The following is a 59,112-nucleotide window of genomic DNA, read 5'->3' as shown; positions in this document are numbered from 1 at the left end:
TTACAGCCAGAACATTTAGACAAGGTTAAATTGACTGTTGCACAGTCTACCTCCAAATAATTTTAACACAAAAAGCCTTGGTTTACCTTTAGGAATGAGATCTCACTGTAAGAACAAGGTACATATACACAATATCAGGACTATCACTGATACTATCTCCATTTCTCAGCATGTATTTTTACAGTGAAATTATGCAGTGTGAAACCCCAAAAGAAATTCACCAAAAGCGTCTTTAGTAAAACGTAGAAATTTTAATTTACATGCAAAACTACAAGATATTAATAAAAAAACCTGGTAACTAAACAAATTCAACATAATTTGTAAAAATCATCCACCTTGTTAAATAGGTCTGTACAACCAAACATTTACAAAGTCCCTGTGCATTTTCATCTTTTCAATGCACAACTGAGTTTAAAGGTTCTGCTCGAATATTTCCCAAGTCGAGAGCCGAATCTGTCTCTTCATCAATTTCACCAATGACAGCACTGCAATAAAAAACAGGTTATAATTTGTTGAAATCCCCTGGTGCAAATCTGGAAAGCCATAAAATTAACTTGCTAGTGAAGATACTATAGCTATATGTTGTAAGAACTAAATACTACTGGTCTGGTTTAGGCAGTAGTTTAGCCTCTGAAATGAGAACTGGAAAATTTTTAGAGAGAGAACGGCTTTTCAAGAGTAATGTCTAACTGTAGCAATTTATAAGCACATACAGCATCAGATAAGCAAGACAACTTCCTTCAACGCAGCCTAGTAAAATGTTACTGATTTATCCAAGGGATAATATATATTATTTCACCTGCTCTACATTAAGACTTACCTGGAGTAAAACACTAGTGGACTCAGTAAAACTGCTTTAAAGAGAAAAGAAGGTTAAGGTAATAGAAGCCATGCTACCTCAGGATGGGAACTAACTCAAAGGGAACACAAGAACAAAAGGCAATCTATTCCCTAACACTAATCCTTCTGGCATGCTCTTCTATTCACCACTTCAGAGACTGATGAGCTAATGGTTATATCCACAAAATGAAGTAACAGCCACTAGAAACTATGGTACATTAATCCATCCAATAGCTTTCTGAATAAACTTCTGGTTTTGGTCACAGAATCGACTGGGTTGGAAAAGACCTCAGAGATCATCAAGTCCAACCCTTGGTCCAACTCTAGTCCATTTACTAGATCATGGCACTAAGCACCATGTCCAATCTCAGTTTAAAAACCTCCAGGAACGGCGAGTCCACCACCTCCCTGGGCAGGCCATTCCAATGCCTGACTACTCTCTCTGTAAAGAATTTCTTTCTAATATCCAGCCTAAATTTCCCCTGGCAGAGTTTAAGCCCATGCCCCCTTGTTCTATTGCTAACTGCCTGGGAGAAGAGACCAACACCCACCTGGCTATAACTTCCCTTCAGGTAGTTATAGAGCGTGATGAGGTCACCTCTAAGCCTCCTCTTCTCCAGACTAAACAACCCCAGCTCCCTCAGCCTCTCCCCATAGGTCATGTGCTCAAGTTCCTTCACCAGTCTTGTTGCTCTTCTCTGGACCCACTCCAGCACTTCAATGTCTTTCCTGAACTGAGGGGCCCAGAATTGAACACAATACTCCAGGTGTGGCCTCACCAATGTAGAGTACAGGGGAAGCATCACTTCCCTTGTCCTGCTGACCATGCTATTTTTGATACAGGACAGGACACCATTGGCCTTCTTGGCCACCTGGGCACACTGTTGGCTCATGTTGAGCTTCCTGTCAATTAGTACCCCCAGGTCCCTTTCTGCCTGACTGCTCTCCAGCCACTCTGTGCCCAGCCTATAGCACTGCAGGGGGTTATTGTGGCCAAAGTGCAGGACCCGGCACTTGGCCTTGTTGAACTTCATCCCATTGGAATCAGCCCATTTTTCCAGTCTATCCAGATCCCTCTGCAGAGCTCTCCTGCCCTCCAGCACGTTGACACTCCCTCCCAACTTGGTGTCATCAACAAATTTGCTGATGATGGCCTCAATCCCCTCATCTAAATCATCAATAAAGATGTTAAACAGGACTGGACCCAACACTGACCCCTGGGGGACACCACTAGTGACTGGTCACCAGCTAGATGCAGCCCCATTCACCAGCATTCTCTGGGCCCAGCCCTCCAGCCAGTTCTTAACCCAGCAGAGAGTGCACTTGTCCAAGCCATGGGCTACCAGCTTTTGAAGGAGTATATTATGGGAGACAGTGTCAAAGGCTTTGCTGAAGTCTAGATAGACCACGTCTACAGCTTTCCCCTCACCCACCAGGTGGGTCACCTGATCATAATAGGAGATCAGGTTGGTCAGACAGGACCTGCCCCTCCCAAACCCATGCTGGCTGGGTCTGATCCCTTGTCCATCCTGAAGGTGCTGTGTGATTGCATTCAGGATGATCTGCTCCATAACCCTGCCAGGCACCAAGGTCAGGCTGACAGGCCTGTAGTTGCCAGGGTCAGCTTTGCAGCCCTTTTTGTGGATTGGGGTAACATTCGCTAATTTCCAATCATACCAGACCTCCCCAGTGAGCCAGGACTGTTGGAAGATGATGGAGAGCAGCTTGGCGAGCTCTTCTGCTAGCTCTCTCATCACCCTAGGATGGATCCCATCTGGTCCCATAGACTTGTGAGGATCCAGATGGCTCTGTAAGTCACCAACTATTTCCTCCTGGAATACAAGGGGACTGTTTGGCTTCCTATCTCTGTCAACTACCTCCAGAGGCCAGTTGTCCTAAGGGCCACCAGTTTTACTGGTAAAAACTGAGGCAAAGTATGTATTAAGTACCTCAGCTTTCTCCTGGTCTTTGCTACATCCTGCAGCAGTGAGTTCCACAATTAAGTTTTACATTGTGCAGTGAAATACCTTTATACATAATCCATTGTCAGATTATCTTCCATTTTCATTAACAGAAAAAACTATAGGAATTTAAATGAAGCAGTTATCTTCCTATTTCCTACTGCTCATGATTTCACAGCAACTAGAAACCACTACAGCTGTGCTTTCTCCACACTGACAGCACTTGCCTATTCAGCCTTTCCTTGACAGAAAACACTTCATACCTCTAGCTATTCTCACTTGCGCTCTTCATGCATTTTCATATCACATCCCTATAAAGATAGTGACGTACTAGGTGTTCATGCAACAACATGACAATGTCTGCTGTTTTCGTTTTCTTCCTAATAATCCCTAATATTCTTACTTCCCAATGAATCAGTATTTACAAAAGAATAGCCAGAGACCAGGGTGAGACTGAGCTGAAGAATAAGACATCCCAATACAGGTGTTCAGGTTTCCATGACAGTCAGTGGGAACTAAAAAGGAATTTACTTGCCTTGAAACAGAAATCTGGTGAGCTGAGTAGCTTTCTTAGTTCCAGCACTGCTTATATCTTCACTATGTTGGGAGCTTAGACAACACAAATGTAAACTGCTTATGCCAACTGAATATCCAAGTACTGACTGGCATGAAACCTCATGTCAAATTTGAGTCCCTTCAGAATTCTTTTGTGAAAAGAACTTGATCCTGGATGCTTGTTACTACTGCATTTAAAAGCTTTTTCCAAAGTGACACTTCAACTTTAAAAATTATCTTAGATTAAAAAATATGTATGATATCAAAGCACAAGTTTCTCTTTAGCTCACATTGAGAAATACAGCTTTTTCATCAAAGGTCTCATTCTCCTAGATGTAAAAGGAACAATCAATATATCCACTCCCAATGTCTTTTTCACAAGCTTTCTGCTTTTCATGCAGCAGAACAACACACAGGTATTTAAGGGATCTGGGGTTTTTAACCAGCTTTTCTTCACAATTTTTAATAGTTTTATACATTATTGTAAGTAATAAAATATTTTTTTGTTTTCCTAATTCAACACACATTTCTAAAACAGAAATGGTCTTTCCTTCTAACAACCTTTACTTATGTTGAACTATACTGAATTTTTCTGATTGATGTTGTATATTCACTGCAAGCTTCTAGTATCCATCTTTGATGCACAGCAGAATGCCTAGAAGCACTTTGTCCCATGACTGCTTCTTTTCCTTTATTTTTCAATAGCTTCTCAATCAACATTTGTCAACTTACTTATTTTTGCTTAAAAGTTTAAGTCAAAAGTGATGAAAGCCTTCCAAAACTATTCACTTTCCCACTGTTAGATAAACACACCTAGACACAAATCCAAGTCTTGACATTTCTTTGTACAGAAATATCCATTAAAAGATTATTTTTCCTGTGCAGGTTCACATGTTGGTCTCTGCGACATGCTCTTTTTCTGGCTGTGATAAAAAATAATCTCATTTTTTGCCATCAGTTTCAGAATGCTGCTGCAAAAGTTACCTTACTAGCAGACCCACTTACCAGGCCTTCTTTCCACTTTTCTTGTAACCTTCCCATCTGTTTGGCACACGAACTACTTTCCTTTGCTTTTAATGAGCTTTTACTGTCATTTTGTCATGGCATTTTACATCAAATATCAACTCATACCTTTGACCTGTCACTACACTGGCTTCAACAGTTGTTACACTGTCAAGCCGGAACCTTTATGCATTTCTGAGATTTATAAAGTGGTCCCCGTGAACACTATATCTAAAAAAATCCTATTCAAAGTCAAATTTGTATAGCAGATTGGTGATATTTTGCACACAAGTTCTATCTCATCTTTTGTTCATCCTTCTATACTTTTTCCTCCATCAACAGATGCTGCCTTTCACAGACTGTAATAAAGTCAAGAAAGGAAGATGCTGAACTTTGTACTGACCTTTCCTAGATTGCCATCAGTATATTAACTGGTTAATTCACGGTGCAGTAAATCTAGACTAACAACATCTTGTCACTAGAATGCAATCACTTCTTTAACAGAAGCATAGCTATTCGCTATTTAATGTGCCGCAGCTTTGACATTACTATAAGTGCTACCCACAGATACAAAAATATAAGACATCTGGGGCTATCAAGGTGTATATAGATACATTATATATATTTTTATATATATATATATATATGCACACACATAATTTTTATTAACTGGTTAAAACAGGAGATGCCATACTTACACATTATCACCTCTTACAATGTATAATCCTAGCACCACTTGCTCAACTCCTTGTGAAGAACTGAAGACTCGTTCATGGCTTTCATCCAAAATCAAGTTAATGGTTTGATCAAAACCTTTGAGGGTTCCCTGAAAAAAAACATGCAAAAAGAAAGCACTCCAATTACCTTTTAAATTTATCACCTTTGCTCTCAAGGATACCTCAAACAAGGTGGTAATACTAAGGTACTAGAGGACAGATGCTCTATTTAGGTTTTACTGTTAACAGCTGGAGAATTAAACTTGAAAGCAGTAAGCAATTTTAAAAATACCAATATTTACTACTGAGTGTTCTTGTGAAAAGCTAGAGTAAAGTTTAGCATTTAATGAAGTTTCCCTTTTACCAATGATGGCGCTCTAGACAACTAATTTTACTATTTCAACACTATTCTAGTCTTCCTTGTACGTAAGTTTCTGGAAATCAAGTAATTCATGAAATCAAATAACAGAAAAAACAGGTTCTTGTGGTCAACAGTAGTAAAATAATTCTTAACATGCAATTTTAAGTGGTGTCTCTTTGAAGGAGAATAGCTCGGTTCCACAAAAGCACTAAAAAAAACCCCACCTAATTCAAGACACACACAAAGAATTTCTGTGCCACTTCAATATGCATTTGGAAAAATGATAGCATAATTGATCTGTGTAATTTACCATCAGTAACTGATCAAGAAACATAAACTCATGTAAAACTCCATCATTCAAACAGCGATAATATCCATTTATATCATCTAACCATGTAATGAGCCACATACTTTCGATCAAAAAGATGAGAATGAAATTGGTTTATCTTGTATCACAACACAAAGTTTACTAGACTGACTCCAACCAGACAGAAGATCAGGTGAAGCTAGCATATTTCTGCTAAAAGTACTGTTTTCTCTTCCCAGAGGCCACACAAAGGTAAGTACAGACAGAAAGATATATGCCTCATGCTATGGTCATACCAGTAAGTTAAACTCAAAACAAGAAAAAATAATACATGGGCATGGGGAGGAATACAAGAAAAAAATGTAGAAGCAATAAAAACATAGCATTATACAGTCTAATATAGGTTTTCCAATCCTCAGTTTTTGACACTTAAACAGAATGCCATAGCAATTCTTCAGCAATTATCAGCTGATGTTCTTCTGTAACTATATGGAAGAAATGGTTTTATAATGAAAGCTGAAGAGTTTACTGAACAAACAGGACATTTTAGATATAAACCAAATTACTGAACAGAAAAAGAAATGCATTTCCTTGTGCATTCCTACAGTAAAGATCTGATAAAAAGTCAAAGTACACAAGTTTATCAATGGACAAAGTTGATTGGCAAGAACAAGTAAGTTTAAATTGTACAGTATAAAATAATTGCCATACAGCTTAAAAAAACCACTTTGTAAAGGTGTGAACAAGTAATTGATAATATCCTGGCTTTTTTTTTTTTTTTTATTGCCATGGTGGAAAGGCTTTAAGAAGGTAAATAAAATGTTAAAAAATAGATGTCCCACCACAATCATTCTTCCATCAGAAGTAATTACTGCAACAGTACCTGGTAGTTCATTAAGGAAATGTTTAGACATCTGAAATAGAGTTGTTAATGTTTTCTGAAACATTCATATGTAATTAAGTTTTAAGAGACATTAAGAGCCAAAAAAGCATATCAACTTTTTTCCATGGAGAATCACAGACAAGCATGAACACCACTGAAAGCAGATTAAAGATTTGAGTTCACTTCTCTTCCCATTACTCATCACACTACTACTACTGAAAGAAATCAACAGTTTTATAAACACTTTAACCTAAGCCCTTAAGAACAGCTCAGCAGTGGGGATCTCAAGTCTGGCATTCTACAGTCCCCTCACACGGATAGTGTGACTACCTCAATTGGATGATCACACATCCATTATCCTGAATGATTCTGGGTTACTACCTTAGTGCTTGTGAATAAAACTGAAAATGGCCACGGGTTATTAGGAGTACAAAAAGCTGGCAAGAAAAGGGCTCCAAGAACACTAACTCACAGCTTCTGAGCAAATGATGTAAAGTTGATAACTAAACACACGTTAAGAGCCCTTAGAGCGGCCAGGCTCATTGTAAATCTCGTCCCTCGTCGCATATCAAGCAAGGATCGGGTGTGCCGCACTTGACGCTACAGGGTACCCGATTCCCTGGGCCTCCTCTAACCTCCATTCTACCTGCCACGCCAGTCTTAGGAGAAACCCACACAGCCAAGCGCGAAGGCCCCAAGCAGCGACACCGCCCGCGGGAGCGGGACACGTGCGGCCAGAGGCCCCGGCCAAAATGCTTCGCACAGGTCGTTCAGCAGCCTGCCTGGGGCTGGGGACCCCTTCGCAGCGCACACCCTACGGGGCCCGCAGGTGGCTGATGCCCGCAGCAGCTCTGGCATCCAACCCCGCGCCGCGCTGCAGCCACCAGCCCGGCCCTCAGCGCACCGAGTCGCTGGGTCCCCTGCCCCCCCCGCCCCCCGCATCCTCACGGGCGTGAAGGAGAAAACAGGCCCGTTCCCGCGACCCTCAGGGCTGCCCCGGGAAGGATACGGTTGATGTAGTTCTCCAAGGCGGAGGTCATGGCGGCGGCTCCCGAGCTTCGCCTCACACCGGCGCCACCAACCGCCAAACACCTCCCGCGAGACGACGGTGGCAGCGACACTTCCGGCGCGCGCCACTGACGCGCGGCCCGGCGCGCAGGCGCACAACCACGCGCGAGAGCGGCCGCGCGAAAACGGGCTCTTGCGGGTGCGCATGCGCGAGAAGGCTGGCGGAGACTAGGTGAGTGGGCTGTACCAAGTAGCGATCGCAAGGGGTGGTGCGGGGGGTAGTTACACTGCCCCCTCCGTGGCACATGGCACCGTCGGCCGGGAGGCCGCGCGGGCGGTCGAGTGGGGCACGTCGTGTTCGTTTACGGAACCCCCGCGGCCGCCATCGCTGGGCGGTTTGTCTGGGGGGGGAGCGCTCGGCGGGGAGCTACAGCGGTGTGTTCGTACCCAGCCTCAGGTCTAACCGCCGGGGCTCCGCTGCCTGGGTGCAGCTGACACAGGAGCCACTTAGCTCTCGGTTCCCTGCGGCGTGAGGCGGGCGGGAAGGAGGCTGCTCCTTGAGGTCCCGTGCAGAAGTCGTTTCTGTAGGAAATGGCGGGTTGTTGGGAGTGGGAAGACCGGGGTTGGGAAAGGTGTTTTTGCGGTGCCCAGATCCCGTGCTGTGAAGCGCTTGGCACCGAGGCAGCTGCTTGGGCCCGGGCTGTGGTCTGGAATAGCAGAGTTGTGCTGCTGCATTAGAGATATAGCAGTCAGGCTCTGCAATCCAGGCAAAACTATACTTCTTTTTAAAAAGATGGGCTGTGTCAAGTAAGTGCAGATTCTTGTGCAGAAGTTTGGATTTTATGCTTACAGGGATCTCACCATAACCTGTAAATGTGAGAATGGCAAATACGGATGTTGCAACGAAATCGTCCTCTTTCACTTGTGTATAATTCCAGCAGTCACTGGCTTTCTTCTCTCACCATCCTGGTGGCCTGGTATTTCTTCCGATGCATCCCTGGTTATTGCTGCCTTCCATACTTCACAGTGTACATGATGCACACAGTGTTTGCCCAGAGTCTGTGAGATGGGGAGGTGTACAAAATCTGCTGGATTCCGTGGTGGCACTGGAAGACAATTTTCAGGAATGCAGGGAACCAGGCGGACTTCACACAAGAAGAGATACCTCAGGAAATTGTTAAACGTTCAGTAGCAGAACTAAATTAAGCTGCAAAACTCATCCTGTTGCTTTACCCATGGGAGATAATATAATCACTGTTAGTATGCAAGAGGCTTTCAGAAACATACTGCAATATGTTGTACAAACAAATCCTCTGCATCACAATGTATTCAGTCAAGTATGCATCTCTCTAATGGTATTTAATATATAACAGTGTGCTGATGATACGTAAAGTCTTACACAGGTATAACCTTATGTAACTGTCTACCAAGCTTCTCAAAGCATGAGCTCAATGCTGCTGTGTCACCACCATTGCTTGAGTTGTCTTAATGGAGTCAGATTAAAATGAATTTTCTTCCACCTGCTGTTTTTGATGCTATTGGCTATTTATTGCACCAGACACCAACCTTTTCTGATGTAACACTATATGGGAAGAATTCCTTCAACATATAAAAACAGTGGGCCATTTCCAGTCCAGCATATTGTGGAGTGAAATGGTACATAAATTGTGGATTAGATATATATATATATATAGATACATAGATATATAGATATATAGATATGTGTGTGTATATATATATATGTATATACATGTAGTAAATTCATGACCATCAGTAGACAGAAAATTAGCTTGGGACTTAGAATATGGAATTCTCCTTTCTGTAATTTTTTGGATGACACTCAGAAAATTTAACCTCTGGAAAGTTTTCCAGTCTGTCAGTGAAGGTAGTGATTGTGATGGGCTTCATAAAATGGTCTAAAATAACATTAGATCAGTGTATAATCAGGAGATCAGATTTAGTGAAGCACTAAATAGATGTTAATAGGAGAAAGCTCTCACAAATAAGACTTGGTAAAAAAAAAAAAAGGAAATTAACTTTCAGATTTTTTGTTATTATTGTCTTGATTTCCAGGGCTTTCACTTGTAAATTTCACAAATCTTCATATATTGAAATGATGAGAATGCATTACTAATAGCTGGAAGGTACAATCAGGTGTTTAAGACAAACTGAAAATTCAAAGTTGTCTAGTGTACACCCAGTTTTGTAGAAGAAATGCTGAATAACTGGGCATGGGTGAGGCATCAGCCTTTGTTCTCTTTAACCTATGGAATCCTGTAAAAAGAAGTCTCAGATCATGTAGCAGAAGATGCAGACACTAATGAGGCCAGACTTGTGTTGCTTAAAATGTCTTAGTTCTGCATTCCCTGACTTCCCCATGACTTCCCCATGTCTGCCTTTCAAGTGTAAAAATATTTTATCGTCTTTTTTACAGAATTTTACTATATAGATGCTACTTAGAGTTTAGTATTAGTCAGTATTAGTCTTACTTTTATTTCAGTAAAGACTCCAGGGACAAATTGGCAAAAGGTGCAAACAACAACGTGTCCAGCCCATGGCTTAATTCCAGAGAGAAATACCATTTCTGTACAGCACGATGCTTCTGTCTCATCCCCCTTAGAGTGTGCCAACTGTTTTCTATCATGTTATAGCCATCACAACTACAGAGAAAGCAAAATAAAAGGTTTTTAAGGCAAATTAGCCAGAAAAGATGGATCGACGTTTCCTGGCACCTCTGAAGGTAGCTACACTAAAGTAGTCTCTAAGGAATTTGTCTAACGGCTCAGCCTTTATCAAAAACATGACAAGAGATGTCAGAGGACATAAAATACCTTTGGAATTGAGCATTACATAATGCCCATTCTCTTAAGCTCCTATTATAAAAAGCTTAACAGCTGCCATTAAACCTTATACCAGAATTGGAAGTAATTATTATATATTCTGTGTAAGAGGCTAAAGACTTTTTTCTTTGGTGTGTGGTTTGACATTTTCCTTTTCATAGTCTCTCTTCTCCCTATAAAGATAGACATTTTCAAAGGCCAGGAGTATGAGATCATTAGGATACAAGGATGTAGGATAAAATCTTAAAATACTTGCACAGCAACATTATCTCAGTGTCTGATCCTGTGAGAATCTCTGATCTATCTGTTTATATTGGCAGTGTCCCTGAAAATCAGAGAACTATTTTTCTTATTGTATAAAGTAGGACTAAGACCATAAGAGTAAGGCTTAGGTCAGGGCTCCTGATGTTAGATAGCCAGGTTATGCCAAACTAGGTGCTTAACAGCAGTCAGCACTCTTGATGTAAAGGAACTTTCAAAAGAGAATTCCTGGCTTCATCTACATAGGCTCTCTCTGCCTTTTCCTGAAGGCAGGCAGCTTCTTCTCACAGTCCTAACTGAGGTTCAGCCTTCTGTTCGAAGCCACCGCTACTGTTATTCTCCTCTTACAAAACAGACGTCCACACAGGAAGTGGAAAACTCATCTATTCCCCCCATCTTTTGGGGATAAATAAATAAACAAAGAGAAGAAAGAAAGGAAGAAAGAAAGAAAGAAAAAGAGAGAGAGAAAGAAAGAGAGAGAAAGGAAGAGAGGAAGAGAGGAAGAGAGGAAGAGAGGAAGAGAGGAAGAGAGGAAGAGAGGAAGAAAGAAAGAAAGAAAGAAAGAAAGAAAGAAAGAAAGAAAGAAAGGGAAAGAAAGAGAAAGAAAGAAAAAGAAAAAGAAAAAGAAAAAGAAAAAGAAAGAAAGGAAGAAAGAAGAAAGAGAGAGAGAAAGAGAAGAAGAAAAGAAAGAGAAAGAAAGAAAGAAAGAGAAAGAAAGAAGAAAGAGAAAGAAAGAGAAAGAGAGAGAGAAAGAGAAGAAGAAAAGAAAGAAAGAAAGAGAAAGAAAGAAAGAAAGAGGAAGAGAGAGAGGAAGAGAGAAAGAAAGAAAAGGAAGGAAGGAAGGAAGGAAGGAAGGAAGGAAGGAAGGAGAAGGAAAGAAGGAAAGAAGGAAAGAAGGAAGGAAAGAAGGAAGGAAAGAAGGAAGGAAAGAAGGAAGGAAAGAAGGAAGGAAAGAAGGAAGGAAAGAAGGAAGGAAAGAAAGAAGGAAAGAAAGAAGGAAAGAAGGAAAGAAGGAAAGAAGGAAAGAAGGAAAGAAGGAAAGAAGGAAAGAAGGAAAGAAGGAAAGAAGGAAAGAAGGAAAGAAAGAAAGAAAGAAAGAAAGAAAGAAAGAAAGAAAGAAAGAAAGAAAGAAAAGAAAAGAAAGAAAGACTGTTACCTGCTGTTACCTCTCCCACTCAGTAGCAAGGTTTGGTAGACTTAAGGTGTAACCTGGGGCCATAATTTGCTTTTTTGTTGAAGCTGTGCCATATACAGAGAAAACATTGGTTCATTAGGCAATAGGGAGTACCAAATAAGAGTGTGAAACTGTGGTGAAACAACGTGTCCAGTAGAGGGAAACCTTAGTCTCTGGTTGCTGTTACAGGGTCTCTTTCAGTACAGAAATCCAGTGATACTTTAGATGACAGGAATAAGCAGACTTGAGCATCCGTTCTCTGTAGCTGGTCAAGATCACTTGAGTCCTAACTTTAGATACAGATATTCAGTATCTAAGTCTGAGCATATCACCCTGGTGTCTTTACAAAGAAAAATAATTATTTCTGTACCGTAGGATGTGTTTTTCTCTAAAGATGTCTTTCTCCATTACCTTTAAAGTGAGCCTATGGTGACTAGCTCAGTCACAGCCATTTCACAGGATCATATTTGTCTTAGACCAGGAAAATTTTATTCCTGGTGACCACAGTTGCCAATATAACATTGGTTTTTGGATCAAAAACCTGCAGCTACATACCCTTTTGGCCTTTTCTTCTCTTCAGTTGCTGCTGTGTAATGGCACATCAAGCCTTGTCACTGTCAGATCAGATGGAGAAAGGTATAAAACCTACTCCTCAGGCTTCCTGGAAAGCTGAAAGTCTAATACGATCACCTGACCTTTGGAACAGGAGCTTTAAGAAATTTCTTGTAACAAAACCCCCCAAAATAGTAACATCTGTCAGCCTGTTCAGCAAGAATTTCATCCCCTCGTTGCTGCTCAAGAAAAAATGGCACCTGAGGTAGGGAATAATGGAGTGGTACGTACTGAAGAAGAACAATCAAGACAGTACATACTCCAGAAGAGAACTAAGCACCCCCAAATCCCACACGTGTCATTTATTTAATCCTTCTAACATCCTTTCTCATACTTTCTGTGACTCAAAGATTTAAATCTCTCTGATTTTCACCTGCATTCCCAGAATATTGCTCCATAAAAAGAACCTAGTCCTTTAGCTTGTCTCTAGTTTATACATACCCAAGCTGGCTAAACATGATTGATTCCTGGTTCTGTGTTCAGAAAAACCAGAAATATCCCTTCACCTCTGCTTTGTTCCTCTGAGAACATAGAGACTCTAGGGATCAGCAGTGCAAGGACACAGATTTTGTCTGGTACCTGGAGAAAAGTAGAAAGATCTTGCTCACCTCATGACTAGTTGCAGTCTAAGTTGAGATGTGTTTCATGTATGTTATTCTCTCAAATGACACGGATTTACAATGAAACAGCTGGAAAATATTATAAAAGCTTAACAGTCTGAAAATTGCTGGTAGACTCTGAATATATATTACAATGCATTAGAAACAAAACTGTAGCGGGAGTAGTCCCAAAGTGCTTTTTATTTATCTTTAGAAACTCAGTGTTAACAAACACCTGATCTAAATTTTGTTTGTTATGTTAGCAACTGCTGCTGTCATGGGAAACATTACTAATAAACTAATTTTACTCAAAGAACACCTATATATAAGAGAGAATGTATTTTTTGCAGCCATTTTTGCTAAAATACGCAAAATATTATAGCTATCTTAATGGCTACATCCCTACCTAATGTATTAGCATAAAAATAACTTAGCTTGTTTCTGTTTGCACGCAAAAAGCCCTTTTTTCCATTTTCCTAGTGGTTTTGGGTTTTGTTGTTGTTGTTGTTGTGGGATTTTTTTGTTGTTTTGGGGTTGTGGTTTTTTGCTTCTTGTTTTGTTTTGTTTTGTTTTGTTTTGTTTTGTTTTGTTTTGTTTTGTTTTGTTTTTAACAGAAGGAACTGAAAACATCTGTAGAAGTTCAGTACCATTATCCTTTTAAATCATAATTTTAGGGGATGTTATGAACAATCCGTAGGAAAAATGCCAGTGCTAATGTATCATGTACCTACAACTACGGAATTACAAAGCAAATGGATTCTTGTTTTCAGCAGCTCTAAGCAGAGTATTAAGACAATGCAGTTGTACATAAAATGAATAATAAGCTTCAAGTAACTTGACATTTAGTAGCATGTCAGGTTTGTCATTTTTTACAGTCATAGTTGGAATTGCATTTGGTAAATTGCTCTCATGAAGCAGGCTTTTTGTTCTGATAGATTCCCTACTTCTCCAAGTATAATTCATCTTCCTGTAAAAGCACTGATCCTAATCTTTAGCTTATGTTAAGATTACTAGATCTTCCAGTTTTAAATATAAGGTCCTTTATCTTAATACTCTCTGCAGGGATGCCTGTTTGACCCCATTCCACTTCTTGTTTCATTTGTTCTGCAGCACACGATCACTGTGTAAAAGGGAAAGCACATGGTCAAAGGGTTCTGTTCAGAGGTGACTTACACACTGCCTGCTGCCAGATATAATCTAGATTGCACTAAAAAAAATCAATGTAATTCTGCTTTGTAACTTATATGGCATCATTATTTCGTGAAGTAGGTTATTTGTTGTACCACAGAGCAGTTGTTTGGCACCAGGACCTTTAAACCAATTATGGAAGTGGAGAAGGAATATACTGTGGATTTAGTCCTGCCCAGAAGAGGTGCCAAAATTATTCTTGTTAGAAACATATCAATGAAAAATGGTCAATTGGAGAGGAAGATAAATAGGAGAACCTGCCTTTCCTTTAACAGGCACTGAACTGTGTTTTGTCTAGTGAAAGGCATAAGACCAAAGGGCAGAGAGGATGCCATTTTTTACATCAGTTGGCTGTGCTGTGCAGTGAGTGGCAAAACTTGAAGCATAAGCAAAAAGAATTGCACCAACTCAATGAAGAGACGTGGCACATGAGGATGGCAGATGCTGTGCTTTCTTCACAGTCTTGAAGAGTGCTGTCTGTTTTGTCATTATTTCTAGTCTAGGATTTTGCAAGCTACTGCTCCAACTGGATATTTTCTCTTACAACCCACAGGATCCCCTTGTTAATCGCACTTGGCATCCTTGTTCACCACCAGAATATGTGCCGGCTCTTTCACTCAATACTCTGGTTAGTGTTTCTGCTGGCACTGGAGATTCCTTTTAGCTGTTAGTGTTCAGATAGTGAGACTGGTCAGCTTGTGGGCAGAAGAAAGAGGTTCTGTGAGCTTGCGTGTCCCAGCCGTGGTAGCTCATGATTCACTCAGACAGGCAGCTGGCACCAGTGCTGGGCTCAGTGTTGAGGCCTTTGGCATGAAGAAGAAAACGGTACATGCTGCATCCTGGAATCTGGGCTGCAGCCAGCACAAGGATATCTGGAGGGAAAGGAGGGATCACAGTTACAGTGGTTAATAGGGGTAAAAATGACTGGCAGCAGAAGGAAGTCTTTATGTTGACTTAGTATTTGCACTGTTGGTCTAAATTGGAGAACACCTTTGTAAACAAAAAAACTCGGGGCTCTGGGTCATTACAAGATGTATTTCTTGTTAGAAGAGATATCCCCATGGGTAAAGCTTTATTTTGAGGCAGATCTGCTTCATAGCAGGGAGTTGCATTTTGCTCACAGTTTTTTTTTTCCCGTTAATCTTGGACAAAATTTCGTCTTCAATTAACATGATCAAGTGTCCCCAGCCTAACTGACACCCTGGAGTGATGAATGGCACGGATAAAGTTGTGCCCTGAAATTTCCTGGCTATTTGGATGGGTACATGTAATGCCTGAAAGTGAAAGTTAGTTTTGCAGCTCTATAGTGCTCTAGTAGTTGGAAGGGAAATGATAAAAGGCCTTGGGAAATGTCCTTCTGTTGGAGTCCCTGCTTACCTGGCTGCGGTGTAGAAGGGTTACTGTCACTCCACCACATCTCACATGAGAGAAGAGCCGCGTCACAAGAGGGCACACTGCTAACCATCAGTAACTACTGCATTTTCATTATCAACCACTGCGCTATTGCATTATTGATTAATGCTGTTGAAAGCCATTCCTTCTGGTCCCTTACGATCTTACTGAAAACCGCTTAACAGATCAGCCACATCTAATTGAATAGCAAGAGGAATGAATGAAATGTCATTCGTAAGTAGCCCATTTACAGTCATTGGCAAAAGTATGTATTTCACTGAATATTGAAACCATCCTGGAGGCATCAAAAATCCAAATATAATGCTATTTTTTAATATATAGATTTTATTCAATTTATGCTGGATATGCTGCTACTACTAATGTTCTGGAGGCTTGCATGCTTCACTTACTCTAAGGACTAAAAGTATTCTGTACGTCTTAGTTAAGCATTACCATACCTCAGAATGATTACTAAATATTATTCTAATTGTCTGCTAAATCTGTAAGTTGAATCACACAGATGTTCAATGAAATAGCAGAGTTTCTTTTGAAGTCAGTGGTAGAACTCCAAATAAAAGTTAGCTAATTTTTAAATATTGCTTTTACAATTACACCAGAAGGCATCAGTCAATATTACAGCCTGATTATACTAAACTCTCTACATAAACATGTGAACAGAGACAGAAAGTCTTGGCTACAAGGAATTTACACAGGGAATAGCCAAGAGAAAGTACAGAACAAAGGAGGTATTAATGTCTCCATTTTACAGACAGGACGCAAAGAAAAGTGATTTGCCCAAGGCTGCTGTGTACCACCAGTAGAAAACAAATTCAGATTTCTGAACTATATTCTAGGAAATTTCTCATAGTTTATTTTACAACACCCTTTTCATCCCTGAGGAAGGTTCTTCTGCTTCCCACCTCAGCATGTAATTTGATAAAGAGCGTGTACCAGCATTCCCCATCTTGCCCCTGCTTTCCAGAGACTCCAGTAAAGAACTAGAGAATTAAATACATCTGAAAGAAAATCATTAGAATGGAAATAATATTCATTGCCATTCCTGATGACACTGACATGACATATTAGGGTGTTTCTGTATCTTTCAAAAAATGGTCTGTCTTTTATGTCAGATAAGCAATGAAGCAGGTGCATCTCCTAGGCAAAACAGGCCGCCGCAAATCGAAGCAAAATATCAAGATAAGACCATCATTGTGCAAGTTTCTGCTGCCCTGAAGCACAATCTGTTTTGGCAAGTGCTTTCATATTTTTGTTCTTTATTATGAACATATACTGCACATAAGTGTTTTTAGTATTGGCTGACTCTGATATTTTGTAGTCACGATTGTGGTATTTAAACAGGAGGTGATCTGTTCTGCACATGGAAAAGGGGCTGTGTTATAGAGGAAATATTTTTTAAAAGTGTTGCTATTTTTTGGCAAGAGAGTGTGATGATTATTTTTCAAAGAATATACCCAGTGTTCATTATGTTCATGTACAAGCCCATGGTGATTTGAATCTGATTTCAATTCTGTACCTGGGGAGCATTATCATAGTGTTAGAAATGCAAGTATGATATTAAATTGAATAGCTCTTACAAATATATAGTCTAATCTATTTCTTTTTTTAGCTGCTGTTTAATATTGTTCCCCAATTTCAGCGAAAGAACTGTGATTACCTGGATGAAATGAACGTCACCTGAATAGCAACTGTTGTAAATAATGGAGATCTTTTAGAAAACTTCATCATTTTGTTGGTACGCAAAATGCGTTTGGTATGATAAAGCAATACATTGTCCTCGGTTAAGAAAATTCCTTTCAGAGGGTTTGCCTTGCAGTCATTTTTTAAATTCATTTCAACACTTTCTGAAGATCTTGAAATACAAGTGTGACACGATTGTATTATGAAAATGTGTTTGGTGAGGGACACATAATTATCTTCAGTTTCCAGATGAAACAGAGCTGCTAACTTATCTCCAGTCATCCAGTCACTGCTATCAAATTTGTTTAGACATTTATTGAAAGCAGGCGCTTTTTAAATTTTTTTTTTTTTTTGCTGCTGCACCACTCTTGCACAGAGGGAATTTGTTTTTACACCAGCCATTGTGTCCAGGACATACATATCTAGGTGAAAGTTGCCTAAAGGCAGGAAAAACTCCTGAAACATGCATCCCTTGCACCTCAGGGATACAGTCTTTCCAGGAAAATGCTCAGCTTTAGAAAATGTATGTCATGGCACATGTATATACTAGAATACACAATGCCAAGTATAATGCCAGGTTTTCCGAGGCAGGTCTATTTTTCAGTTTAAAGCATTGTGTGTGCTAAATTGGTGATTAATCAGTAGTGTTCCATCTGAACAAAGCCTTAGTTCAAAAGGGTACAATTGCTGCTCTGGGTTTAGACATTGTCCAGCAAGGGGCCTCTATGCAGTGCGAGGATTCCAGAAGCAAATGTTTGACATAGAAATAAAAAGAGGGTGGAGGAAGGTGGCAACAAGGTTATGCCAGCTAATGCTCTAATAAATGGATTTTGAACAATGCTAGTGCATTGGATTTAGGGCACAGGTGGTACAACCCCAGTGTATTGTTTCATGTTGGATATTTTCTTCCTGTGGAGGTTTTTACCTTTTTTCACTCCACATGGTTACCAAGGAATGCAAAGCAAACTGTCACTGTGTGTCAGACGCAAGCAAGATCTGAGAGCTCTAGAGCAGCTGAGAACATGGATACAACGTCTTGGGTGTCAGGATGACACTATCCTGGCAGAGGAATCCGTACGGGACAGAGGCTTCCATTTTGTGCTGAGTTTTCTCAGGATCAAGGTCTACTGTGTTATACAGAGAGAAACCGTTGTCTGCAAGATGAGAGTGCCTCTGTAGCACCTCACAGACTGAGGGGAGTTACTGCCTGGGAGTACTTTATGGATTGCAGGGGAAGAGCATTTTGGGATTGTGCAAAACTTATCATAGAATGTTTAGGGGAGGAACCGCAAGCAAGGAAAGGGAGAGAAACAGGTGGTTTGGGGAGGAAAAATCTTGTGGAAACAGAGGGATAGGGGGCTAAAAGGGGGCAGTCACATGTAAACAGGTGACTGGTCAGTAGGCTTGTCTGGCCGTGCCCTGCACTTGATCAGCACAGTCTGTCCTCTCTTCTCATTAAACTCCATTTCTCTTTTCCTGAGTGCAGGGTTCTCTTCTGTGTGTGTGGAGGTCTGAGAGGCCAGTGATAGGAGTGGGACCACAGGGGCACCTGTTTGTGGTGTTAGCAGCTGGAGTGGATGGGCGTTTGTAAGTCAGTGTGGGATCACCCCTGAATATCAACCTGGGCTTGCAGAGGAGTTGAAGTGACCTGGGGCCCAGGTGTTTGCATGTGTGTCTGAGAGTGAGACAACTGGAGAAGCTGGCTGGCAGGGAGGAGGGTCCCAGACATATGCAGAGAGTCTACAGGGTCTGGGGCTGATAGAGAGATCAGGCCCCTGTGTGTGTGCCAGGGGGGTGTCTCTATCTATGAGGCCATTGAGGACCCAGAGTCAGCTACTGGAAGGACTGAGTGTCTAAGTCCGGGTGCTGGAGGCAGCTAGAGCCTTCAGTATTTTTAGCAATTTGCATCTATGCAGTGTAGGCCTCATTCTGATTCTATAAAATCAGACTGTTTCAATTTTCCCCTCCTTTCTTTTCAGCCTCCATAGCGACATGTTTCTGTGCTCTGTATTTGTAGTCATGGTGTAGAGAGCAAGATGCAGGGATTGCACATGATGTGCAAGTAGAGAGAGAATTCTCACTCTATGCAGGTACAGAGTAGCAGAAAACCGGACCATTTGTGTCTGGAATGCTTACCGCCCCTTTTCTACATATTTTCGATAACTTTTCTATAAAATAGACCTCCTTTCTGGATCCAGTTCACTTGCTGTAGTTGTTTACCCAGGACATCTCTGGACCGAGAGTGACTATAATGCACAGGGTTAGACAGACAGACACATGAGTTGTAACTAAGCTGTCTGGGATTAGAGGAAGTACTGACGGGTTTATTTCCCATGCTCCTGAGGAAAACCCCCTTCATAAAGAGTTTTGTGAAATATACGCTACCTATTGACATGTCTTAAAAATAAAAAGTCTGTCATAGTGCTCCTCAAACATTGCTTCAGGGTTCTGTCACACCAAACCTCACCACTTTGACATGATTAATTACTGCCAAGTCCAGTCTCAAGTGAGAGCCGGTAACGCATGGATATATTTGTGTAAGATATAGCAAAGCATATAGGCATATGTATATGCTTGTGTGTTACGCAAGTTTCAATATGTGGTAAAGCTTCATGGTGAGATTTGAACAGTCTCTTGCCAAATGAGAGAGAACATTTTGCCCTAGTGTGGGCTAATGATTTTTTTTAACATTTAGTGAAGACGGGGGAGCGGTCCTCATTAACAGGTGCTGCTTGCAGGAAGGAGAGGGCTGCCTGCACCTGGCCTCAACAGGTGTCTGAGGAGGTGAAAGCAGTGAAGATTTGGGGGGAGTGAGTCCTGACATTGTCTCCTGAATAAATTAAGAATCAACAAGTCTCTTGACGGGGAATAGGAGTTGGGGGGAAGTGAGGGCAAAGCAAAATAGGTTGTAGAGGTGGGAATTAATCCAAACAGATGCTAATGGATGTGCATTGTGATCGCTGACTGAGGTCTTTAGGTTTGTGAAGGACTTGCATGAGAACCACATTCTGAGCTCCATGATCAAGGCACTGGTTTGACAGAGTATAGGAAGCTTTCTGCATGCAATCTAAATATAGATAAATACAAGCATAGCAATGTTTTCTTTCTGTTCAGCTGTTTTACTAACTTCTGTTTCTATTCAGGAACTTTAAGGGGAAATAAGAGCACCCCAGGCACCATTTCCTACTAACAAATGGGTGCTGCCAGGGTGTGGTGTGGATCTTAGGAGCTGTGAAAAATTAGATGGGATGAATGGACCACGAAGAAATCTAACATGCCTCTCAGTCTCCCCTACCAACCACGTTCAATAAATGAGTGCACAAAAACTGTTTGGAATACAAGCAATTCAAAACAAAACTTCATATGTATTGTTGTCATTATGTGAATGCTAAGCAACACCTACAAAGAAGCAAAATGTGTGGTGGTGGAGCACTTGTGTCCTTTCAGAAACATTTAATAGAGTTCCATTTAAAAAAGAGAAAAAAAGTCTTTGATAACAAGTCTAGTCTAGAAACTCTCCACAGCAGCATTTCATGATGGTTTCTGAGTTATTTGTGATGGCAAATTTTTCATTATCCCAGAAACTGTTCCTGCCACAGGTATAAAATTATTCATTGTTACACTGTGGTGAAAAACCACACAGGAACCTTTGTTACACTTGTGTGGGTAGGTGTGCAGAACCAAAATACCACTGAACTTCAAATAAATGATTCTGTCGTAGATATTAATCCATTTGGCCTGAGCTGATGGCATAAAACTTTGTAGTGTGTTTTGATTTGGTATGTCTTTGACAGTTCCTGCTTTCTGAGGCTGTGTGCCAACCAGAATATCACCACCTTTCAGTTCATTTCAGCAGTAGATGGGTGAGATCCATCACCCTACCCGTGCATTCTAGCCTGAGCCTGTCCTGGAAAAGACAGTGAAATGTGTGCACATTGGCCAGCACATCACCCCAGCAGTCATAGCTCCAGTGCTGGGCTGTAATTCTTATCACACATCCATCAAAAATTCCTTTCTTTCCAGTGGAGTTTCACTGCTGCTGTGAGGAACATCGGCTACAATTCCTAAGTGTTGGAAAGCAACCAGAAATTTGGTTTCTATAGATAAAACAATACTTGAAAACAGCAGTGGCCTATCTCAGATTCAGTAAGTCTTTGAATATCAACAGGAAATTTGATATATAAACCTAAGTTTTATTGCTTTAATCTTTATAGTATTAATATAGCCTTATTTATAAAACGGATTTCATTCATGTAACCACTGTGTAGGAATGTTCTACAGGCACCGTTAATTCCTTAGCCAGGATTACAAATCTGCCTAAGAATAAAATGGAAGTAGCTGTCATGGTATTAATTTATGCATTTTTTGAAAACATCAAAGTCACATAACCTTATGTCTAATGATTTCATTTAATTATACAGTTCTACATTTTTGTCTTCAAAGATTTCTACAAACAATGGCTAATTAATCCTTGCAGCAGCCCTTTGAAATAGGTAGGTAGACGTAATTAATCCCATCTAACCGATTCCTTGCCCAAAGCAATACGTTGAATCAATATTTAAGCCAAGATTAGAGCTCAGTCTTACTCTGTGGTCATTTCACTAAACTAGTAGTTTCTGAGTTTCCTTAGAGTGGGCTCGCTCCTGCCTTGCTGTGATAGTTCAGACAGACACAGGACTTGGCGTGCGCCAAACCTTCATTCTCTAACTTCCACTTCTCTGCCAAAATGCTTCATCTCCCTTCTCCCCTCAAAAATTAGTTCCACTCCAGTCAGTCCAGGTGTGGAAGATCTAACTTTTCCCCTCTGAAATCCTGTACCTGGCTTTCACTTGCTTATGCCTGTCACTCCCTGACTGATTCTTTGTACCCACAGTCCTCTTCCCACAAGTTTCCGGTCCTCCAGGTGCCATTGCCACCCCTGCGGAGCTCTGATTCTGCACCTGGTGGAGACATCAGCATCCCCAGGGGAATCGCTTCTTTCTTCCCCTGCTCCCTCAGGGCATCTGTGAGGAAGCTCTGCTGGTGGGGCTAGTGTAAGCTGCTTTGTATCTTCTAGTTGGCTCACTCTTGTATGGTGAGCAAGGAGAATATTGAAGGTAGGCTTTGCACCAGCAGACACTGTTATCACAGATCATGGCCCATAATAAGGTGCAGCCTACAGTCCACAGATCTGTTATTGTAGGTGCAGATTCATGAAAACTTTTGCAGCATGTTGTGAGTTACCAAAGCACTTTGTAGGATCAAGGGCGAGCACTGCTGTTCAGGTAATATTGAAGGCTAAGGAAGTTTGTGAGTGTGGAACCAAAGAGAACCTGATGTTCTTGCCTTGAATATTGCTTGCCGTGGAAATGGTCTAGTAATAATAAAGACTGGATTGAAGCAGTTCTGAATGCCACAGCGAGCAGCATGGTTTGCAAAGCGACAATAGTTATCTGTGGTAGACTGTGGTAAAGTCCTGATTTGATAGAGGAAGCATGTAGTGATGGATGGGGTACAAGAAAAGAGAGAAAAAAAATAGAAAAAGAGATTCCCACCTCATATCATCAAGGAATGGCATCAGAACGTGAGAAATAGTGCCAGAACCTAGTCTTTACACCATGGCGGTGTTTAACATCTGGTCAAATCTTTCTTGGCTATAGCTTTTCTTATCTGTTAGGAAACAGAGTTAATGTGATGTATCCTGTAGTTGTTGATAACAAAGTCGCATTTGTATTTGTGCTTTGATGTAATATGTCAAACCAGAAAATATATTTGCCCTGATTGTAGGGATTCTGCTTCCCAACAAATTAGTGAATGGACCAGAAATATTCCTGCAGGGAGCTGATCTGACTGCCCCTTGTTGACACACCACACTAGTTGACATACCACACTTTCCTTGTACTCATAATTTCCTTTACTTAATAGAAAATGTTATGTTTGTGTGATTACAGGAGGGAGGAAAGAAGAGAGTACACAGAGGACATGGAATTGTCCAGCAACATTGCACAGCATCTAACGATGTACTCCAGAATCAGTGCACTGGTGCAAAAACTCTGATTTATCTCAACATTCCCAAAAGTGTAATTTTCTATTGGTGAGATTACATAGCTATGTTTGCTGCTGGTTTCCATTTTCTTTGGAAGGGTGTTTGATGCACCACCCCATGCTTTCAGGCTCTCTGCAGCTGACTAAAATGGTTGCTATCTTCCTAAAATAAATAGCCTGCTTCAACCACAAATTGCTTGGGCTTGGCAAGATAGAATTGTATGTGGTGTAGAGGGTCAAATGGATGATCGTAATTGTCCTGCCTGGCTTTAGATCATTGGATTTAGCCGAGTACTGAGTCTCTCCATTCAGCATTATTCAAGAGAGTAAAATCCAGAGCTCTACAAAATAGGAATCGTACATTCAACCAAATGGAGAATGGCTGAGTATAGACATATGGCAGATTCATTTTTTCAGGCTGTTGATAATCTCAAAGAACATGTAGTAACAGAACAAATCAGCATGTTGGTGGAGGTTCCCCCACCACCCACAATGAATGATATTTTGGGGCATATAAATAGGACTCAATTACAATAACACATCTCTTTCAATCTGAGTAATTTCTACTGAAATCCAAGATGACTACTGTCAAAAGAAGATGTAAAAAGGCATAGCATTCTTTCTGCTTTAAAATAATTATAAACTGCAAATACATGCAAGAGAAGACAACTCACTTAAAGATTCTCTTGGAAGAAGTAACTTTTAGTGGAGATATGAATGTCTATCAGTTTCCTGACATAGTTTAAATGTTAAATGACAGATAACCTAGAATCACTCAAACAGGATGGCAAAGCTTTGTTATATGATACTGTCTGACAAGGAAATCCTGCATCTTGACAATTGAATTAAAACATTTCTCTCACAGCCATGTCGAAGGTCTGTGTGCTGATATTTTTGCTTGCACTTGCATGAATCTACAAATGTTTAACGTATGTAGAGTCAATGCAACAGTAAAGTTTTGCTGCATGAATTCTTGAAGGAGATATTCTTGTCGTCTAGGAATAAATCTTTTTGATCTCTGAAATTAAGAGCCCAAGGGCAGCTGATGAGCACAGGGCAAAAGCCCGGCCCCACTGAAGTGTTATTAGGTACCTCCCCCCTAGTGAACAGAATCCTCTTAAGAGGGTGACTGCTGAGATATCTTCAGTGCTCTTTGTCTCTTTCAAATAGAGAGGGAAAAATGAAATGCCCTCTTTCCACTATGCAAATTTTGCAGGCAGTTTACTGCATTTAATGAACTATTACTGCATATGCAGATGAACGCTTCCCACCCACTCTGCACGGATCTGGCACGCAGTAGTCACTTGTCCTATATTTCTGTGCTGTATAGTGACTTCCTCTGCTCACAGAAACACAGCCCACAAAATTGAAACAAAGGTCCCTGAAGGCTTCAGTTTGCCAGAGGTTAAATCTGTCTCCTCCTGTCAGGCCAGGACATGAGAGAATGACTGGTGGTGTCTTGTCAGCTATGAACAAATATGAACAAAGCCAAAGGCTAGGTGATAAGCAAGAAAGTCTGCTGCCTTTCCTGTCCTACAGCTCACATCAAGAAAGACCATTACTTCCTTTTTTTTTTTTTTTTTTGGTGTCTGTAGGCTTTCACCTTTAGAGCCACAGAACTCACCATGGGGCTTTGAGCTTCATCTCATGTTGAGTTGCTGGAGTGTGTCCAGAGAAGAGCAACGAAGCTGGTGAAGAGTTTAGAGAACAAGTCCTGTGAAGGGCAGCTGAGAGAACTGATGTTGTTTAGTTTGGAAAAAAGGAGGCTGAGGGGAGACTTTATCTCTGTCTACAACTACCTGAAAGCAGGTTGTAGAGAGGGGGGTGACAATCTCTTCTCGCAACAACAAGCAATAGGACAAGAAGAAATGGCCTGAAGTTGTGCCAGGGAAGGTTTAGATTGGATATTAGGAAAAAATTCTCCACTGAGAGGGTTATCAAGCCCTGGAACAGGCTGCTCAGGTAAGTGGTTGAGTCACTGTCCATGAAGGTATTTAAAAGATGTATAGATGTGGTGCTTAGGGACATGGTTTAGTGATGAATTTCTCAGAGACACGTTTATGGTTGGACTCGATGATCTTAAAGGTCTTTTCCAACCTAAATGATTCTATGATTCTATGACTGCAGGCACTTTGCCAGGGTCATACTGGAATTGAGGTAGCCCTACAGAACTAGTGCAGGTAACGGGACACATGTTAAGTGCTTTCAGTGAAATTCAGTTCATTGCAGAGGCTTTGGAAGACACATCCATCAGTAAGGTACCTCTCAAGTTCGATTATACATAACCACAGCCTTTTGTAGATCTCCTTTTTGCCTCTCCTGTGTTAGGTGTAGCACTCTCATTCCTTTCTTTTTTCTCTTTGTCAATACAAAATTGTGTCCACACTTGGTTGTTCAAGAATATTTATTATCCAGAGCCTATGGATAACTACATGATAGCTTCTCAGCATAATTAGTGCTGCTACTGCATTGGTTATATCAAAGTATGCGCAACAAACTTTGTGATCAAGTCAATGACTAGAGAGCTAGACGTCAAATGCTTATGCTGAGGACTGTTTCTCCATTTATACTACTAGTCCCAGCTTCACTGCAGGAGTGATATTTAGACAAGTCTTTAAAAATATTTTTACTATCCTACTATTACTTGGAAACAAAAGGTGGACCTGAACCTTCCCACAATTCATTTGTCTTGCCCCTGGAGAAATTTTTCATTTATATATAAAAAAGTTCAGATATAACATGAACATATATATCATATATAAAATAAGTATATATACGTAAACACATGTATAAACTGTATACACCAACATTGCCTCCAACAGAAATGTAATTCAACTGCAGTCCAGACAGAATTTTAAAAAGATTTTGAGGGGTGGTTCATGATTTAAGTTGCCAGCCTTAAGACATGTTCTGCATGCATGCTTACTGCATGGTAAAGATCAGACTGTTTAACTATCTTGAGTTCAGTCTGTAAAAATGGAAATATACAAGATTAATAGACTCTTTTGCAAGTTTTGGTCTCATAGATTTTAATTCTGAAAGCATAAGCTATTTAAACATATTATAAAGTGAACCATCTGTTAAGTTAGGTAGGACATAGAAAGTTCACTGGAAATTTTAAGAATTTAGAGTATTTAAGTATTAAAGTATTTAAAACCAATTTTACTTACAGTTCAGAATTTCGTGACTCACAGTCACCTCGAGTAAAGTTTTCTGCTTTGTTTTGAATGATCAAAGAAAGCATGGCACAGCAAAATTCCCAGTGAATTAATAAATATCCTTACTGGCAGGAAACATTGCACTTGTACCTTCAAAGCAAAAGGGTGCTTGCCAGAGCCAGGAGTGATTAAGTACCCACCATGGACTTTAGGATTAGACCCAGAGGAAGATTTAGAAAGATATTTGTCATTGTCTGGTAACTTCCAGAGTGAAATAGAAGCTCTTTTGCAACAGTACAAAGGAAAGCCTTCTTGAAAAACTACTTCTTCTTATTGCTTTTAGAAATGTTTGCAAACAGGCTTTTTCAGTGGCTGTGCTATTTAAGATGAGAGCCAGTGTAATTTCCTCACAGGTCATAATAGTGACAGCATTAATTGTCTTCACGAATGTTCCCAAGTATGAATTTTGCAGTCCTGATTGTGCTATTTAGAAGTGAAAAGGTTTGGGAAAAATGTAGCCCCAAGTCTGATATCTTTTCCTTTGCCAGGGAAGCAGTATCTGTTCCTGCCCCAAATCTCTGCCAGATTTCTCGGGCCGCACCTTTGTAGATGAAGCTGATCAAAGTCCAGGTTTCTGGGGAAGCTCTTCCCTCTTCCGATCCAGTCTTAGGGTTTACCTGGTAAACTGGAGAACTCATCCGTCTGAAAAGAAATCATCTCCTCTTGTGCTGGATGAGGTTTCAGCTAGATCAGCTCCCCAAACCTCTACCTGATGGTCCTGCCCCAGTGAAAAATCAGATAGAAACATGACAAGGCTTAAGAAAGAGATGTAAGTCCTAGGTTGCTGCAGGATTTTACACTCAGTTTTCAGTGTGTTTTCTGTCCAAGAACAACTTGTTTTTCTCTTGACTTGCCCCTAACCTCTTCTGGTTTTACCCACAGAACAGTGCAATTAGACACCAAAATATTTTGCAAGGTAAGCAGCAGTCAATATACTACAGAAGAGTCACGTGAAATAAATGAGATCGATGCAGCAACCCTTTGCTATGAATCAGCTTCAGCACAGCCTGCCTAGAAGCGCTTGGACAGTATCTGTCCTTCTTTCCCCTATGAGCATGAGAAGACTTCTATCTTCTCCAGTCTGCTGGAAGTCTTGAATCTCAGCATTGTCTCTCTGCATCCTGTAAACAAGCCAGAGAAACATCGACAGAAAATCACAGGTAGCAGTTCCTGCAGACATGGTAGTTTTTTACCCTTTGCACCCAGTCCTTGCAAAACTGGGTGATATTTAGAGATCAAACAACTCTGAACTGCTGGAGAGGGTCCAGCGTAGGGCAACAAAGATGATTAAGGGAGTGGAGCGTCTCCCTTATGAAGAAAGGCTGAGGGAGCTGGGGCTCTTTAGTTTGGAGAAGAGGAGACTGAGGGGTGACCTTATTAATGTTTATAAATATATAAAGGGTGAGTGCCACGAGGATGGAGTCAGGCTCTTCTCAGTGGCAAACACTGATAGGACAAGGAGCAATGGGATCAAGCTGGAACACAAGAGGTTCCACTTAAATTTGAGAAAGAACTTCTTCTCAGTGAGGGTAACAGAGCACTGGAACAGGCTACCCAGGGAGGTTGTGGAGTCTCCTTCCCTGGAGACATTCAAAGCCCGCCTGGACACATTCCTGTGCGACCTCACCTAGGCGTTCCTGCTCCAGCAGGGGGATTGGACTAGATGATCTTTTGAGGTCCCTTCCAATCCCAAACATACTGTGATACTGTGATACTGACATCATAGCCCCTCAATGGGAAATAAAATGTCAAAACATTAGTATATTCTTATCACTGCTAAAGAATGTTGAAACACTGGAGAAATCTTTCAAAAATTGAATTGTTTACCAGCAAAATAAATCAAGCTACCTGAGTTACCTGACCTTCAGTTGCAAACCTTCCTGTGAAGTTTTCAGAGCTTTTGTAAGAGCCTTATCTTTCCTGCTGTGCTAGGGGAAATAAGAATTGTTGGGCATTTTTTATACCTGTTTGCTTCTCCAGCTGCAATATAAGCAAATTTATATTTTTCATACATTTAAAATACTCTAGTTCACCTGGTTTTAATTCAGTGGTGGCTTTAAAGAAATACCACTAGGGGACAAGATGACAGCTGTAAGCCATTTGAATTTTAGGGCTTCATTCCTGCAGATGTTTGATGAGAAATTTTTTACTCCAGTGATGCTCAAACAAGCCTCAAAAGTCCATTCTTTTCCACAAATACTTAAAAATTCCTCCCAAATCCTTACGTATGAAAAAGAAGCTATTTAATTTAAGCTAACATGCTATGCATAACTGTTAAATGTAATTAACAAAAGTCATATATATTGTCAATCAGTTTTTAGAACAGCAAGTTACAAGTATCACATCACATGTCCTTCTGAAATTTTCTGGAGTTCCCCAATATAAACAGCAGATCTTACCAATTCAGTGATAGTTAAAAATTTCAACACACACACACACACATATACACACACATACACTTGCCCATGCCTACACATACACACACATTTACCTCTACATTAACAATATAGATGGAGTGCTGTGCAAATGTAGAAGAGCTGAATTTGTTTCCTGAGACTGATTTATTGTTCCCTAGAGCTTCAAAAAACGCTTTAATAAAGTAGCTAATGCAGTCCCACAGCCAGAGGCTTTGAGCTTGTCAGATGCCATAAACAAAGCTACAGTGGTCCTGGTCAGTACTTGAATGAGAGGCCTCAGAGACAAGAAACGAGCCTGTGGGGTGCAAGTATTTTCTGCTTTTAATCCTGCTGCTATTTCAGTCTCCCGCAGAAGTTCTTGTATTTCAGTTTGTTCTCATTGTGAAACCTTTGTTTCCTTTTCTCTTTATATTTTAAAAAGAAAATTGTATACAAACAGTGGGAAAAATCCTAAATTACCAGCTCATTTTTTATTCTAAACATTGCTTGCATAAGGCTTCAAAGGAAATAATAAGCAGTGTTTGAAATGAGGTCTTTAGCATTTGGCTCATTGTTTAAAGGGTGCTGTGGATAACATTTCAATTACCAAGTTACTGTGGCCTCAACCTGGAACCGTTTCCCTTTAATTTTGTCCCACAAGTGCACATAGCTGCGATAGCACTTTGTGTTACATTTATACAGTACTCTTTGCTTTACAATTTCCTAAACACACTTCATCAGGCGTACAGCATGTTGATACCTTAAAGGGTTTTCCTTCTGCAAGAACTGGGCATTAAGCCTCAGAAAAATAGGAATCTGTTTAACAGAGTGAAGGGGAAAGGCCTCAGTATGTTGGCTGTTGAAACCACCTGAACTTCTCCAGCCCGTTGACAGTCCAAATTTGCCATGTGTTCACATGATTGCATGTCAGGGTTGACCTGGGAAATAGGATGGGGAGAGCCAACCCTTGGGCTTGGAGGATAAACTCAGCTCAACTTGCACCTCGGAACAAGTTCAAGTGTGTATTTTCTGAGGGTGACTAGGTCCTGCTGCAGTCTCCCAGATCAGATAAATCTTACCTATATTACTAAAGATGTCCATGGAGAGGAAAACACAAGTTTTGGTGGCTTCATCCGGATGAAACATCCCAAAGATTTGAGCTCTTCTTGCATGGCAGTGCAGACCTGTCAGTCATGCCTGTCGCAACACCAACACTCTTTAAATCCCCAACCCCATGTGTCAGGCCCAAAAGCCATAGACTTTTGTGTTTGACAGATCTTCGGATGCAGATCCTGTTGGCCACAAACCCAGCTGAGAAGGCTGCCCCTCCTCTGCACAACGCAGGTCTCAGAGGAGCTCCAGGCTGAGCCTTCAGGGCCAGCCAGGTCCCGCACTGAATAAACATCGTGGCACCACCTCCCAGGGAGGTTGTGTGAGGCCCTGTTCATATCAAAGTAACATCCCTGGGGCTTGGAAAAAGGTAATGGTGAGCTGCTGAAGTGGGGGTGAAGGGTCAGACACTTTCTTTCAGGACAATGTGGGCTGTGGAGATGTAATTTGTCCCATTTGTCTTTTGCTCTCAGACCCTGAGCTAATCCCGCTGCTGGTAACTGTGGAGCCATCAGAGGCACAGGCAAGGGATACAGAGGGGACCATCATGCTTATGATCCAAGAGAAGGAAGGGAGATCCCACTCAAGAGACTCCCATTTGTGAAATCCTGAGATCCCTCAGTTACCGACGAAATCCTGCATGTGGCAATTGTGATGCTCCATGGGGTAACAGTGACATTTGAGATCAGACGGCTCTTACAAGCTGGCACAAAGCACGGGTGAGCCCATTGGTTTTGGTAGGCTTCTGCAGGACTGAGTCATTTACTTGATGAACAGATGCACAGCTGATATGTTTTTTAAGGAGCTAGATCTGCAATGGGCATGGTACGGCACAGTTGTATGGCTTGACACCGTAGTGGGTGAAATTTGCCAAATGATTTGGGGAAAAGTGTTTCTTTAGCTTCTGTGATTTTGAAGTATTCTGAATTAAAGCTTCCGTCACCACTGCTAATCATGCATATTTTAACAGAATATGTGTCCAGTACATTAGGTGGCTACGTAGGATAGTAGTAACAAATGATGATTATTATAGCTGGTTGGGTGAAGTATAGCTAGTTGCACTTTTCAAAAAAGTTGAAGACCAATACCTATACACATATACATGCATGCACATATTCTGTGAAAGTTTTTTAGTGACATTTTAATTATTTTATTTTACAAGTAATAATTAACTCTCTTTTTGGTCCAGTTTCTCCATTTATCTTTTATCTGATGATCTGTCTCTTGCTAAAAAGGAGCATCACTGAGTTCCTGACAGTGATGCATCGGGGGAGAACCTTCAGGAGAGCAACCCAAGAAGATGATGGAGATGGGGAGGTAATGAAACTCACAGGACACCTGCTTGCATTTCCAAACATGAAATTTTGAGATTCTGAGAAAATGTTTTGTCTTCCAGGTTTTCAGATTTCACAGATGGAGCATGAAAAGCAGACCTTGGAAAATTAACCAAAGCTCTAATTTTCTACAAAAAAGACTGCTTCGGTGGGAATATTTTCATCAAGCTGTTAAAAGTATAAAATCCCCTGCTGATTGAGTATAGTGCTCTGCTCTAAATTGTAAAAATGAGCATGGAATCTAAGACATTTGCATTTATATTAAAGATACAAGTCAGGTTCCAGCAGAAGTTTGTCTTTAAGCAGTATGTCATTCCCTTAAACTCCACTGAAAGCTCTTCCTCCCAGGCAATGCTGCGGAGCTCTGCTTCCAGCTCTTAATTTTCCTTTTGGGTAATCTCTCAGGTAATGAGAAGCTATTTGCACTTCATTACCAAGATACTACTGTCAATATTAAAATGTAATTGATCCTCAAATTCACCATTTATATCTGCTATGAAGTAAACTGTGCATTATCTTTTTGTAACACTTGCTTCAACTAAGGAGTGTTTTGCATGATGCTCTTTATATTTTCTCATGCTAATTATATTCTTGCAATTCCCTTTGTAATATAAAATAACTAATTATCAATCATGACCATCCTGCTCTCGGTTTAGATGGGGTGTTTCATGCCTCCATTTATTAACCCTGTGGTCAAACCACAAACAAAAACCATGACTCGTTTCTCTTAGTTACTGTTGCTTTGGAAACTAGTTACATGTCTTGATTCGTAAACGACTATTCTTTCGAAAAAGAGAGTTAAAAAAATCTAGGTTTCTGTCTTTCTCTATTACAATTAATATGCTTTGTCTAAATGCTCTGCTTCAAATTGGTGGGCTACAGCTTCTGAGCTTTCTGAGTCAACCTTCTGAAAGCTAATTAACTCATAATTCAATTTAGAGCAGGCATTTATCAGCAGAAACTTACAATCAGAAAGGAAGGATGGTGCAGCAACTAATGAAATCTTGTTCCCAGGTCTTTACCAGCCTCCCTCAGTGACCTTAACAAATCTCTGTGCAAATGGTGTTATTCTCTTTTCCTGTGTCTGGTTTATCTAGAGGGGAAGTATTTTGAGCAAGGACTATTGATGTATGTGAGAATGACTTCAAATTGCTGATGTCCTGACAATATTCTTCAAAGGTGCTTCTTGTTGCCTTTGAATCAGAAATGGGTCTCCAAAGTTTTTCCCAGCATAACCAGAGTGGAAGGGTCCACCTTTACTTGAGCTATTGCAAGTAAGAAGGTAGAAAGCATAGAAAAATATTTCAGACTCCATGATAATACAGTCCCCACTAAAAAATCTTAATGCAATATATTTATGATTATTTAATTGTAGATTTAAATGGTGTTTTCATTTTTTTCTTTTAAGGTGTATCTTTCTAATTCATGAGAGTGAGAAGGAACTTACATGGATATCAATTAGGTCCACGCAATTCTTAAAAATAGGTGTAGCGAAAGAGAATATGTAGAACAGGTATACATCCATCCCATGACTTGTCCTTTGAATACACTGTCAGAAACACATCTTTATCTAGCATCCAGTAATTGCCTCATTAACTCTAAAAAACTGTTAGGGTGCTTTGTCTTCTGCAGCATACTCAGAAATACTGAGTTATTTTTACATTGAAAGGCAGCAGGGAGTCTGATTTTAGTACTAGCTGTTCACCACGATGTTCAGATTTCTGGCATTAACCTGAAGAATGCTGTTTTATTGGAATTTTTGTCAGGGTTTTAAATGCTTTTGGAAGTTACTAAGCCCACAGCTCTGGAGACTGTGATCCTGTCTTTATCTGTTGGGTGGGTACAACACTGGCAGTGACTGCTCAGGCTGCCCTTTATTGTTCCTTTACCGTTTTCTTCAGGGAGGTGTAGAAGGTCCACCATTAAAGAGGAGAGATGCAGCCTCCATTAATTTATACTGAAGAGCAGTAACAATTCTGCAGTACTTCTAAATGCTAAAACCCACTATTGGAGTGGCAGTCAAATCACCATGTTTATTTTAATCTCAGCCTTGACTGGTACCAGTTAAGCTGGTAACAGAGTCCACTAAAATAAGAGATTTTCTTCCTACTCTTTCTGTAGTCAGTAGACAGAGGTCAGTTCTGCCAGAGGAAAATTCAGAGCAGGACCCTCAAGTGGGGTGCTGCAAATCTCTCCACTCCCCATCAAATTGCAAAAGGTTGCAGCTCATCCCACCAGTCTCCCTACAAGCCCTGGAAGTGCATTTCTTTTGGACATGCGCCTAAACTACCTGAAAGGAGGTTGTAGTGAGGTCGGTGTTTGTCTCTTCTCCCAAGTAACAAGTGATAGGACAAGGGCAAATGTCAAGTTCCTCCAGGGAAAGTTTAGATCGGATATTAGGATAAATTTATTAATGGAAAGGGTTGTTGGGCATTGGAACAGGCTGCCCAGGGAAGTGGTGGAGTCACCATCCCTGGAGGTGTTTAAAAGATATGCAGATGAGGTTCTTAGGGACATAGTTTTGTGGGACTTGACAGTGTTAGGTTCATGGTTGGACTCTGTGATCTTAAAGGCCTTTTCCGACCAAAATTATCCTCTGAGTCTATGATTCTAAACCCCCGAGGCTCCAGTTCTCTTCCCAGGAAATGTGTACAAGAGAAAAGTTATATGGATAATGCTGGTCTTGAGAATGTACTGGTCTGTCTCCAGCTCCCGAAACACCTCAACAGAGGAACACCTTGGTACTTTTTTAATATTCTGGAGCCGAGTATTTGCATTTCTCTGAGTATTGGCAGGACAATGATACTAATGAATAGTACATCCTTATGGGATTAGTATATTTTCATTTTACCCCACTATTCTGGATCTATAATACAAGGAAAGTTACATTTAAAGCAAACAAAAGCACTCATTTAAAAAATGCTGAGTAAACACTAATGTAAATATTTAATAATAGCTTGCTGACAAAATTTAAATAAAACCATCAACTGATCCCGAGCTTATATCTTAAAGTCATTTAGCTAATAAGCCATAGACACTAACAGTTACCTAGTCCATATGATTAGGGATGCAGAATTTGCACACAATATCTACAAACAGGTTGCATTAATGAGCGACGGGATATTAATGATGGACTGGGGAAGAGCGAACACATTTCTGTTTAATCCCTTCCTTGAGGTCCCCCAGAAGGGAGCAGAAAGGGACTGGAACTGGGGTTTCCACTGAGGTTTCTACCTTCTTTGTGAGTACTAATCCCAAATTTATGCAAGATAGAGGTTGGTCCTCACAGATTGCTCTCCCTTGTATGGAAATGTTAATGCCCCCTTTACAGTCATCTTCTCTCTCAGTGGTAAACATGGCTTATTTATCATGGCTTGTCTAAACTACTAGCAAATCTTTACTGTAGCGAGAGGTAAAATACCTTTCTACCCTGGTAATTTGTAGAAATCATCCTGAAGCCTTTTTATATAGGGCACCTTACATTTGCTGCAAATGTGTACAAACACGGAATTAGAGCTACATGTCATTACGAGCTCTCTCTTGGTACTAGAGTGTTTGAGAACCAGTTTGGGATGGCTAATTCCCAAACCTTGTCTTTAAACAGTACAGTGATACTACCAGATTTGCATTCACATGCTCATTCCCTAGCCGCTCTCTGCCTGTCACACTTCTTTAATAGTTAGCCTCAACTTTTGTAAGGACCCCTTTAAATTTACTACTACAAGATACATGCCACCAAGATTATGGATCAAGCTTCTAAAAGTCTGGCTGTTAGATATCAGCGTCATATAAGCATCAGGCACTGAAGATGACATCTTAAAGTTGTAACATCCCTAATTACTGTTTCTTTCTCAAATAGTAATTCTTAATTTCTGCTTAGGATCTATATACCCACATTTCACAGAAAATATTTTGATAGTTTTTGAACTGCAAACTCCTCAGGTCTTCGTACGAAAATACATTACAGGATGAAACTAGATGTTCTTGTGAAAGCCAAAATCTGCAGTGTTTTAAAGATTTCCTTCCCTAAAAATATGCTTTTTGATCTATTGTGAATCAGATACCTCTGAGTCTATCCTCTCCCCACTTACTGCATTAATTAAAAATAAAAATAAAATAAAAATATGCATTCCAAATTTATTAGAGGCTTCTTCAACAGCACAACAGAGTAGACAGTATTAAGTTATTATTTTATAAGCATTAGCTACAGAAATTTTGAAATTAAGAAAAAAAATTACCTTCATCTTAACATCCCCAGCAAAGGTAATGAACAGCATCCTAGGGATAAGAATATATCGACCTCATCCATATTTAAGGCCCCTTCTCCCATCAATCAACTTGGCAGAATGATCAAAGTTTTCTTCTGTATAAATAATCTCTTTTTATTCCTCTTCCAAAGACTAGCACTTACTGTTCTGGGCCTAAATTCTGACTTCCTCAGAGGAAAGGTCATTATAAAGTGTTTGGAAAGTATTTAGCACCTTATGCTTTTGCTACAAATTAAAAACGTGCCTGAATACACCTAATCAGGTGAAACATGCTGTTATACACAAGATGGGTTTGCATGCTGATGATGAGGGAGCTGTAACATGTTGAATGTCTGACAAAAGAAAAAAAACAAAAAGGATTGCCCTAGAATAATTTTCATCAAATGACATGAAATGAAGTATGTGCCTCAGATTTTCTCTTATGGCTTGTGTTTGACCAGAAGTTACTGGGTAGCAAAAGATGCTGAGTATCACAGAATCTTAAGGGAAAAGTCCAAATGCTGAGAAAAAGAAAGAGAGAAGCCATCAGTAGCGTGTTCTGGAGCCTGTAGAAAATGCAGTCAGAGCTTTTCTTTTTTTTTTTTTTTTTTTTTTTTTTTTTTTATTGTGGATAAAAAGGTCTTTGAGAAATGTCTACTCTGGTTATATTTTGCCTCTTAACGATGTACCAGGACTACTTGATTGTGCCAGCTGCCTAAAAACGACAGCCTAAATATCACAGTGCCCTCCCTAAAACAAAAGGCCTAACAGTTTTAGAAAATGTTGACTTTTCACGTATCTTTTCATTATGTCTAGCTAGAGGTGGAAAAAAAGAAAAAAAGCCATATCCATGGAAAGAGCTGTGATCTCTGTTAAGATCAAGAAATTGCATAGTTACTTATTTAATGCCTGAAGTCACAATGTCACAAGATGATTATCAGAACCATAGACAAGACATCATATATCGCTTTCTTGGAAAGCTTTCTGAAACAGCTTCATGCTTTTTGAATGCTAAATGAAGATATAAAAAAAATTTGCAAATAAATAAAAACATTATTAATTTACATATCTTATGGAACGTATTTTTTTGTTTCCAAGTAGTAGGTAGTGAGGTTCAACTCCCAGTGAGTGGAGACCAAGATAACAGACAGGACTGAGACCAGAACCTCAGGTTCCAACGTGTTTCTAATGACAACAGTATACTTTGCTAACATTTGATGGCTTGCTTTTTTACTGTAACTCCTACTTCAGGCTTTACCTCCTGGAACATATTTGTGTCTACTAGCTTGCAACAATATTGCTTCAAATTAGAAGGTGCTGCTTTAACCTAAAATCTGTGTTCGAAGAGTTTTGTTTATGGTGATGTATTTTCTTCAGGTTTAATTGTACCACATTTAGTTTGGTGTTTTGAAACATGATTCACATCACCTTTGTACAGTTAATCTAAGACAGTTTGATAGTTCATCAGCAATTAGAAAACAGAAGGCCATAGGCCTATATTAAAGAAGTGAGTGATGCAAGTATGAAGCAAAGTCACCATAGCAACTCGGCTCTTGCACAGGATGCTGAATTTAACCTTGGGGAGCTCTTAAAACTCTTCATTCCTGAAATAGCTAAACACTCTGTGGTAATGGGGATGTGCCTTCAGTGCTATAGCAGTAGATTTGTCTTAGAAATGCACAAACGCTATGGCCCGATATAACTTCTAACTAGGAAACCAATGGTGTATGAGCATTCAAACTGACGTGCCTCATGGAAATCATGACTTGCTGTGATAAATGTGCAAGGTTGCTTGCTCTTTTTTGGAAGTGGGAGGGAGCTATCTGTAGAGCTTGTTGAAGTAAGACAGAAGCATCTTAGGAGGAAAATATTTCCAGGAATTACTGTTAGAGTTTTATTCCATTTTCTCGCTAGTCTACACACACCCTTCTATCTGCACAGTTACTGTGAGCTTTTTCAGGAAAAGGAAGAAAAACACAATATGCTTTTGTGTTTGTCTTGCAGGTTTGAATTTTCCAGCTCCTAGCAAAGTAGCCATGTGGATGATATTAATTAGAAATGTGAATCTATATGCCCTCAAGTCAGATAGAAGTCACGTGAATTAGCCTCACTAGAGGGTCATGCTGCTAGTAAAAATGGCTCTAGGCAGCCATTTTTTGCTAAAACAAACATTTCAATAACCTTTGGAGGGGAAACAGGAGTTTTAGAGATGTGAGATCATAACATCAAAATTAATTCTTAGAAGAAACAAATAGTGGTAGGTTTGAATACTGTGTGGTTACTACCTCCTCTCAGTGGTCAGGCTAATGCTTCACCATTTCCCTATTTATTTTAAGATTGACTGGTATGATAAAATACCTAGGATAAGAGGCCAGATTCACTAGAGGACTTGCTACCTAACTACTTTTCAGGGTGCCTAAATCACATGCCATTAAGGGTTTCAGAAAACCCTCCTTAGCTACATAAAGTATCTACCACCCCTCGTCACCTCACTTTCCAGTAATAACATGTCCCAGGTTCTTTTCTGCAGACATAATTGAAATTCTGCCATTTGGTGTCTGCCTCTTCTGTATGCCCTTGCAAGACCTGCAAATGAGGCCTTCCCATCTGTGTCTCACCTGTGGGACAAAAATGCTTGTGTCTCTCTTCTGGGGAGAATCACTCATTTGGGACAAGGAAATGTGAAGGTCTGTCAATAAAAGAGACATTTATAGGTACTTAAATTCCAAGGGAAGATTTAACAGAAAAGCCCCATTTAGCCTTCTAAGGAAATTGTTAGACAGGTTTACCGATAAATGAGAAAACAATGGTGTTCATAACATACAAGAGAAAAATAAGAGACACTATTACAGCGTTATATCATAGCTGACATGGTGTGGAATTCAACAGTATAACTAAGAGAAATATATAGAGGCAGTTGTGTTAAATGCTGTTTTTTCCACAGCCTGCTATTGCACTCCTGTTCAGGAACATGTACTTGTATCACATTTTAGTAGCCTGTCTGAACAGATAATTTAAAACTCTCCATCATATTTAAGTGGGTTTCACAGAATTTCACAACTAGAAACTGGTGTGAAAGTGGAAAAATGCTGAAAAACAGTCTGGTAAATAAAAGAGCAAAAAGCAGCATGAATACTTTTAAAATTTCTGCAAAGTATCAGAATCAGGTGACAAGACTAGCTGGAAGTATTTTGGCCAGTCCATCAGTTTCCAAGTCAGTAATCTGTAAAAGCTGTGGGTTCATTTAAGAGTCAGGTCCTGTGCCTGGTGAAATTGGAAGCCAGAGGTTTCCCATTGGCTTCAGCAGGGAAGAAAGGCAAACCTCTTTTAGGAGGGATAAAGGGTAAAAATTTCCAGCTTCAGGACAGATACATTTTGGCCCAGCTGTTCAGTACGGTACAATCCTGTTATTTGCTGTGCTGCTCCAGTGACAAACTTCTCAGTGGATGTCTGTGATTAGAGACTGTCTTGTAATGGGGCCAGAGACGCCCATCTGCCAGTCTGACCGCCCTGCTGGGACACGGGCTTCTTGACTAATCCAAAAACCTTAGGCACAGTGGAAAGACTGTTGAGGCATATCCAGTCCCTGACTGTGACTCATGCTATTCATGTTACTCATCCATGTGGGCACTAATGAAGTGACTGTGAGGTTCTGGGAACACAGGGGACGGAGTCCAGGTCACAAGCGATGCTTGCCAATACTCCCATTTGACTGCAGAGGCCTACCTTGGGTCATATGAGTCATGAATTTGAATGTGGATCTTTACTAATAGTGTTGGGTTTGGGCTTCAACTTCCTTAAAAATAACATGCTGCTTTTTTTTTTTTTTTTTTTTTTTTTAAAGGTGGAACGGTGGGAAGAGGCTGTAACGGGGAAACCGACTGATACCAGTGCTCAAACTTTGGGAGAAAGACTTTGATCTAGGGTTAAAAAGATGTGCACTCAGTCTCCAGAGGAGTCAATTACGGAGTTTCAAATGCTGTTTGAAATGTTAGGTGTCATTCACAGTATTGCAGAGACTGGTAAAATGTCTAATCTAATCCCCAGACTGACCTTCAACTTTTTTCAATAGAACGACTGCAGATCAGACCATGACTTCAGACTATTTAGAATTAGTATTCTAAAAAGTTAAATCTGCTTGCAAAGCACTGTCTGAATTCAAGCAAGGAGGTATAAAATAAATAACATTGTCTCATAAATTTGTAGAATAACAGAATGACGAAGTCTGGAAGAGATCTCAAGATGTCTCTAGTCCAAGGCCCCTGCTCAAGCAGGGCCAGCTACAGCAGGTTGCTCAGGGTTATGTCCATTCAGGTTTCGAGTGTCACCACGATGGAGAGTCCACAACCTTTCTGGGAAACTTGTTATAGTGTTTGGCCACCCTCACAGGGGGAAAAGAAGGGAAAAAAAATATTCTCTTGTGTTTACATGTAATTGTGTAATTTTGGTTTGTGTCCATTGCTCTCAGCCTGTCATTGGATACCACTGAGAAAAATCTGGCTCCGTCTCTTCCATTGCATAGCTTTTCTGGAAAGGTGGATGTTGAGAAAAGGGGTCACAGACTACAATGCTAACAAAAATCTCATTTCCCTGGATAACAGCGGGTCATTACCACAGCCATTGTGATGGTTTACCTACACCCAAGTAAAATAAGGGCTGAACCCCCTACTCGCTCGTTATTATTGAGTGACTGCCAAAAGTAATTTTCAGTGATTCATGTTAAGCTGGAGGGGCACCTCATATGAAGTCTTTTTTATTCTAAGTATTTTGATTAATAATTTAACAGTGAAATTCAACTAATATGTTTAGAAAATCTACACACAATATGAAGGGAAGAATTTGTTCCTACTTTGGTGACAAGATCAGAACTGGAAATGAAATGAGTCTGAAAAATCAGACATCATCTGAAATTAAAAGTGAAGAAATTCAACAAAGAGAAATGCAAACAGACAAATGTAACAGAAGTGACTTTACAAAGAAAAAGATCTGGGGGTTGTAGTGAATCACAAACTGGCTATGAGTAACAACATGGTATTTAAAAAAAAAGATGTCTTGGTCAAAGATGCTTTCATAGGAATATTGTATGCAACCCTTGGGAAGTTATTATTCTGCTCTACTTGGGAACCAACTTCATCTCAGACCACTGTGTCTACTTTTAAACACCACATTTTAAAAAATATGATGACTTGGAGAAAATCCAGAGGAGGGTGCAAAGAATGCCAGCAGGTTTAGAAAACATAATCCATAAAGAAGGGGAACTCCATTCCTTTAGGCTAGAAAAGGGAAGATTAAAAGGTAACAGGGTAAGTCTTCTAGTATCCTTATAAAAAGAATAGTGGTTTGTTTTTTGTTTTGTGTTTTTTTAAGACCAGTGAGGAAGGACAAGAAGAAATTATGGCAACTAAATATTGTCTGATCTAAATTGCTCTATTAATCCAATATTTTAAGAGGAATATTTTGGCTGTTGAAGTACTGGTGTAGCTCTCAATAGTATGTCTGAATGTCTTTAATGAACATCTTTAAGGCCAGTTCATACCAACACCTGTTGGGGACAGCGCAGGGGTGGAGCAGTGCAGCCTCCTATTGTCCTTCTCAAATCTGTGTCTCTGTGGTTTTAGGACAATGAGTCTCAAAGTGAATTAAACGCGTGCTTTTTCATAGAGTAGACAAATCTAAATCCTGATCCCCATGGGTGTCCTTGGAGAGGAAGAGGTTCATGTTAACCAGTCTCTAGATGGGATAATGATCTATAAGCAGGAACAAAAGAAATATTTCCTGGTGTGTAATTGTGGTTTATAAGATCTACTAATGCTGTGCTGAAGGCAGTCCTAGAGGGCTCCTGAGGCAGAGGAGGTTTCTGCCAGCAAACCAAAAGCTTGGGATGATCTCCATCCTCTGATGTAATCCTCTCTCTCTGTCTCTTCTTAAATAATTCTTGCTAGAGATGTCTTCTCCCTGGGCACTCAAAAATCCCTCTTTTGGAATATGAGAGCATGCCAAGCCCCAGATATTTTTTCCCAAGTGTCTGGAAAAAAATAACCTAAGTTCATCCTACACAGTCCGCAGCTCATCAGGTAGTGTAAATCAGCACATTGCCATCGGCTAGAATGTGCACTTTGTGGAAGACGAATGGTGTAAAAGTTCTGTAGGTAAATTAAAGGTATCAAAGCAGTGGTCTGAATCTAGCAACATTTCTTAGACAGAAATAAACCTGCAATGTAAAGAAGAAGCTATTAACCTGGTGCATCCAGTTTTCAGTAAAACTTAATTATATAGCAAAGCTCATAACGAAGGCAGTGGCTGCTGTTGCTCTTCCACGCAAAATGATGTTGCATTCTCCAGTCAGCCTCGTACATGCAAACAGAACCAAACCTGCTGGTTTTTGGCAGCCAGAAGATCTGAAATGAACTTTGCCTAAGCCGGAAAGGCACAGGCACTCCCAGTGTTCCTTAGTTAAAACCTTGCTCCCTTTCCAATCGAATGGGCCACACTCGGAGCAGGAAGAGCCTTCTTCTTAGTGGAGCTGTCACCGGTTTCAGTCAGTGTGAACTGGCCAGTCACTCTTGCAGATGCCGCGTGGTTCCCGACTAGAACTAACATCATCTAGGAATGGAATGGATTTTTTTATTTTATTATATAATTGCCAGTGGTCTAATAAATAATGCATACAGATCCCCTAAAATATTTTTATTGCTAAATCCTAAAACAGAGTTGTTCACTGTTGTTAAATGCTACAGATTTTGTCCATAAAAGAAACCATGGCCAAATACTTTTCCCCATAGCATGGTCATTTCAGGGCAATGTACAGAAATTTATTTATTTACCTGTACAGTCTAGCTTTTTCAACATCTCTCTAAATAATTTCACAATAAAGTTTGTGGGACAGATTAATTCCTGAGGAAACCCAACAGAAGTCAGAATCAACAGAATTGACTGTGCATCTTTTCACCAGAGATGAATTTGTCATCCACTTTACAATTGAAACGTTTGATCCAAAAGCAAGATATCAGATGGTGAAAAGAAAAACTTATGGTAAGACAAAAGATACCTATGTTAAAAATGCTAGTGTTCCTCAAACTCAGTTCACTCCAATAATTACACAGTCATTAAAGCAACAGTCTAAAGGGAAAAATACTTTTCATGGAAGAGTTCATGTGAACGGTTATTTAATCTACTTTTTAGTATATCTGGATAAAGGGCTTTTTGCTGAATTTAGGACAATCTATTATCAGACCTTTGCAGTCATTCTACTTAATTACTTTTTTGCCAGGATGATTTTCACTCCTAGATCTCTATGTAAGGGTAGTTTAGAGGATGAAATTTTATTCTTACAGCTGTAGAAGAGTCATTCTCATCATTCTGCAAGTGGTTTCACAGTGTATTCTTCTCACATTATCCAGCACTAAATAGACAACTATTAATTTCCAGGTAACCTCTTCAGTACTGTCTGAGGGCTGCTGCCACAATCACATTTAAGCATCCAAATTCTGTCTCACTGCCAGTGTGAGCACCTCATTTCCAAACAGATCATCAACACTCTTGCTCTGCTACTGCTCTTCCAAAATAACATGTTCCTTTCACCCACCTTCCCTGCTGAGCACCCTAACAACCAAGTTATAGACACATTTTTGCACTTTCATTGTCTCAGGAGCCCAATGAATATTCATTCCTTGCAAAGTGGAACAGTCTGAACAGAAATAATGGGACGCTTCACCCTTGTGCCTTAAAATAGCCGACTTTTAGTAATCAGCATATTCACCTCGAGGTGGGAGATGTTGAGTCAGATTCCTTCAGTCAGCAAAAGGAATTTAACCCAAGCCTCCTGCAGTCTTGCTGGGACAAGTAGGTTTGGTATGAGCTTGTTCCTTGTGTCTTTCTGGTTACCTTAGCTTGTGTCTACATATAACTGTTGATTCCTTCAGTAATATCAGTCGTTTATGAAAAATTAGTATCGTTGCCTCTGTGATGCTCAGCTGGGCTTCCTGTCAGTGGAAGTGGGTGCACAGAGCTGAGCCCCCAGCTGTGCCTGAGCAGGAGACGGGTCCGTGCTCAGGCCCAGGAACACAGAAGTGGTCACTCTTTGCCTGGTCTGGATGCTGGCATTAGGTAACCCAAGATGCTGGAGACTCTGGGAGATGCTTCTCTTTCCTCATGCTGTGTGGAAGGCAAAGCTTCATACGCTTTTAAACTGGAGAAACACATTACTTTTTGGAAAGCGGCCTATCTTGCAATGTTGCCACAACTGTTTTCATTTACAATATCTTCAAGTAGTTTAGACAGGAATGTTTATTTATTCCTCTTGCTTTCAACAACTCTCCTTGTTTGGTTGGTTGTGTTTATAACACTATATATACATGTGGTGGGAGAAGGGGTTCAGTTTTTGCACTGGTTTTGTTCAAAACCTTTTGATGTCTTGCAGACTGCTGATTCAAAGTTCTGGATCCTGTACTGTGATGGGGCACCTGAAAGGCTGTTCCACTACCAGCATCTATGCAGGTTTGCTCTGATTCACAAGTGTTAGCAAACTTGTCCTCACTGCATTCCTGTAGAAGTGGTTTGTGCTAATATCCCATTATCAGAAACATCTGCTGCTTTTAGATAGCCAGCTTGGAATTCATGTTTCAGAGCACTTAACCTTTTTATAAAGCTTTATGCGGTGTGAACCAGTTCCAGCTGGAGTTGGGAGTACTCACTACACCTGCAAATCCATCCCCAGCTGTTTCATATTAGATACCCAGAAATTGAGTGATGCATAACTTGTGGCCACTTTTTGAAAACTGTGGGGTTTGGTGACTTCTTGGCATCACGCAGGACTTGAGGAGAAATGCAGGGACACAGTCCCAGCTCTCCACAGCAGCACTCAGTTTTGGAATAAAAGAGGAAGGTGTTTGGGGGGCAATATTTTCTTCTGGCACACAGCCTTCATTTGACATAGGACAACACTGACTGTATGCACCGAGTGTGTCAGAATTCTGGTGGAATAAATAAAAGACTCACTCCAAAGCTTACTTCATGCTTAATAAAGAGAGTAAGTAGATGTTGTTAGACAGTAGGGACAGATAAGAGCTGTGACTGTCCCCACCTGCCGTAGTGGTCTCATGGTAACCTGAGGCTAAACTTAATGGTGCCAGGGTGGCTTGTCCAGGAGCAGGCCCTGTGTGTGCACACACATCCACACGTGTGCACATGAGTTGAAGGAAATGTCTGGAAAGTACCCATAAGTGTGACCCAGAGGAGCAAAGTGTGAGACTTTCTGAGACACAGAGCCAGGAAAACCTCCACATTTGCTTATTCTGTGTCTAGCAAACCAACATTCTCTTTTTTTTCTCTTCTTTTTTTCTTTTGTTAAATGAAATTGCAAAGCAAATTTCCCTTTTTTATCTTCTTTTTTCTTTTGTTAAATAAGATTGGTTTGCGACCAAAGTGGAGTCCAGAGAAGCCTCATGTCCTTGTTTCTAGCACAAGTAAACCAGCAATACAGAGTGAGATGATGTTGGTACAGCAGCTAAATGAAAATGCACAGATATTTTTCCAAAAGTGATGACTTCTGATGACTATGCTAGATTATGCAGAGAGAAGTCATGATACAATGCAGTATGCACAAAAACAGTAACTCATTTGCCACTTCCATGACTTTTTATAGAAAAGAAGTGCAGAGCAAACATGATTAGGAATAGCATTTCTTATAATCTGTGGCCCACCAGATAATCTTGTAGTAATTTATTGGGGACGTTTGTATAGCATTCATAGATAATTTTGTGTTGCTTCTTTTGACATATAGATGAATGGGTTACCTCATGTCTGAGGACTATCTAGTTGGCATCTTTCACAATACAACTTTAAAGAGGGAGGCCAGGCTTCTGCTGCAGCAATATCAGCTACAATTTGTGCCTGGCAAAGAACAAGGGTCAAATCTCTTTAGAAGAGGCAATTTGTTCTTCATCCTGATTTGACTCAGCCAAATAAAACAAGAAATGTAGTTAAACCTGTAATAATAAAAGAAGAGCAAAAATCAGACATGCAATACTTGATGTTATTATAGACTGGCTAAAACACAGCCAGTACGCTACACTACAACCAATACATTTCTTGATAACTTCTACTCAAAGCTTGATTTTTAATGATACTAAAATGAAGGCTTGAGAAATCAGGAAGTAAGAATTACAGTTGGGAAATCAGGAAAAAGAAAAAGGAGCAAATATGTCATTTAAACAAACAACAAAAAGGTCACTAATGCAAATAATTGTAAATATAGGACTGTAAAATAGGAAAAAGGAATGTGGTGTTCACTATCAGACCGTGTGCATTGCCTTGTTTTGCCATAGGATGTTACATACAGACTAGAAAGAGATGGGGCAGCACATCCAGTAGCAAAATGCATCCTTTAGAACCTGTACATAGTGCAGAGAACATCCTTAGACTAATAACACCAGCAAAAAGTACCTAAGATGACATGTGATCCTTCACGAGTAGCTTTTATTTACCCACAGAGAAGAGATGACTTGCTTCTGGTTTTTTCAGTGTCGACTTGTGTTGGTGAAGAAGCAGCAGACAATGAATCTGCTACAAAAGCTAAAATGAGCAGGAGAACGTCTAGGACACTTTTTTGTTTGTTTGCTCCATATGGAAACTGCCTTGCTTGGAGCTCCATAGAAGATGGGAGATGAGTATTTGATTAAAAGAAAGATGTCTAATGCTAGGTTAGCAGGAATATTAATCAGGTAGAAGATAAATCTTACTTTTACTTTGCCTTTTATATAGTAAATAAATTCTTTTCTTAAATAATTTTCCATGGATAATCCCCAACAGACATTGGTGAAGTGATTTGAAGAAAAGCAGAGCAGGACTGAGCTTTCATCTTCCTTCTGGGAGTTCACAAGCAGTACTCATGAGAGATATGGACAAACTGGCAGGGCAAGAGATCCTAAGAAACCTAAGCATAAAAGGATATGAAAGGTATGGCAGGAGAGAGAGAATTTTTAAGTGGAATGCAAAACTATGCAGAAATCCTGTGGGTTAAATTCTCTCAAAGCTGAAAATTGCTCATCCCTTTCAAATGCAAATCATGCAAAGATGTCTGGTATCTAAAAAGGTAAGAGTGCTCACTTACTAATGACACATAATATCAAACATATTTTAATTTAGGCTATCTGGAGTGTGCTAGTCAGGAAATTGATCTAGGCAGTAGCAAAAGTCATTAGAGATATTTACAGAGATTTCAAAAATAGGCTATACATTTTTTTACCAGAAGTCTGTATCTGAGAAGGTGGTAGCTAGAATTAGCTTCAATTTCCTTGGTGACAGTAATGGCTGAATGAAAATTTTGCTGTAGTGTGGTGAAGCTGGTGCTATGGAATCGTCTCTCCAAAATGGTATTCCTTTTAACACAGTACTCAAGAGACTTTAAATTTTAAATGAAGTTCCAATATGAGGCACTGCAATTTCTTGTGCTGAAATGTTAAGCAAGGGGTTTGAAGGGTTTTTCTGCATGTAAAATGATTGATTTACACGTGAAGAGAAGAGGGACAATTGGGGTAATGGACTAATTAAAAGAACATTTATAAAAAGTGAAAGTTTAAAAATTCTGTGACTGACTTGTTTTGGCACATTCTCCACTGAATCGTGAGTTTCATTCTCTCTGTCTAGAAAATTAATAAACACCTCAAGTTTCTGTTGGGATACATTCAGCAGGGTGTTGAAATAGCTGGTCTCCAGAATTGTTTGCAATTGTAAAAATGTTCAAGTGAGCTCCTAATAGCCAGAAGTAAATATATCTTGCTTCCTTCATGAAGTTGTATTATTGTTCCCTGCAGTATTTCATGCACATCAGGAGATTCTTTTATTACAGGGTCTCTGCTCCACAGCAGTCAAAAATAACTGGAAAGAAGTGAGTTTGAAGGCTGCGCTGTGCAAACACGTCCCTGCCATGGCACGGCTGCACTGCTTCCACCGAGCTGGCCCACCACCTCCACAATCAGCTGTCACCTGCAGTATAGGTGTCCTCAACTCTGGTGGAACTAATGCTGGTGAACAGGTATGTATATGTCAGGCTTTTCCATGGTCTTTCTTCTAACAGATTTCATTTCTGCATGTCAAAGGTGCTCCAAGTTGAAAAAATTTCACTGATTTAAAAAAACTGTTGGCAGTTGTGGGAGATCAGTGTTAAGACCGCAAATATGTGGATCTTGTCCTCTGTAATGGATCTGACCTCTTAAAATTGTCTTCTACATTTGTTAGAACAAGAACATTCATAACAGATTTTGGTAATGACACAAAGGTACCTGCTGCTGCATCCATTCTCCAGGGGACCACTGGCTGGAGGGAGGGGTGGGGAACAAGACACTTTATGGGGAGCATCAATGTGCTGCCCAGCACCATTTCTCTCTGGCTGCCTCTTCCCTGTGGACCACAAATCCTCCAGCTCAGCAGTTTTAAAGTCTGATTTGAAGCCTGCTGAAGTCAGAGATAGTAAGTTCACTTTGAGAGGCTGAATGATATCTTTTAGCATGCCAGTAATATTTTTGGTGCACTTAAAATTATCAGGTATTTTGCTATGATAAATTGAGGCCACACAGAGGTTTCGGAGGCACGTCATCAGCTTTTTAACCTCTAACCAAGATAAATTAATTGTTAATAACACTATGACAAATTTCTTTCCTTTTGTGCTTTTTGGTGTGCTCCTGATAATGATGTACTATGCAGCAAGTCAATGTCATTCACTGCAAGTGTGTAGGATTTTGATATTGAGAGGCTATGAACCGTTTGCCTCCTCAGTGAAACTGAGTCATGGAAGGAAAGGTTCCTTACAATATTTCCATGTCATTCCTTATTTAACTCAATTCCATATTTCATTTTTTAACAAAAAGATCTTCAAAATCTTTCAGTAAAGGTGATCTCCATTTGTTTATGGAAAGGTGTAGAATACCAGCAGACTGTGACTAATGCCAAGAGAAGCTCATTTTTGTATTGTGTTTAAAGAGGATTATACAGTACAATTCTTTGATTTTAGCAATCAGAAAATTTTAAAAGGAGCCGTCTGGTCATGGCAGCTCTGTGTCTCTCTGGAGTTATGACACTCGACAGTAAGAAAGACAGGCGTTTCTATGGTAATTAAGCATTTTTCAAGGTTTCAGGTTTTTTTCAGATTTATTCAGTTATTAATAATTTTCCTAAAAGAGTTTGGAAAAATACTGGTACATTAAAATATCACTTGTTCCTCATAAATGAGCTATTTAGAATTCAATCCTTGTCTTTTAAAAGTCTGTGGCAAATCTCCCACTGACTTTAATGGAAACATGACTCGGCCTTAAATATTTGGCAATTTCTGTGTTATTTCCTTCAACTATACATTTTTTAATCAGAAATATTGAAAATGCCGTGATTTCTGACACACTAATTCCACCAGGGCTTTCGCAGGAGTGTTGTTTCTGGCAGCACAGTTCAGCTAACTCGAGAAACCCCAAGGCTCATTTAATGTCCTGCTGGTGCAATATTGTCCTTTGTGGTACCACAGCAGCCATGCATGGCTGTTCTCAGCACACCATATCTGAGAGGCTGTGGAACCATAAGTTCTCCTAGTGATCATAAGAAAGGAAAAAGAAGAGATTATAGGCACAAAGATGCTCTAGTCTAACATCTTTTACCAGCAACATTCCCCTCTGAGTTGCCTCTGCCCTGGGGTGCCATCCCCCAGTGATTCAATGGCTGGATGTAATGGAGCGGTCCCTCTGCAAGGAGATCCTGGAGGCAGCACCCAGACAAGCTGAAGGCAACGTCACCCATCACTGCAGCACCCAAAACTAAGGCCCCCTGCTCCTGGAGGACACCCAGAGCCTGGCTGGACACCTCCAGACACCTCAGGACAGGAATCATGGTAGCAAGGCACATCATAGAATCATAGAATGTCCTGAGTTGGAAGGGACCCACAAGGATCGCCAAGTCCAACTCCTGTTCCTGCATAGGACAATGCCGCAGTTCACAGAATCACAGAATCGACTGGGTTGGAAAAGACCTCAGAGATCATCGAGTCCAACCTTTGGTCCAACTCCAGTCCATTTACTAGATCATGGCACTAAGCGCCATGTCCAATCTCAGTTTAAAAACCTCCAGGAACGGCGAGTCCACCACCTCCCTGGGCAGGCCATTCCAATGCCTGACCACTCTCTCTGTAAAGAATTTCTTTCTAATATCCAGCCTAAATTTCCCCTGGCAGAGTTTAAGCCCATGCCCCCTTGTTCTATTGCTAACTGCCTGGGAGAAGAGACCAACACCCACCTGGCTATAACTTCCCTTCAGGTAGTTATAGAGAGTGATGAGGTCACCTCTAAGCCTCCTCTTCTCCAGACTAAACAACCCCAGCTCCCTCAGCCTCTCCCTATAGGTCATGTGCTCAAGTTCCTTCACCAGTCGTGTTGCTCTTCTCTGGATCCGCTCCAGCACTTCAATGTCTTTCCTGAACTGAGGGGCCCAGAACTGAACACAATACTCCAGGTGTGGCCTCACCAATGCAGAGTACAGGGGAAGGATCACTTCCCTTGTCCTGCTGACCACGCTATTTTTGATACAGGACAGGATACCATTGGCCTTCTGAGGGCATTGTCCAGTCTCTTCAGACACATGGTGTGAACTGTGGGGTGAGGAAATGCCTGCCTCTCGTTTTGGCTGTCCCCCCTTTTCAGATACTCGGAGTGGCTCAGTCCTTCAAAAAGGCAAACCAGGCTGTCTTCCATCTCTTTGATAATAGCTGAGTGGTTAAAAGCAGGCGGAGAGATGAAAAATGTGGAGCTGTGTTTTTAGCCTCCTCTTTGCTTGGCAACTGCCCTAATGGCGAAGGTATTGTATAAACAGTCATCAGTTACTGCTGCCGCTACCATTAATGGCAGTTACTGTTGCCATTTCATTAAATTCAGTGTGTGTGCAATATGTGCAGATCAGGCCTCCAGATGGGTCTCCTAAAAGTCACGCCTATTTTCTGAGTCCCGAGGAATCTTAGATGGGAGATGGGCTCATGTCAGATATTCAGGTCAAGCAAGAAAGTAACATCTCTGGCCATTTGTGACAGCACAGCATTTGGCACCCAAATAAGTTTTCTGGACAAGTTTTAGGTACAGACAGACTCTCAGGCATCAGAAGAGGGTAGGGGGGAAAGGTATTTTTCTTTTTGAATCACTGTGTTGGACTTTCACATCTTCTGCTTGGACAGTGCTTTAGATTCCTAAATGGGATTTTTCAGAACTTGTCCTTAAGGAATTGTGAGACAGATTGTCATCCCAGTTCTGCCAGATACATAGTGTCTATTTCTTGTGTACAGTACTGGAATCTTTGTGAAATTTCTGCAATAAAGTGAGACAAATATAGACAAAGGTTTCAGTCTTATTTTACCTAATTGAAAATTCCACCTTTAATAAAGAGATCAAAGAAAGAAAACAGGTGATTTGGTGCAAGATCACTCCTTGTGTTGAAAGAAACCTCTTCTTTTTTTCTGTGTTAGAATCACAAGATCTGGAGCTCATTGTCCTTGAAGAGACTTCAGCCCAACAAAATCCTTCCAGCCTACCTTATATAACCAAGGACAAAAATGATTCCTTGACACAATATTCATTCTAGTTCTGTATTTTCAGCTCCTTGATTTTTAAGACAGGGCTCCTGCAGTATTTCCCTCCTTTTTGCTGAGATAACTTGTACAGGTAAGTATCAGCATAGGACTTCTTATCTTCTTGTCTCTTCTCCCAGACTAATATTTTACACTACTTTGATGCAGTGTGCCTTGTAGTATATGTCCTCATTAGCTTACTCAAGAGTTAAGGATCTACATCTTTAATTGCCTACAACTTGAAGGTAATTAATTATAGCTTTCAAGATTCAGTCTCCCAAATGATCACTCTCAGTTCAGCTTATAACAGGAAAAGCCTAAGTGTTTTTCATTGAAGTGCTGCAAGGAAAAGCTGGCTTCAGAGGTCAAACAAGGAGGTGGCCTCAATATATTGGTGAGTTTGTGCTCAGCATTTTGGATTGTCCCCTCAGCTGATTGGTGAAAAGCATGGTAACCCAGCGTTTCTATGGAGAATGTGCTAAGTCGGCAGAACACCATCTCAGAGATAAGAGCATTTAATTGGGCAGTCCATGAGTACATGTCAGTGATGCAGACTGCCTGGCTCACAGCTCAGCAAGTTCTTGCGTTTTCCTTTTTTGGTCTCAATGGTTTCCATCCTTTTCTTGGGAAGTGTGGCTATTGAAAGTGTAGTCTGTAATGGTCTTATAAGAGCTGTTGTTCACATACTTTAGGTAGGCTGAACCCATTATGAGAAATGCAGCACAATGTAGCCAACAATGCCAGGTCAACAGTCCCTGTTGTCTCATTCATCTTGCACTGCATTTTCAGGGAACTCATTGATCTCTGGTTAGATGTAGCTCCACAAGACATGCTTAAAACGAAACAAGTAATAAGAAAAATGCCTCAAAAGGCTACTTTGCATTCTTGCGGGTTATCTTACCCTGAAAATATTTCATGTGGTTGATAAGCAGTCACAAAAGTTTACTTGTGGTCTTCTGAGCTAGCCACACTTGAAAAGTGGCCAGACATTAGCAATATCATTGACCAGTTCAGTTAAAATAAGTCAGTCTTGGCCAAGGACATTCACTGAAAATCTTCACTGCAAGCAGTTAAGGTTTGCAAGAACGGAGCAATGGATGTAGTATGTGATGGTGAACAAAAGGTCTAGGACAAAATGTCTGGTTACGTGCCAGCTTCTAATTGATGGCATCCTCTGAGAAGTTTTAGAAAAATAAATTGTAATTCTCAAAGTAGGTTCCCAAATTGTACTGAGGATGTGATCAGATGGTTTGTGAATGAGAACAATTTGCCAAAACCCTGAACTGGCAGTAATATTTTTTCAAGATTTCAGTTTCTTGACCAGGTATGGCTTGGAACTTTGACAAATCCTCCTCCTTCATAAATCATGCAAAAGATACACACTCAAATTCAGAGTTCCTGAGTCCTAAAAGGACTCATCTGGTTAGATGTATATCTTTACAGAAAGGCTTTGCCACAGTGACCATGGATTAACATTACTTGGCAGGTTGTAACAAAGCATTTTGAGAGCATTCCTGAAAGCAAACAAAGCTCAGTGAGCAGAAGGAACCCATTGACCCTTAAGCATGTAGGCTCAGTTTTCCCAGCCCAATAAATATCTTGAGAATTCTTGGACTCATTTGAGCCCTGCAGCTTGAGATTTGACCTTGGTCAGCTTCTGATCAAGGACTGATTTTTCGTTTACACAATAGTTCAGTAACTTTCACTCAAGGTCTTAGACATTTACAGATACTGTCCTGTTTTGTACTGCGGCTGTTCACTCACCATTCATGTGGTGTTCAGGGACCCCTTCTCAAATAAGTAATTTCTTATCAATGGGCAAAGCTTGAGATGAGCCAAAAGAGGCTTGTAGGAATTGCCTTAGGATGAATGACAACAACCCTAATGTCACCATTAAGCAGAACTAAGTGTCCAATGACTCCCTTAAGTACCAGTCGCAACTACAAGTACTGGACGGGGTGTGTCATAGAGATCAGACTAAACCCCACACAACATACGTGTTCACAGGAACCTTTTTTAAATGAAAACTTACATATGAGATTCATCACATGGGTAGCTGTAGATATCTCCATGTTCAATGCATGGAGCAGGTTGCTGAGGACAAACTGGTTATTTTTAGAAGATTCATTGTGGTCTTGTGACAATGGCTGTTGTTTAATGTTGACATCAGAAAATTACATGATCATTGTTATAATTGAATTTAGCAGGACTCTGCCAAATCTGCTACTCTTGTTACTCTGGGAGCTGCTAACTTTCCAGCGTGCTGTAACTGTGTTCATGGGTGTCTGGCTTACAATTTAGGAGGAGTATCTAAGGAGGAGATAAAATGTCTATCAAACTTCCTAACAAAGTATTATGTGATTTCTTTGCTTCCTGAGGTATTTTGTTAAGGACTAAGTAATATTTTGGGCTTCTGAGCTGATGGCAGAAAGCCATTCAGTTCCTTTCCTGGCTAATCTTTTCAGTTCTGATGCTCACCCAAAACCCTAAAATTTTATTTTTTCACTTGCTTTAGTTAGATGCAGCATTAAATATAGATGATTCTGGGGTTGTTACCTTATAAGCAGGAACAATGGACACTGAAGCCCTGGTTTTTACTAATTTATTTAATGGATAATGTAACACTTTATCAGAGCTTCCACTATTGCCGCATTCTAATACCATGTAATGGGTTTATTGTATTAAATAAAAATGCCTTCTACAGGGCTGCTTGATATAGTGTGTCTTAATTTAGGGGCTCCTTCTTGGAAGAGGGAAGAATGGTTGCAAACAGTGGATGAGAGGGTCTATAATTTATTTATCTATTTAATAAGAAAACAAGATGTTTCCACATATCCATAACAGAGAAGGAAGACTCCACTTAATAAATTAACTAACTCTATTTACACTTCATTCAAATAAGATATACTGAATATGCTGGTGGTGTTGCACAATGTTTAGCTTCAGTAGTCTGAACTTTGTGTAGACTTCGTGTGGAGCTCTGGCATTTCCTTTCTTATGATTTTTAATAGCTTCCAGTTCATGCAAGCTGGAGAATTTAAAAACCCACCACCACCCTACTGACCGAGAGGGAGCAACCAGAAGTCACTGTGTGCGGCAGCTCAGCACTCAAGCCCAAGGGAAAAGGAGCAGCACCAGGCAAACTTCGGGCTTCCAACTCTCCCAGACAATTTCCTGACCAGAAAGACTTGGACAAATATAGATTATTAATAATAATATGTCAATTATTGAATATACTCTTTTCTCAATGAAAGGCCTAGCATGTGCTAAAGCAACAGCTCCTCAGCACTCACTGATTTAGGCTATTTAAAACTCAGTGTTTCTGAATAATTATTACAGTCAGTGCATCAGATATCCTTTATGTTGTTGCTAAATTTCTTTTATTTTGTGAAAAATCAGCTGCATAACACATTGCCTCTGAAGTGTAGGAACATCAGACTATATGAAAAAATGAGTAGAATAGTTTCTCCTTAGCCAAAAAACTCAGGCTTAAATCATGTCACACCATGTAATGACAGGTAAAAATGTTTCTGTATCAGAATTATTGATCTTTGTGGCCGATGGTATTTTATATTCACTATCTGACTTCTGGAAGGAATAATTGCAAGAAAAGGTAGACAGACTCACACTTAATCTTGTTCCCAACCCAAGTTTGAGAGCTGAATTGAAAATTATAGACAGGCATGAGTGCTTTTCTCTTTAAAAATCTCTAAATATTTTTGATTATTTTTACCAACAGAAACACTCCGAATTTCATCTCACAAATTGAGAACTGTGACCTTGAGTTGTATCTACACTTGAGCTGACTATGAGTTATTACAATTCCTGAAAGGCTAAAGCCTAATGGCATGATTTATTTCTAATAGCAACACCATCATCATATGTCACCTCAATACTCCTATATAGACATTAAGAATTAGTAAACAATGGACCAAAGTAACCATACAACAATTCAGTATTATGAGAGAAAGAGCTTCCTAGGTTTGTGACTGGCAAGGAAGTGTCAGAAATCCCCAGCTATGTTTCAGGCAACAGGACTGCTGGAGAATAGGTCTAGGAAGTAAAAATATGTTGTACTCTTGTTGTTGGCTCAACTGTCAGCTAAATTGAAACACAGATACAGAGAAACAGAGATAGATAGAAGGTGGCTAAAACAAAATAGATCAAGTGAAATTCATGCAGAGGAAGACAGGCTAGTCCTAGGGATGTTCTGCAGGATGGGAGAAGAAGTAAGGAAACTGGTATCAGAGTTAAAACGGAAGGTCTTATGATCGGAGAAAAGGACAAATAAATCCAGGCTGAAGAGCAAAGGAGAGAGGATCAGGAGGAGAGCAGATGAGAAATCATCGAAAATAATGTCTGAGAAATTATGGAGAAATGAAGTGATGAGAAACAGAAGGAGGAAGAGGAAATCTGAAGCTGAAGTAGAGAAAAGAGTAAGAGAACAATGGCCAGTGCAGGCCAAGTGTGCAAACAAGAACATTGAACTGGGGCTACTTTTTTTCAGGGCATCTTCTCTTAACTCTATAGCAGGGGTGTCAGACTCATTTTTGCCGGGGGCCCTATCAGCCTTGGGGTTGCCTTCAAAGGGCCAAATGTAATTTTAGGACTGTAAAAATGTAACCACTCCTACATTTATGCTGTCCTAAAATTACATTTGATCCTTTGAAGGCAACCCCGAGGCTGATGGGACCCCCAGTGAAAATGAGTCTGACACCTCTGCTCTGTAGGGTTGCTTTGTGAAGAGTTTCCTCTTTTATGGAAGAGAACATCCAGTGCTTAGCTTGTCACACTCTCTTTTTTCTCCTTCTGTTACTTCCAGAGGTATTATATTTGTCCCCTGGAAATCGTCCTTCTCCGGTTAGATATTATGCAACACACTTTTCTTAGTGCCTGATAAAGAGCTGAAACAAGCTGTTTCAGACTAAGGTATTTTTAGTACCTCACCAGTCACTACTGTAATAGGCTTTTATGGCTCAGCATGAATTCCCTGCAGGTAGATACTGAAAGCCTAATCCAAAATTGCATAAAGACAACTAAAAGAAGTAACATAATATTTGCAAGCAGATCTACAATTCTTTTGTCCTGCAGGAATGCGATCAGAGGCCTAAGCTAAAAATACATTTGTTGATTATGCTTATCTTAGCCCTTTGAGAGGAAAAAGAAAGAAACAAAAGTATAAAAATAGATATAAAAGAGATAAAACAAGAAATAAGGGGGATTAGAGCTCTCGTTACCTAGTATAAATTACAGAAGGATATTGGGTGCTGCTGAATGTATCCTCATTGCTAGATAGTTTATTAATGATGGTTTCTTTTCAGGCAGCAAATCTAATTATCTTCTAATCTGAAGCTTCAGTCTCATTTTTTGCCTTGGACCACATTTGGGCAGTTGATAACATCAGGAAAAAATGCACCTTAAATCTTGAAATGTCCAGGTGCAGCTAATCTAATTCAAACAGGACCTAGATGACTAGCCACATTGTCATCTCCTTTTCATTCAAAACCCAGTTTCTTTAATTGAAACTTTCAGAGGCTGCTACCAGCTGTGTGATAACTCTTCCAGAACATATAAGGTTCCTAACTGACAAAACCGGTCAACCCAACTTTGTAACTCATCAGACCGTGGCACGTCCGCTGGCAGGAGAGCATGGGCAGTTGTGGATCCCTGATCCAGACTCGTTTCACACCCATTGCCCACGTTTACTTTCAGTGGGAGATTCTTGGCCACTGAACAGCTGGTGGGATCTGGCACAGTGATGCTCTCTGCAACTAATCAAAGCTCATTCTCCACTTAAGTGTACACATGGTAAGTCTATCACTCAGCCTTAATGTTTATGTTACAAGGGGTGATCAGAATCTTCCTTATGAAAAGAATTTCCATTGAGAAATACCAGTTTGCTGGAAAAGAGTTTCTCAAGCCAGCTCTTCTGTTAGTTCAACCTTCCTTTGACTGTCTTCAAAGTCTTCTCTCTGTGCTTGTTTCTGTTGAGTTGGAGGTGGGCTGGGCTTTCAAAGCCCCCAGCCAGTGGTTGCAGGGGTAGCTGGTATCTGACCACTACATAAAACAAGTCTCCACCAGAGCCCAGGCTCCTGGGCTGTCAGCTGGCTGCCTCCGCAGCTCTCATCTCAAATAGTGGCTTTCCTGATGGCAGCAGCCTCTTGGTCACCAGGAGAGTAGATTGTTAGCTAGCTGGGTATGTGCTGCCCAGGCTGTCCATACCAGCCCAGGGAAGTAGAGAGCGGTGATCCCTCAGGCAGTCTCTTCTCCTGGCAGCCTGCAGGCTTCAGGGTTTCTCCCTCATGCTCTCTGGCTGTCTTGCTGCGGAGCAGCTTTTAGCTCTGCGGGAGCTCGCCAGCACAGCAGGCAGCCAGAAGAACTGGACAGCCCAGGAAACAAGCCGAAAAAATGTCTCCATCCTTCCAAAATGGAATCTTTACAGGCTTTTCCCTCCCACAAAAATGTTCTGATTGTTAGACTTTGTGTCCCAGGCCAGCACAACTTTTATTTCAAAACTAAAGCAAGTTGAAATAAAGGACAATCCTCTGCCTAGCCCTGGTTTTATTCCCCTTTTTGGGCCATACCTTGGTACACACCAGGCTACTCTGACCTGGGAGCCTGAAGCATTAGGCTCTCTTGGAAACAAATTTTCATCCCTGTACGAAAAACCAGCCCACAGAGAGTTAAAATGACCTCTGTGGGTCACAGTGAAAGCCTGGACTAGCAGTTCCAGGGTTTCATTGAAAGGAGAAGGTTAAGCCATGCAGTATTTGAGGGGCAGTGTAAAGCTGTCTTGGTCACACTCCTCTTTAACTGATCTAATGATGTTTGGAACAGATAATTACTGCAGCTATTGTCATGACTGTAGGTATTACAATCCATGCTCATAACCTCAGAGAGGGAAGGAGAGAATGAGAGAACACTGAGCCATTAAAATAGCAGCGCTGTAATTGATTATTGTTAATATGGAGGCAGAAACCATGTTAGGGGAGCTCACTGATTATACTCAGCAACAGTAGCAATGCAGGAGGCTTCTAACAAGCTTCAGACTCATGTAAAACTAATGCTGACACTGTAGAGTTTTGGGGGCTAGGGGCTTTTGTTTGTTTCTGGTTTTGGATATATTATGTAACTGGGGGAGGGGGCTTATTACATTATGTATATCATAAGGAGATGCTTAGCTGTTTAGTGTTTGAGACGATTGCTTTTTCTTAACCTGTCATGGCAGAAAGAATTACATACATGCAGCTACATAGTAACAAGATTAATTAGAATATATTACATGCCACACCCTATTGCTTTCTTTTTGAGGTTTGCATTTCTTATAACTATGATTTTTTAAACTTGGCAATCTTAAAATTGTGATGAGCACATTACTTATGACTTATTTTTCATTGTGTTTTCATCTTCCTTCAGTAGAAGACCACACTGGACATGTTTTAAAGGGTTGGAAGCTTTTGTATTGAGAAGCCATCGCTTAAAAAATATAACATAACTGTATTTTGATGACTGATTAGCAACTCCAAATTAGCTGAAATGACATTAAAAAGAAGTTATAAAATGAAAATAAGTATGTTTTGAGAAGCATTAATTTGTGCTGTTCATTGCTTTCATGCTCATGAATTTGAAAAACTTAGCAACTTTCAGTGAGTCACCCAGATTTCAGTATAAAATAGGCAAGGTTTAACTGTGCTTGAAGAACTAATTACTTTTGTACTAGAATAAAATTGAAAGAAGAGAAGAAAATACCAGTCTCCATGTAATTCTTTTAGCATTAATTCAGACTTTGCAGTT

At 40.3% G+C, this 59,112-nt stretch overlaps 1 protein-coding gene and 1 long non-coding RNA gene across 8 annotated transcripts; one reads left to right on the top strand and one right to left on the bottom strand.

The window, feature by feature from the left end:
- Positions 1–231: 231 nt before the first annotated feature.
- Positions 232–7,788, bottom strand: LSM8 (LSM8 homolog, U6 small nuclear RNA associated). The gene is made up of 4 exons (XM_065862502.2): positions 7,635–7,788; positions 6,585–6,625; positions 5,057–5,184; positions 232–485 (listed from the first exon to the last, which is right to left on the bottom strand). Exons 1-4 carry the CDS (start codon positions 7,663–7,665, stop codon positions 395–397), a joined length of 291 nt encoding a protein of 96 aa, XP_065718574.1. The 5' UTR covers positions 7,666–7,788; the 3' UTR covers positions 232–394.
- On the top strand, positions 7,768–55,867 carry LOC139826921 (uncharacterized). 7 transcript variants are annotated; one of them, XR_011737037.1, is made up of 9 exons: positions 7,768–7,865; positions 25,017–25,383; positions 30,619–30,864; positions 31,335–31,462; positions 31,542–31,627; positions 39,571–41,029; positions 44,146–44,222; positions 47,575–47,760; positions 54,330–55,867. It is a non-coding gene; the product is annotated as an uncharacterized lncRNA (long non-coding RNA). The 7 variants fall into 7 exon arrangements; XR_011737034.1 differs by having other exon boundaries at positions 46,536–47,760; XR_011737035.1 differs by having other exon boundaries at positions 44,146–46,682.
- Positions 55,868–59,112: the final 3,245 nt, after the last annotated feature.

This window comes from Patagioenas fasciata, chromosome 1 (assembly GCF_037038585.1).
Source record: "Patagioenas fasciata isolate bPatFas1 chromosome 1, bPatFas1.hap1, whole genome shotgun sequence".
NCBI lineage: Eukaryota > Metazoa > Chordata > Aves > Columbiformes > Columbidae > Patagioenas > Patagioenas fasciata.
This window is presented reverse-complemented; position numbering and strand designations above follow the sequence as displayed.

Excerpts from the sequence above, each read along its gene's own strand:
- LSM8 (XM_065862502.2), bottom strand. The coding sequence starts at position 7,665 with ATGACCTCCGCCTTGGAGAACTACATCAACC. Across the intron at positions 5,185-6,584 it reads CTGATGGAAGAATGATTGTG|GGAACCCTCAAAGGTTTTGA; the intron begins GTGGGACATCTA and ends GTTTTTTTTCAG. Across the intron at positions 486-5,056 it reads ATTGTAAGAGGTGATAATGT|TGCTGTCATTGGTGAAATTG; the intron begins GTAAGTATGGCA and ends TTTTTATTGCAG.